Raw genomic sequence first — 72,089 nt, 5'->3', positions numbered from 1 at the left:
TTTTACAAGGAGCACAGGTTTGAAAAGAAATTTTTTTTCTTCTTTGGGCTGGGTAAGCAGGTTTCCAAGTAGTTGGAGGTTTTTTGCTTTAATTTGGGCCCAGAGCAGAGACAAGGGAATTGTCTTTTTCTGTAGGCTGACAATCACTATCAGAGAATAGGTATTCTATTCCAGCACAGCAAAATTTTACAGCCAAGTTTTGTTTGTTTATTTCTAAACCTCGGGTGTAAAGTTAGTTAAAAACAGAGAGGTTAGAATGGCCAAATCCTCAGCTCGACTACAGCTGGAATTAGCCAAATTTCAGGCTGAGGAAAAACAAAGGGAACATGAAAGACAGATAGAACTCATGCGGCTGAAGAAGGAGGAGAAGGAAAAAGAGAGGAAGCATGTGGAGGAGATGGAGAGGATAAAGGCCCAGCAGAATATACCAACAAACCCTAGCAATCCTTCTCCAGGTACCACTTCCCATCCCAGAAGGTTCCCCACCTACAAGGCAGGTGATGATACTGAGGCCTTCTTAGAAAACTTCGAAAGGGCCTGCCTTGGGTACAACATCTCTACTGACCAATACATGGTAGAGCTGAGGCCGCAGCTCAGTGGACCCTTAGCTGAGGTGGCAGCTGAAATGCCTAAAGAACACATGAACAAGTATGAACTGTTTAAATCCAAGGCGAGAGTCAGAATGGGGATAACACCCGAGCAGTCTCGTCGGAGGTTCAGAGCCCTAAGGTGGAAACCAGACATGTCATTTACCCGACATGCCTACCACATTGTAAAACATTGGGATGCCTGGATATCAGGAGCAAGTGTTGAATCTCCAGTAAATTTGCCCTTCCTAATGCAAATGGAACAATTCTTAGAGGGTGTTCCTGAGGAAATAGAAAGATACATCCTAGATGGGAAACCCAAAACTGTAATTGAGGCAGGAGAGATTGGAGCCAGATGGGTGGAGGTGGCAGAGAAGAAGAAAACTGGTCGCAGTTGGAGCGGAGACCAGAAGGGACCACCCCAGACCACACCCTATTACCGGGGGCCGCCCAAAGCCCCACCTACCTCCCAAAGAACCCTCCAGACCCCTTATCGTCCCACCACCCCGTTCTCCAGCAACCCTCCTCGCCCCAGTGACCCGTCAGCTGGACGATGTTTTAAGTGTAACGAGCTGGGGCATGTAAAGGCCAACTGCCCCAAGAACCCCAACAGATTACAGTTCATTGCACCGGAATCACACCAGAGGTCCACAGGCCCAGATACCTCCCAGATACCCTTGGAGCGGAGGGAAACTGTGAGTGTGGGTGGGAAGAAGGTCACCGCGTGGAGGGACACCGGAGCACAAGTGTCAGCTATCCATGCTTCCTTAGTGGACCCCAATTTAATCAACCCAGAGATCCAAGTGACGATTCAACCCTTCAAGTCCAACTCTTTCAATTTGCCTACAGCCAAGTTGCCTGTCCAGTACAAGGGCTGGTCAGGAATGTGGACTTTTGCAGTCTATGATGATTATCCCATCCCCATGCTGTTGGGGGAAGACTTGGCCAATCATGTGAAGCAGGCCAAGAGGGTGGGAATGGTCACCCGCAACCAGGCTAAACAAGCCGGGAGGCCTAGCTCTGTTCCGGAAACTTCTTTCAGGACCCAGTCAGAGGTGATGGACCTGGACCCCAGGCCAATGTCTGCAACAGCAGTAGTGGATCCAGTCCCAGAGACCCAGACGGAACCAGTCCCAGAACCGGAACCAGCCAAACAACCAACACCAGACCCCGTGTCAGCACTGAATCCAGTACTTGCAACCTCAACACCAGAGGGCCCCACCGAACCTGAACTGGCAGCAGCCGATAACCCTACACAAGAGGCTCAGCCGGAGCCTGAATCCCAACATAGTGCACCAGCGGAGAGCGGTTCACAGTCAACAGAAACAGCTCCATCCCCTATATCGCTTCCAGAGGGACCAAGCCTAGGTCCACAATCCCATGAGGAACTGATGTCTCCAGCATCAAGGGAACAGTTCCAGACCGAACAGGAAGCAGATGAAAGCCTCCAGAGAGCTTGGACGGCGGCACGGAGCAACCCACCGCCTCTCAGCTCTTCTAATCGATCCAGGTTTGTTGTAGAAAGAGGACTTTTATACAAGGAAACTCTTTCTGGGGGACACCAGGAAGACTGGCATCCTCAGAGACAGTTGGTAGTTCCAACTAAATACCGGGCCAAGCTCTTGAGCTTAGCCCATGATCACCCTAGTGGCCATGCTGGGGTGAACAGGACCAAAGACCGTTTGGGGGGGTCATTCCACTGGGAGGGAATGGGCAAGGATGTTTCTACCTATGTCCAGTCTTGTGAGGTGTGCCAAAGAGTGGGAAAACCCCAAGACCAGGTCAAAGCTCCTCTCCAGCCACTCCCCATCATTGAAGTTCCATTTCAGCGAGTAGCTGTGGATATTCTGGGTCCTTTTCCGAAAAAGACACCCAGAGGAAAGCAGTACATACTGACTTTCATGGATTTTGCCACCCGATGGCCGGAAGCAGTAGCTCTAAGCAACACCAGGGCTAGAAGTGTGTGCCAGGCACTAGCAGACATTTTTGCCAGGGTAGGTTGGCCCTCCGACATCCTCACAGATGCAGGGACTAATTTCCTTGCAGGAACTATGAAAAACCTTTGGGAAGCTCATGGGGTAAATCACTTGGTTGCCACTCCTTACCATCATCAAACAAATGGCATGGTGGAGAAGTTTAATGGAACTTTGGGGGCCATGATACGTAAATTCGTAAATGAGCACTCCAATGATTGGGACCTAGTATTGCAGCAGTTGCTCTTTGCCTACAGAGCTGTACCACATCCCAGTTTAGGGTTTTCCCCATTTGAACTTGTATATGGCCGTGAGGTTAAGGGGCCATTGCAGTTGGTGAAGCAGCAATGGGAGGGATTTACACCTTCTCCAGGAACTAACATTCTGGACTTTGTAACCAACCTACAAAACACCCTCCGAACCTCTTTAGCCCTTGCTAGAGAAAACTTACAGGATGCTCAAAAAGAGCAAAAAGCCTGGTATGATAAACATGCCAGAGAGCGTTCCTTCAAAGTAGGAGACCAGGTCATGGTCTTAAAGGCTCTCCAGGCCCATAAAATGGAAGCATCGTGGGAAGGGCCATTCGTGGTCCAGGAGCGCCTGGGAGCTGTTAATTATCTCATAGCATTCCCCACCTCCAACCGAAAGCCGAAGGTGTATCATATTAATTCTCTAAAGCCCTTTTATTCCAGAGAATTAAAGGTTTGTCAGTTTACAGCCCAGGGAGGAGACGACGCTGAGTGGCCTGAAGGTGTCTACTACGAAGGGAAATGTGCTGGTGGTGTGGAAGAGGTGAACCTCTCCATGACCCTTGGGCGTATGCAGCGACAGCAGATCCAGGAGCTGTGCACTAGCTACGCGCCAACGTTCTCAGCCACCCCAGGACTGACTGAACGGGCATACCACTCCATTGACACAGGTAATGCTCACCCAATTAGGGTCCAACCTTACCGGGTGTCTCCTCAAGCTAAAACTGCTATAGAACGGGAGATCCAGGATATGTTACAGATGGGTGTAATCCGCCCCTCTGAAAGTGCATGGGCATCTCCAGTGGTTCTAGTTCCCAAACCAGATGGGGAAATACGTTTTTGCGTGGACTACCGTAAGCTAAATGCTGTAACTCGCCCAGACAACTATCCCATGCCACGCACAGATGAACTATTAGAGAAACTGGGAAGGGCCCAGTTCATCTCTACCTTGGACTTAACCAAGGGGTACTGGCAGGTACCGCTAGATGAATCTGCCAAGGAAAGGTCAGCCTTCATCACACATCTCGGGCTGTATGAATTTAATGTACTCCCTTTCGGGCTGCGAAATGCACCCGCCACTTTCCAAAGACTTGTAGATGGTCTCCTAGCGGGATTAGGAGAATATGCAGTCGCCTACCTTGACGATGTGGCCATATTTTCGGATTCCTGGGCAGACCACCTGGAACATCTACAAAAAGTCCTTGAGCGCATAAGGGAGGCAGGACTAACTGTTAAGGCTAAGAAGTGTCAAATAGGCCTAAACAGAGTGACTTACCTTGGACACCAGGTGGGTCAAGGAACTATCAGCCCCCTACAGGCCAAAGTGGATGCTATCCAAAAGTGGCCTGTCCCAAAGTCAAAGAAACAGGTTCAATCCTTCTTAGGCTTGGCCGGTTATTACAGACGATTTGTACCGCACTACAGCCAAATCGCTGCCCCACTGACAGACCTAACCAAAAAGAAACAGCCAAATGCTGTTCAGTGGACCGGAAAGTGTCAGAAGGCCTTTAACAAGCTTAAAGCGACACTCATGTCTGACCCTGTACTAAGGGCCCCAGACTTTGACAAACCGTTCCTAGTAACCACAGATGCATCCGAGCGTGGTGTGGGAGCAGTTTTAATGCAGAAAGGACCTGATCAAGAATTCCACCCTGTAGTGTTTCTCAGCAAAAAACTGTCTGAGAGGGAAAGCAACTGGTCAGTCACTGAAAAAGAATGTTATGCCATTGTCTACGCTCTGGAAAAGCTACGCCCATATGTTTGGGGACGGCGTTTCCACCTGCAAACCGACCATGCTGCACTAAAGTGGCTTCACACTGTCAAAGAAACTAACAAAAAACTTCTTCGGTGGAGTTTAGCTCTCCAAGATTTTGATTTCGACATCCAACACATCTCAGGAGCTTCTAACAAAGTGGCTGATGCACTCTCCCGTGAAAGTTTCCCAGAATCAACTGGTTAAAATCGTCCTTGAGATGTGGAAAATATTGTTAGTCTTTATGTACTTGGTAGTATATTTAGAGATGCATGTGTCTTATTAACTCTGTTTTCCTAGAGCTCCAGGAAGAAATCCCAGCCAGTGTTTCACCCTAGCTGAGATTTGGGGGGCGTGTCATAAATATAAAGGGAAGGGTAAACCCCTTTGAAATCCCTCCTGGCCAGGGGAAAGCTCCTCTCACCTGTAAAGGGTTAAGAAGCTAAAGGTAACCTCGCTGGCACCTGACCAAAATGACCAATGAGGAGACAAGATACTTTCAAAAGCTGGGAGGAGGGAGAGAAACAAAGGGTCTGTGTCTGTCTGTAGTCGTCTTGGCCGGGGACAGAACAGGAATGGAGTCTTAGAACTTTTAGTAAGTAATCTAGCTAGGTATGTGTTAGATTATGATTTCTTTAAATGGCTGAGAAAAGAATTGTGCTGAATAGAATAACTATTTCTGTCTGTGTATCTTTTTTGTAACTTAAGGTTTTGCCTAGAGGGGTTCTCTATGTTTTTGAATCTAATTACCCTGTAAGATATATACCATCCTGATTTTACAGGGGGAATTTCTTTATTTCTATTTACTTCTATTTTTTATTAAAAGTCTTCTTGTAAAACACTGAATGCTTTTTCATTGTTCTCAGATCCAAGGGTTTGGGTTTGTGGTCACCTATGCAAATTGGTGAGGCTTTTTATCCAACATTTCCCAGGAAAGGGGGGGTGCAAGTGTTGGGAGGATTGTTCATTGTTCTTAAGATCCAAGGGTCTGGGTCTGTAGTCACCTAGACAAATTGGTGAGGCTTTTTACCAAACCTTGTCCAGGAAGTGGGGTGCAAGGTTTTGGGAAGTATTTTGGGGGGAAGGACGCGTCCAAACAGCTCTTCCCCAGTAACCAGTATTAGTTTGGTGGTGGTAGCGGCCAGTCTAAGGATAACGGGGGTAATATTTTGTACCTTGGGGAAGTTTTGACCTAAGCTGGTAAAGATAAGCTTAGGAGGTTTTTCATGCAGGTCCCCACATCTGTACCCTAGAGTTCAGAGTGGGGGAGGAACCTTGACAGCATCTTTGACAGTAGACCTTGAATTCAGTCACCCAGCCACCAGTGTGAAGGTCTGATAATCAAATGTCCCGTTAACACATACTTTTGCCCTTCTGCCTACACCTTACTGATGCTACACCTCACTCATGGTTTGTTGACAGTAGTTAGAGTAGTCCCACAAGTCAGGATTGTCAGAAAAAGGTGTATCTCTAGACCCTAGAAGAAGTGCTACCTGTTCTGGTCCTAAGGTGCCCCCATTTAACGCAGTTACAGTGATTTAAGCTATATTGGGGCTCTGTAGGAGGGCCCCTACCAGAGTTCACTCAGAGCAGTTGCTGTGCTCTGCAGCTTCAGCAAAGTCTCTCTTCACCACTGCCTCTGACTGTGAAGAAACCTCTGTCTTGTCTCTTCCCAAAGTCTTCAGTGGAGGAAGATCAGTGGCATATGGAACCATGGAGCAGAGAGACCTTGCCACAAGGTAAGTACCCCTTTCCTCTCTCTCTGTTCAGTCCCACTACCCTGCCAATTCAGAGTTCTTGTAATGTTCTGCTGTCTCACCAAAGTGCCTTGTTGTGGCCTGGCTCCTCCCAAGCACCCTCTTGTGGCCTGGTTAGATCTGCAGAGCCCTGCTGTCAACCTCCCCCTGCTGGCCTTCATTTCTTCCCTCAGGTTTTTTTCTGACTCTGGCAGTCCCTGCAACTCTCTTAGCCCCCTCCTCTTCCACTTCCTGCTGCACTTTATAGGGAATCTTCCCCATCCCTGCTCAGGTGTGCCTCCTCAGTAGCCAGCATTGACTGGGCCCCAGGCCTTCAATAGTTCATCTACACAGTGAGTGGCAGTGCGTCTCAGACCCTGGGGAGCTTGCAGGACTTGTGCTATGGTGGTAAAATAGCTGTGTCGATGTTGCAGCTGAGGCTGGAGCTTGGGCTCTGAATCCTAGGGAGGGGGCTCAAATTCAAAGCGTGAACTCCAGCCTGAGCTGCAACATCGACACAGCCATTTCACTGCTGCAGCGAGAGATGAAGTCTGTTGACCCAGGGTCTGAGACTCACTGCCTCTTGCTGTGCAGACATACCTTAAAGGGTCATGCCATATGCAAACAAACTCTTTCTGGAGCCATCCTTTCCCCTGTTCACTAACAGATAGTAGTAGAGAGCTGCAGCTTTTGTCTTTGTGGAGTTCTGATTTAGCAGCTTATGAAAGATCTCTTGTCCACTCTTTCCACTGTCCACCAACAGATCATAATAGCAAGCTCCTTTGACAAGTGATTTGGGGGCCCTGAGTTTTTGGTGCTGTACTTGAGACATCTGTAAAAGGGCCTGATTTTCAGATAAGTTTAGCACATTCTGAAACTCAGGCCTCGTTTAGAGGGTCTCCAAGTTAGGTATTGAAAAATGGAGGCACCCCAATTCACTAGTCACTTATGAAAATTTAGGCCTTAATATTTCGTCATTTTAACTATTAGGGCAACTGTGCTGAACCACTTTAAACTCTTTATAATGATGGAAAACCTCTAATAATGGTAACATTGTCTTAACCCTCTCAGTGGCTGTGATTGCAGAGCCACTGGCCATTATCTTTGAAAACTCGTGGCGAACCGGGGAAGTCCCGGATGACTGGAAAAAGGCTAATGTAGTGCCAATCTTTAAAAAAGGGAAGAAGGAAGATCCTGGGAACTACAGGCCAGTCAGCCTCACCTCAGTCCCTGGAAAAATCATGGAGCAGGTCCTCAAAGAATCAATCCTGAAGCACTTGCATGAGAGGAAAGTGATCAGGAACAGCCAGCATGGATTCACCAAGGGAAGGTCATGCCTGACTAATCTAATCGCCTTTTATGATGAGATTACTGGTTCTGTGGATGAAGGGAAAGCAGTGGATGTATTGTTTCTTGACTTTAGCAAAGCTTTTGACACGGTCTCCCATAGTATTCTTGTCAGCAAGTTAAGGAAGTATGGGCTGGATGAATGCACTATAAGGTGGGTAGAAAGCTGGCTAAATTGTCGGGCTCAACGGGTAGTGATCAATGGCTCCATGTCTAGTTGGCAGCTGGTATCAAGTGGAGTGCCCCAAGGGTCGGTCCTGGGGCCAGTTTTATTCAATATCTTCATAAATGATCTGGAGGATGGTGTGGATTGCACTCTCAGCAAATTTGCGGATGATACTAAACTGGGAGGAGTGGTAGATACGCTGGAGGGGAGGGATAGGATACAGAAGGACCTAGACCAATTGGAAGATTGGGCCAAAAGGAATCTGATGAGGTTCAATAAGGATAAGTGCAGGGTCCTGCACTTAGGACGGAAGAACCCAATGCACAGCTACAGACTAGGGACCGAATGGCTAGGCAGCAGTTCTGCAGAAAAGGACCTAGGGGTGACAGTGGACGAGAAGCTGGATATGAGTCAGCAGTGTGCCCTTGTTGCCAAGAAGGCCAATGGCATTTTGGGATGTATAAGTAGGGACATTGCGAGCAGATCGAGGGACGTGATCGTTCCCCTCTATTCGACATTGGTGAGGCCTCATCTGGAGTACTGTGTCCAGTTTTGGGCCCCACACTTCAAGAAGGATGTGGATAAATTGGAGAGAGTCCAGCGAAGGGCAACAAAAATGATTAGGGGACTGGAACACATGAGTTATGAGGAGAGGCTGAGGGAGCTGGGATTGTTTAGCCTGCAGAAGAGAAGAATGAGGGGGGATTTGATAGCTGCTTTCAACTACCTGAAAGGGGGTTCCAAAGAGGATGGCTCTAGACTGTTCTCAATGGTAGCAGATGACAGAACGAGGAGTAATGGTCTCAAGTTGCAGTGGGGGAGGTTTAGATTGGATATTAGGAAAAACTTTTTCACTAAGAGGGTGGTGAAACACTGGAATGCGTTACCTAGGGAGGTAGTAGAATCTCCTTCCTTAGAGGTTTTTAAGGTCAGGCTTGACAAAGCCCTGGCTGGGATGATTTAACTGGGAATTGGTCCTGCTTTGAGCAGGGGGTTGGACTAGATGACCTTCTGGGGTCCCTTCCAACCCTGATATTCTATGATTCTATGATTCTATTCCTGAACAGGAGAGTAAATTGAGAATTATCAGATTCTTCAGAGAAAGAATATAATGAATAGATATTTATGCTGATAAGCTAGGAGCTAGTTTATATTTTATTCTTAATATTGAAAATATTAAACTTTATGATCATCAACATTTTCAATACAAAATCTCAGTTTTAAGACCTGTCCTTATTTGCCAGTCTAAAATGCCTGGCCTTTCAGAGTTCATGACAAATGGAAAAGATTTGGGTGATTTACCAAAATACTTCCATAGTGAAATACCTAAATTAGAATGATCTTTTTCAATTACTTTTTCAATACTTGTGAAATGTGCTTTTGCTAGAAAAGTCTAAATGGTAGAAGCCAAGTTCTTTGCACAGTAATGCAAGATGTTATGTGTAGAGCGGGCTGGAAAAACTTATATGGAGCATCTCAATGTCAGAAAATACCTGAAAGATTTGAACAGATTTACAGTGTACATTGAAAGTTCACCATTATATTGCATTCATCTTATATTCTTTCAGCTTCTGTTTATCTTTAGTTTGTAACTGAGGTATCTCAGCAACAATATAGAGACTTTCCACAGCACTTAGGTTCCTAAGTGAGTAAGCCACTTGTGAAAATGGGACTTAGGTGCTTTTGAAAATATTACCCCAGACACCAAATCTGAGGATGTTCAAAATCTGCATTCAGAAGTTATTTCATGAAGCCAAATCCAGTCTTTTGACCTATTTACTATGTGCAAGAATATAATTACTGACCTATCAAGTTAATGAGTCACATAATGAAAGAAGAAAAGGAGTACTTGTGGCACCTTAGAGACTAACCAATTTATTTGAGCATGAACTTTCGTGAGCTACAGCTCACTTCATCGGATGCATGCCGTGGAAACTGTAGCAAACTTTATATATACACAGAGAATATGAAAAAATACCTCCTCCCACCCCACTGTCCAGCTGGTAATAGCTTATCTAAAGTGATCATCAGGTGGGCCATTTCCAGCACAAATCCAGGTTTTCTCACCCTCCACCCCCGCCCACAAATTCACTCTCCTGCTGGTGATAGCCCATCCAAAGTGACAACTCTTTACACAATGTGCATGATAATAAAGTTGGGCCATTTCCTGCACAAATCCAGGTTCTCTCACCCCCTCACCCCCCTCCCAAAAACCACACACACAAACTCACTATCCTGCTGGTAATAGCTCATCCAAAGTGACCATTCTCCCTACAATGTGCATGATAATCAAGGTGGGCTATTTCCAGCACAAATCCAGGTTTTCTCACATCCCCATGTGAGAAACTTTAGGTCATGTACAAGTGTTTGCACATAAGTCCATCAACAAATTTGAAGGATCACAATGTTGCACATAAAGTGAGACCAACAAAATGCACAATTTAGAGCTTACTCAGTATTTTTTGGTGTGGAATTATGTACTAATTATAAATTTTGCTATATTTCAGATAGGAAAGAGATGGGTTTTATCTGAAATATTTTGGGCCAGCTCCTCTGCTGACATTCTTCTATTGAAGTGAATGGAGTAATGGCAGCAAAGGATTTGGCCCTTTGTCTTTATTTTCTTTAGCAAGCCCATATTTCCTAAAACCTATAAGACTGAAACTAATGTAAATTATCTACCATAATATTTATTCATATTTTATATATGAACCTATAGAACCTGTTGTCACCAAACCAATCAACAACAACAATGACAAAAAAACCAAAACAACCCTTGTCCAATGTTCCCTCTAATTTTTGACAGGCCGTGTGTGCAAAATATTTCTTATGTGGAAATTGTTGTGCTTGTGTGCAAATTTTTGTGCGTGCGGTGTTTTGCCATGTGCGCAGGGTTTAGGATCTGTGTGCGCAAGCACACTTGCACAGCTTAGAGGGAACAGTGCTCTTGACAAATATTTACTTCATAAATTTTAATGTGTGTATTTTAGTAAAGATATGATTTTACTGATGGAGCAAATTGAGCAAAACGTTTAGCCTAATTTATAGCTTTACTTGTCTTGATGTGTAATTTGATATAATCCATCTATCAAAGACATATTGGCAAAAGGTGAGACCCAACTGTACATTTAAAAATATATATATAATCTTTTTACCATTTCATAACTTACTGAAAAATGTTAACTTGACTCCTATTTTATGTAGTTAAAAAGGAACTTTTAGGAGGTCGTGCAGGCTGAAGTTACTTTTTTTAATCAGAGTGAAATTTCGAAGAGTGCCCAAGTGGCTTAGAAGCCAAAGTACCATATTCAAAAAGGACTTAATCTTATTGCAAGTCATAGGCTCCTACAGGTCAGATTTACAAAGTTACACCTAAAGATACACATAGGCACCTAGAAGGATTTACAAAAATGCCTAAGAAGGTTAGGCACTTGACTCTGATAGAGTAGGCACTTCTGTAAATCCCACTAAGTGCTTCTAAGTTTCTTTAGAAGCTTAAATACTTTATAAATCTGACCCAAAGTGCCTGTGTCATTTTTTTAAAATAAGAGTTGGAACCTACATCATTTAGGTGCAATTGAAAATTGTAGGCAGGTCTCAAAATAAACCAACAACAAAAAAACCCCATAAATACACCTTTAAAATGTATTGCCAAATGGGCAAGAATAATGTAGTAAGAGTCTAACATCTTAATATTAGACAATTTTAAATAAGTTATGTAAAGGACTGAACATAATGCTGATCTACTGTACATATTAAAATAGATATTTGACTTTGAAAATATGAATGCATAGGTAAATGGGCGTAATGAACAATGAGTATGTACATGCAGATGGCTTTTTGAAAATATGAATGTGTAGGCAAAACCCAGGCATGCTGAACAATGTGCATGTGCGTGCAGATGGCTTTTACACACAGTTTTTGTATTTTAGGAAATCCAGGCTGACATACTACAATATCCTGTATTTCAAATTATGAATAGCTCAGCATTTGAATGATATTTTCTTTGAAGAATTTAATATTCCAGTGACTTCTGAATCCAAATCTGAACTGTCTCCAGTTCACACTAAGTAGTTTAGTAGGGTTAGCTCACACCTTTTTCTTAATCTTTCTAAATGCTTTCATGGGCTGCCACGTTTTGTTTGATGGAATCCACAGAGGTGGGGGATTAGAATTATTTTTTTTGTCTATTCATTCTTCAAATTATCTCTTACATTTTACCTGCCATGGTCCATTCTATTGACTTCACCCGGGCTGAATATGCAGCTTTTGTTTAGCTTGAATGGACTCTAGTACTTTTCCATTAATCATATTGTTTTCTACCCCCTTCTCTGACTGCTTGGTTTTCTGTTGAGATGGTGCATACCTTCAGAGACTCAGTGTGATATGGACAGATATGACTGTAGAATCAAGGATCTGAAAGTTCAGAATTTGGTTGGACTGTTTAGCAGTTGGTTAAACCTTATTCACTGACTTCTCTCTTCCACATAACTTGTATGAAGTTTTTTCCTAAACTGAGGTATAAGAAATTAAAGGGTAGGGTAAATCTCAGTATAAAAGGTCAATCAAATTTCAGTTCTTATATTCTTGTTTCTCTTTCTTATACCTTGATCAAGGATCTAGGGATTTCAAAGGAGTAGGTCCTCTTCTCGTCCCTCCCCTCCTCCCCACATTTTGGAGAAAATTATTTCCTATCAGATAAAAAAAAGTTTTGGATGTCCAATTATACTGTCCAATTTATCCATCAGCTCTATTGAAAGAGTGAGCTGCTCAGACTTTCAAGGAGTTCCTTAAATTTGGACCTTGATTGGCAAAATTGCAGAGGAACAGAGAAAGGAGAAAAAAACCCACATTTTTGACATTGCAATCTTTGAAATATGGTGAAGAGGTTTATTAGGAGTGAGAGCTCTTCACTCATTAATTATCCTGTCTTTTCTCTTTCCTGAAAGCACGCAGCATATTAAAATATTATATTCTTTGTTATTCTTTGCTTCCCAAGTCTTTGGATAGCAGAGTTTTTATACTTCTTCTACAATCAGGCTTTGCTGCTAAAAATATGATTTCCATTAAATCATTACAAAAATAAAAATAAAAATAAAAACAAAGCTGGCATGAAATTAGGTTACGCAGTATGAAATTATTTACAGCATTCCACCAAGTTCTTCATCAGGGAAAGTCACAGTGTTTGAGAGGATGGGAATTTATGCAGCTTTACTGTATTACATCTGGAGGTTGACAGCTGGTTATTAGATACACCTAATTTACCCAAGCAGTAAATACCACAAATAGAGAAATCTATTCACCTAAGACTGATGGTTCAATAGGTTTAATACTTTATGCTGAAAATAAAATGTGGAATAAATTATGAGCAAACCTTCCCATACTTCAACAATGTACAATGCCCCATAGTGGAAACAGACTAAATGAAGGGTCTTTGATGTATTATAAAGCTGGTAATAAACCTGATCCCTCAATGTTTTGCAAAACAATTGTAATAAAATTAGGTATGTTTAAACCTTATAACAATCCCAGGATAAATGTCAAATATACTTTGGATAACAAAATTAATCAAGTGCAGGAGAGTAATCGTTTGCTACCTACAGGGATGTGGAAAATTAAATTAATTAGCTGATATTCTGTAGAAAAATAATGGCAACAAAAAAAAAAGAAGAAGGAAACCTCAACAGCTTTACTAACACCTGTTACTGGATTGTGCAGCATTTAGTGTCATACGGACTTGCAAGTCATTAATAAGCAGATTAATCAGAAAGTTAGTAAGAGTGACCACTGTTCAAAATTAAATTTTCTCTCAGATATTCTCTATACTAATAATGTCTGAAACAATCAGTGCACACCAATCTCCAGGAGATGAGATTTCAGCAGGAAAGCAATTAGAGGTTATTCAGTCTTTCATGAGCCACATTCATTCATTATTTAATTTCTCTTGGCATGCACTCTTTTCTCTCCTAATAATCATAGGTATTTTTTTCTTTTTAACCTGAACAGCACAGTGTATTGTGCACACTGTTGTAACAGCATAGCCTCTGTCTGTAATAGGCAGGAATTATTTTTATGAAAAAGACAAAAGCTATCACCTTGAAACCAGTACACTGCAATGCATCCCAAAGAGCAGAAAATGAACAATTCTTTGGAATTTATGTACAGCCAACTCCCATTAAAGTTAATTTAAAAGACTGAATGACAAAGAACAATTTAAATCCCACCAGTTAGGATCCTAAGGCAAAACTTACCATGTTGTAACATTGAATAATAATACTTTGCACGTCTATAGCACCTTACATCATAGTAGCTCCAGCCACTTTGCAATTATGAATAATTTAAGCTTCACAAAGCTCCTATGAGGAGATAGCTAAGCATAAAGGGACTACAAATTAAAGAAAGGCAACTCTTCAGCTGGGAAGCTAAATGACTAGAGTAACATTCTTCAGATACTAGTTTCTAACCTCACCAACATGGCCGAGGAAAGGAGAACAACAAAGAAAGACATTGTTTTCCATTACTACTAGCTGTCTCATTGCAATTGTGGAACTATTATTGATATCCAGCAGAAGTCTGGTTGGGAATTTTCTGTCAGAAAATCATTCTGACATAAAATGCAGTTTTGACTAAATTAATTTTTTCCATAGAAAAATTTCAAAGTGACTGAACATTTTCTGGTGGAAAACATTTCAGGAAACAATTAAATATATTTATCTAAATACATGTATTCTCATTGAAGTTGTAATTTGGACCCCATTCTTTTCTATGGACTGGGGTCTCTGAAGGACCTCCTCTCCCAAAATGCAATCCATCACTCACAGAGGAAATATGCATCATGGGATTCACATGTCTCTGGATGAATCATAGAATATGTTTTCTAGGCAGGAGATCAACCTATAAGAGAATATGGGGGCAGCAGACTTCTGAAGTACAATTCTCACAAGGCAATATGCCCCAAATTGATGCTGTTAAGTTTGCAAATGAATTGTAGTTCTGCTGTTTCTCTTTGAAGTCTGTTTTTGAAGTTTTTTTGTTGAAGTATGTCTACTTTTAAATCTGTTATAGAATGACCAGGGAGATTGAAGTGATCTCCTACTAGCTTCGATATGTTACCATTCCTAATGTCTGATTTGAGTCCATTTATCCTTTTACGTACAGACTGTCCGATTTGGCCAATATACATGGCAGAGGAGCATTGCTGGCACATGATGGCATATATCACATTAGTAGATTTGCAGGTTAATGAGCCTCTGATGGTGTGGTTGGTGTAGTTGGGTCCTATGATGGTGTTGCTAGAGTAGATATGGGGACAGAGAAGGCAATGGGGTTTGTTACAGGGATTGGTTCCTGGGTTAGTGTTTCTGTGGTGTGGTGTGCAGTTGCTGGTGAGTATTTGCTTCAGTTTGGGGGGCTGTCTGTATGCAAGGATTGGCCTGCTCCCAAGGCCTGTGAGAGTGGAGGATCGTTTTCCAGGATAGGTTGTAGATGGTTGATGATGCACTGGAGAGGTTTTAGCTGGGGGCTGTATGTGATGGCCAGTGGTGTTCTGTTATTTTCCTTGTTGGGCCTGTCCTGTAGTAGGTGACTTCTGGATACCCATCTCACTCTGTCAATCTGTTTCCTCACTTCCCCAGGTGGGTACTGTAGTTTTAAGAATGCTTGATAGACATCTTGTAGGTGTTTGTCTTTGTCTGAGTGATTGGAGCAAATATGTTTGTATCTTAGGGGTTGGCTGTATACAATGGATCGTGTAATGTGTCCTGGATGGAAGTTGGAGGCATGTAGGTAAGTATAGCGGTCACTAGGTTTCTGGTATTGGGTGGTGTTTATGTGACCATCACTTATTTGCACTGTAGTGTCCAGGAAGTGGATCTCTTGTGTGGACTGGTCCAGGCTGAGGTTGATGGTGGGGTGGAAATTGTTGAAATCCAGGTGGAATTCTTCAAGGGCCTCCTTCCCATGGGTCCATATGATGAAGATGTCATCAATGTAGCGCAAGTAGAGGAGAGCGCTGAGGAAGCGTTGTTCTAAATCAGCCATAAAAATGTTGGCATACTGTGAGGGTACCCGTAGCAGTGCTGCTGACTTGAAGGTATAAGTTGTCCCCAAATCTGAAATGGTTGTGGGTGAGGACAAAGTCACAAAGCTCAGCCACCAGGTTTGCTGTGACATTATTGGGGATACTATTCCTGACAACTTGTAGTCCATCTTTGTGTGGAATGTTGGTGTAGAGGGCTTCTACATCCATAGTGGCCAGGATGTTTTCAGGAATATCACCAATGCATTGTAGTTTCCTCAGGAAATCGGTGGCGTCTTGAAGATAGCTAAGAGAGCTGGTAGTGTAGGATGTGAGGAGAGAGTCCATACAGCCAAATAATCCTGCTATAAGAGTGCCAATGCCTGAGATGATGGGGCATCCAGGATTTCCAAATTTATGGATCTTGGGTAGCAGATAGAATACCCCTGATTGGGGCTCTAGCAGTGTGTCTGTGTAAATTTGTTCCCATGCTATAGCAGGGAGTTTCTGGAGCGGATGGTGTAGTTTCTTTTGGTACTCCTCAGTGGGATCGGAAGATAGTGACCTGTAGAATGTGGTGTTGGAGAGTAGTCTGGCAGCCTCCTGTTCATAATCTGACCTGTTCATGATGACTACAGCACCTCCTTTGTCAGCTGTTTTGATTATAATGTCAGAGTTGTTTCTGAGGCTGTGGATGGCATTACATTCTGTACAGCTGAGGTTATGGGGCAAGTACTGAGGGGAGAACTTTAAGATGTGAATCTTGCAGAATTTCTTCACAGCCTATGCCTAGGTCTACATTGAAAACATTTTGCTGACAAGTTATGTCAGTTAGGAGTGCTATGTTTTAGTTATTATAGTTTGGCCAGCAAAAGCCCGAGTATAGATGCAGTTATACTAGCATAAAATTGTTTACCTAAGTACAGTTTATTTTGTTTGCTGGACTAGACTAGGTTGGTATACTGGCAAAACCTGTAGTATAGACACATTCCAGGTCACCTCACAGATGAAGGAGATTATTATTGGGCTTTAAGAAAGGTGCTAATTAGGATAAGAATGCAGGTTTGTAAACCTTTTTACCTTGCTCCTCTTTCCCACTCCATCAGAGTGTTTTCTATCTCATTTTTCCTCAGATGCAGTTCCTACTATGTGAAAAGTTGCAGTGCACAGAAAGCAGAATGACACCTCTTCCCAGTTATATGGCTAGCAGTGACCTATGCTAAAAGAGAATATTAACTATTCACAAAGGATGTCTGTGGTTGCCATAGAAACAGAGTGCCTACTTACCATCCTTATATGTGGTCTCCTTTGATCCGGGATCAGGCATACAACCTTCCAAGCAAAACATTAGGGCCAAAATGTCTTTCATTGATTTTAAATGGAGTTATTCTAGATTTACACCTGTGAATAGCAGAATTGAAACCTTGTCTGTGGGGCTGTTCCTCTCATTGTTACTGTGACTTATATCACCAACACTATACATAACCTTCCTGGTTGTATTGTATCCAACATTTCTCTCCCTCAGCTCCTTCTCTCTTATTTCCATAATCTGGAGGAGAGGGGGAATGTATCTTAATTGAGTTTAACAACAAAACAACTAATCATTATTGGAAAAGGGAACTTCTGAGCTAACACAATAATGTGTGAGTAATATCTTGCCATAATATGCAAGTTGATAGGTGTAACCATCATAATTAAGAAGGACATGCAACATAAAATGCTTGGCTGAACAGAATAAGCATTTTTTTTTAAAATTAAATGGGAAGATTAACCATCTCAACTCAAACTCAGAATAGAGGTATGTATTTTCATTTAGTAGCAGCTTTAATTTCAGTGTCTGAAAGTGGGATATAGTAAGATATACTAAGTCTACCAGGAGTTGATTGTCCATGATGCATCATCCTGTGTCTTTATTCCTTTCAGCACAATTCCTTTACAGAGTGTTTTAAAACTAGGTTGTTGTGTTCGGGCATATTTGTCTCAATGTTTGATCAAGAGTATACACTTCACTTCTGGAGCTACAGTCTCACGTAAGCCTCAGGCAATGATTCATATTTGTCTTAATTATGAGTAGTCACTGAAGTCACAAGTAGAATTGGACAGGACTAATTTCAAATGATGTATGTAACTACATGTTGACCAAAAAAATATCCGTTAACCTGATGGCATTTAGGAATATTGTAAGTCTATGTACAAAATTACTTAGGAAGGAAGGGACTCATCTCTTGATAGCCATGTGTAAGTTTTATTACATTAATAGAAGTCATTCATGTGTTTTAAGCACACATACTTTTGATTCTGTGGCTTTGGACCTACTTGGAGACATGTTTCTCCTCTCCTATGTGCTCCCCACACCATGGTGATGGGAATGATATAAAACCCTAGTTAGATAGTTCAAGGCTATATCACTCCATGACATCAAGCCCATTACAAAGGTTTCCAGAATTTGTGAGTTCTTTCTCCGTTTGTGATTTTATCTTCTTGAATCAGTGAAAAGTCCATATTGAAGGAAATGTTCAGCATCAATCACTGACACACACACATACAGAAACCAGAAGTTTTTTTTTAAAAAAATCAGAACATTTGAGAACTTCAGAAAAGGATTGGTTTGAGTTTGTTGTGACATAGTGATTTTTGTGTGTGGTTGTGATCGTGGTGTATGTGTTTGTTGGGAGTAGTGGTTACAGTATTGTTCTTATTTCATTTGAAACCATTCACTATATTTTTATGTGCAAAACTTGCTGCTGGAAGTAGTATGCTACAGTTTAACACAATTCTAGTATTAAATCAGCAACTTAAATGATTTTTGTTTTAAGATGCCCTACACAACCTTTGTAACCATTTGTTTCTTTATATCATTATATCCTTCTTCTGTTCTACACATAGAACTCCCCACTCACCCCTTTAGTTTACATTATCTCACTGATCATTCATACAGAATTTTATGGCTAAAACCATGAATTCAACCTAAAACTAAGGACCAAGATTTTAAAAAGTAATCAGTGACTTCTGTGTGCCTTAATTTTTGGGGTACTCATTTAGAAACATTTTAAGGGGTGTGATTTCAGGGGGCAGGTGCTCAATATTTTTCTGAAAAACAGGCCTCTTTCTGGTGCCTCAAGGTTGGCACCTGAAATCACTAGTCATTTTGAAAAAAAATCTTGGCCTTTTACAGGTCTGTTTTAAGGTAGTGTGAAGGTTAACATACTTCTTACCATTCTGTGATGCCATTGATTCTCCTAACTAATTGAATTTTTCCTGTCCCCAGAAAGTCCACTATTGTGTAGTGGCCTTCTTTTCTCCCATTAGCTGAGTTGTAGGTAGATGTGTTTTGAAAGGGGGACTGAGTGAACAGGATTGAAACAAAGCATTTTTGGCAGGGGGAGAAAAGATGCTGACTGCCACCTACTCTAGGCTGAGGAGGTGACAGGTACTGAAGGGTGAGAGGCTCTGATTGCATGAAATTTTGTTTGATTTTTAGATAATATGGTTCTGCCTCATTCGTTTGGATACCCCTGATGTTACAATAGAAAGTTAGATTCATTTAAAAAAAAGAAGAAGAAATCTTCATGTTACTGATGTTAGGAACATGACAAATTTCAAAACGAGACTGTGACTCTACTGTGAATGATTCCAGCTTTAAATTCAAGACAACTGTAACTATAAACATGTTTAATTACTATCTCTACACTGGTGGTATCCCCCACACACTGTAAAAGCATCTGATAGCACGCAACTGAACACAAAGAAGGATTATGTTACCTGAAAGCAAAGTAAAAACATTCTCTCAGTAATTCTGCTTTTCCTCACAAAGACATTTAATTTTTTCTTGAGTAATACCTGCATCTCTTCAACACCTGGTAAACTGGTTGAAACTATAATAAAGAACAATATTGTCAGACATATAGATGAACATAATTTGTTGAGGAAGAGTCAACATGGTTTTAGTAAAGAGAAATAATGCTTCCCCAATCTACTAGAATTCTTTGAGGGGGTCAAGAAGCATGTGGACCAAGGGGATCTAGTGGAAATAGCATAATTAGATTTTCAGAAAGCCTTTGACAAGGTCCCTCACCAAAGGCTCTTATGCAAAGTAAGCTGCCACGGGATAAGAGGGAAGGTGCTCTCATTGATTGGTAACTGGTTAAAAGATAGGAAACAAATGGTAGGTATAAATGGTCATTTTTCAGAGTGGAGAGAGGTAAATAGTGGTGTCCCACAGGGGTCTGTTCTGGGACCAGTCCTATTCAACATATTCATAAATGATCTGGAAAAGGGGGTAAAGAGTGAGGTGGCAAAATTTGCAGATGATACAAAATTACTAAAGGTAGTTACGACCCAGGCAGACTGCGAAGAGCTACAAAAGGATTTCTCAAAACTGGGTGATTAGGCAACAAAATGGCAGATGAAATTTAGTGTTGATAAATGCAAAGTATTGCACATTAGAAAGCATAATCCCAACTATACATATAAAACGATGAATTAGCTGTTACCGCTCAAGAAAGAGATCTTGGAGTCATTGTGGATAGTTCTCTGAAAACATCCACGCAATGTGCAGCAGCAGTCAAAAAAGTGAACAGAATGCTCAGAATAATTAAGAAAGGGATAGATAATGGGACAGAAAATATCATATTGCCTCTCTATTAATCCATAGTACACCCACATCTTGAATACTGCATACAGATGTGGTCGCCCCATCTCAAAAAAGATGTATTGGAATTGGAAAAGGTTCAGAAAAGGGCAACAAAAATGATTAGGGGTATGGAACGGCTTCCGAATGAGGAGAGATTAATAAGACTGGGACTTTTTATCTTGGAAAAAAAAAGACTGCTAAGAGGAGAGATGATGGAGGTCTATAAAATCATGACTGGTATAGAGAAAGTAGATAAGGAAGTGTTGTTTACTACTTCTCATAACACAAGAACTAAGGGTCACCAAATGAAATTAATAGGCAGCAGGTTTAAAACAAATAAAAGGAAGTATTTCTTCACACAAGGCATAGTCAACCTGCGGAACTCCTTGCCAGAGGATGTTGTGAAGGCCAAGACCATAAGAGTTCAAAAAAGAACTAGATAAATTCATGGAGGATAGGTCCATCAATGGCTATTAGCCAGGATGGGCGGAAATGGTGTCCCTAGCCTCTTTTAGCCAGAAGCTGGGAATGAGTGACAGGGGATGGATCACTTGATGATTATCTGTTCTGTTCATTCCCTTTGGGGCACCTGGCACTGGCCACTGTCGGAAGACAGGGCTAGTTGGTCCCTTGGTCTGACCCAGTAGGGCCGTTCTTATATTCTCTGTCTGAGAAGCATCATATCTATTTTTTTTTTAATTGGAGACAGTGCTCATGAGTCTTATTCTAAATTTTTGCCCCTCCTCCAGTGAAATTGTTGCCTAAACTGAAATTATCCACATTGTGTAAAAGTTCATGTTATCAGTAATTGTAATTTTTCAGACCATATAAAACTTGATTTGCTTTTATAACTTATAGTTTTTAGTCTTGGGATTGGCTTTCTTATCTTTCTTGGTAGGCTTTACGGATTTCTATATATTTTCTTTCATTCTTATGTGATGATCAGAATCTCAATACACAAAGGAGGGCATGACGTGAGCATTATATAATTTTATTTTTATTTCATCTACTTTGTATGCTGCTGTTCTAGCACTATGTCATTGCATATACTAGGTTATTTTACTGCTTCTCCATCATGTTTATGTATTTCAATAAGGAATTTCTTTGCCCCCTATTTCTCCTTCTAAAGTTACTTCTTTATTGTTTTGTATATCTGTAACAGAGAAGTTCATTACCTTAAATACTGCAAAGTTATGAGTATGTGTTTGGACTGGGTTAACCAAATGGTCTGATTTGGTTTGGATAAATACCTAAATGTTCAAAGTCTTATCTTAACCTTATCTGAGCTTCACAAGTCTGCAACAACAGTCTGGAGTTTATGAGAGAAAAGCCTTTTTAAAAAAAACAAAAAACAAAAAACAAAAAAAACTTCTAATCCAGGGCAAAACAGTAGGCCAGAACTGGAAATAGAAAAAAATTGGGGAAATTGGAGATGCATTTAAAATAAAAGTTCAACAACCCCCTAGTGATGGTTCAGGTCACGATTTTTTCAAGACCTTTTGCCTGTCTCTATATGTGTGACACACTCCTCATGGTGAACTGCAAAGTATAAGAAAGTTAGGCTTTTATAATAAGAGAAAGAAAAACTGATAGGGTTTTGTGAAAAATATTTTTTCAGATTTTTTTTCTCCCTTAGATGTATGATAAGAGACTGAAAGCAAGGAATTTAGGAAGATAAAGGATTTTCAATCCAATTTTGTAGGGGGAAAATCATAGTTCTTGCTAGCATCTAGTTAACTCCAATGCTTAAACACTTGGAGAAAAGATTGTCTCTGTGAAAGATACAACAACTCCCTTTCAAATAAGATATGGGAGCTGCAGTACACATTTAACGCCCCCAGAAGTCTTCCAGAAAAGCAAGGGAAAACCAAACTTGACATTTCTGATCCAAGTTAAAAAAAAATCCTTAAAAAAAATATTTGAAACAAAAATCTGAGCTCTCTTCATTTTACTTTCTGTGGCCCTGAACTTGAGCTAGAGAATTTGGCTCAGTGAAATTACAGATGAAAAATGTCTATCAATTCAGCTAGCCCATCCCTCTGTTGATGCAGGATTGTTTCCTGTGGGTCAGATTTTCAGAAGTACTCAGAGTTGGCCTATTTGATCCAGTGAGAATTTTACTATTGATTTCTATGGGAGCAGAGTTAGGCCATCACTGACAACTTTTGCAAATCTTGCCTATTTAATGTTTTTATTATAATGCAACATATTGATTGTGTGTATGAGATTAGATCTCCTGTACAGTCTGCTTCAGTAATGGTGCTCTGTTAAAGTAGCTTGTTCTGTTCCTTTTTTTTTCTGGGGAGATATGCAATTATGACACAAACAGCAGCACAATTTGAAAATGAGGAATAAGCTAGCAAAAGAGAAGAATTTGTTATTACAATTCAGCAAACGTGTCATGCTTCAGGTCATAGGTAGCACTGCATTTGGAGCGGTTTGAAAGGCACCCCAAACTAACCCTATTTATTTTCTGACATATAATGTTAACAAGCAATTCATCAGATCTCAAACAATATAATGGTGTAGGTTTTTGTTACATCTTTCATTTTGGATTATTTTATGCAGTCCTATCTGAGTACTGTTATATGCAACACTGGTTAAATCTAAAACTAATTTAAAGCTATAGTATTTTTTTTTTGTTTTGAAGATATTCTTCACTGCAAATCCGCTGTCTGAAAACCTGGTGCACAGGTGATGTAACTTTTATTATTAAATAGTTAATTGCAAGAAAAGTTGGTCTGCATTCTTTCAATAAAAGTCATTGAGAGATGAGATTAGCCAAATTTTGAAGAGTCTGATCCAAACCCTTTAAATTTAATGGAGTCTTTTCATTTACTGCTATGGGCTTTGGCTCAGGACCATGAGATATACTAATACTTTGGCTTTGTATGGATGGTGTTGCCTTGAGGTGATTTTCTGCAAGAAGGATTAAGGAACTGCTTATGCCAACATATGAACGGTAAACACACAGAGTCATTGGCCAGAAATCTTCCTCCATGTTTCACAGCCTTTATACTGCCTTAAGAAGTGTGCCATACCACAGGGACAAAAGCCTAATGGGAAGAAATTCTCTCAAGTAAAATTGTACTCCATTTTGCTTATTTTGCCTTATACTCCATTTTGCTAGCTTTGAATTAATAAGAAGAAATTGTAGCACTGAATTAGTAAGAAGAAATTGTTCTGAGTTTATTCTTTACCAATTGTGTTAATGATTGTTCTTAGAAGGATAGAAGTTGTATGGCTGTAATTGCCTTATTTACTGTTTGGTGTGAGTGAAGAATGTATGGCAATTAACTGAGAAAGGATAACTGTGCCAGATGATCAAGAAGGGAGTGGAGGAGTCAAGAGGCACCAACTTTATCATCAATCACCTAGATGGCAGATTGATTACCCTAAAGCAAAGGCATACACCCCAAGGATGAGATAAGGAGTTGAGCCAAAGGGATGATATAAGAAACAGCTGTGGATCCTCCCCCTTACAACTCAGAATAATACTAATTAAGAACAACCTCGAATACCTCCCGATTGACAGCTCCGGTGTGACACAGCAAGGTCCATAGACTTGTATGGGAACTTATCACTATAAAAGCCATGGGACTTTGGGTTCATTCTGTATCAACATCAAGCTTCAAACGCGTTTGACAAAGGCCCAGCTCCCCTCCCTTCTGTGCAGTTTCAGCTGGCCACTGGAACTGACCGAGCAACACTAAGGACTGGTAACTATAAGATCCAGCTGTAGAACCTTTCGGGGAGGGGGGTGGGTGGGTGGGTGGGTGTGTGTGTGGAAGCATATGCTGATTTCAATGCTTAAATTGTACTCAATAAATGTGGTGTATTGATTTATCCGCTTGAAAAAGATTCCATTTGCTTCTTATAAGCATAACTCTGACACCAACCCCTCCAAAACTGACTTCAGAAATTTTCCTCCTCTCAAGCATACTAATTCTACGGTAAAGGCAGAAGAAAGGATCTGGTTCCATGGGTATGTAAGAAAAATGATCTAATCATCATGTTTGTTTCATGTAGTTCAATAGCTTATTAGAATAGGGCCTGATCCTGTATTCATTGACGTCAGTGAATATTACCATTCACTTCAAGGAGAGCAGGACTAGGCCCTCAGGAGACTGCAGGATTTTTCCCTCTACAAGAAATGGCCTTAACACGTTAGCATAGTTCATTCAAAAATGTCCTTCTACTCTTTTCTTTTTTTGTAAAGTGCTATGGTATGCAGCCTGCCACATTCTTCTAATGCAATTTAAATGTACTTTGCCTGCATGCTGTGTTCAAACCACTGTCCCCCACAGTGGCTATTTCTTCTGCATTCCTGGTAGTGGTATCAGTGTTCAAAAACCCTGCTTTGAGACAAACAGAAACGGCACAATGGAGCAAAAAGGGTCTTCCCTTGTTACTTAGGAGAAATTTTGATCAGGTAGGACCAATTTTTTTTTATAAATCCACAGCCAAAGTCAGACAGATGTTATGAGTACTGCTGACTCTTCCTTTCTATTTTGCTGATTACTTATTCCTGAAAATATTCAATAGGTCAAGAAGGGTCATTGGCAAAATTAAATACTTCATTGCCTCATTAAATACCATGGCCTAAATACACAGTGAAGTCAACCAGAGCGTGGATTACTGACTGATTAATAATTTAGTAAATGCCTCGAGGTATGGTAATGTATGAAGTTATGCCATATAAATAAATATTTACTCTAGTGCTCGTAAACTTTTTGTCCGGACAAAGACAAATAAGATGGATGAGGCTATATTTGTAATGTCTGAAATGTTGCTCTTGTTTTATGAATCTTCCCCTCATTTTTCATTATGTAGCACTGTATGAAGATGAAGTTCTTATGGTGAAATCTTAGCATAAAACACAGTTTGGAGGTTCAACTGAGAAGTCAGGTAACTGTACCTTGTTTGCTTCATATTTTACACTATTTTTCTGCTATTTAGCAGCTGGGGTGTATAAAGTGTGATGTATATAGCATTTAGCAGTTTATATTACCTGGGCATCCTTAATTTAACATCAACTTACTGACTGAAGGATAGTACCTTACACAGTTTCTAAAATATCTTTTTTTCATACATCTTGGATGTAACAGTAAAAGTGAATTGAGATCCATCACAACATCTCCCTGCAGTCAGTATTACCTCATTAAAACCATCTCAGGGTCTTGAGTCCAGGACTGAGAATGGTGACCCATAGACATCAAAAGCCTATTATGTAAGCTACAAAAATTGTTGGCTATAATGATTAGTGTGCTTTCAAAGTATTGGTGGAATTTTGTGTTATCAGCTAGTATTCTCTAGAGCCCCACTAGATGATGTCCGTAAAATCCTTTTGTTGCAAATGTAGGCACCTCATCAAAAACACGCTCTCTTCTAAGTTTCCATATTTTACACTTAACCTCAGCTCAGTCACAAACAAAACAACAAAAAACACCAAACAAACCCTGATCTAGCCTATTTATACTTTTCAAAGTTAGTGATTATTCTTCAGTAAAGTCAGAGCTACATATCAGCCCTCATGACAAAATCTGAACAGCATTCTGTGTGTTCATCCTCCTGGAATCTGCATGGAAAGGGCACCTTACATATACAGATTACATCCCTTGTGGAAGGAGAAGCCAGACAGCTTCACTACAGCTCCAGGACCCTTAAAGGCACTACAGAATATGATGGGCTTGTGAAGTTTAAAATAATAGAACTTTTTTTTGAGGTATTTCAAATATTTCTCAGGACAAAGTCAATAACACATGTTAAATCTTCTGTTTATCAAGTGGATTAGTGCAATGCTTTATGTGGAAATGGCAGTCAAAAATAAAAAAGAAGGTAGGAAGGATGAAGGAAAACACCTGTCAAACTGGCTCAGATTTTCAGCGGATGTGAATTGACATAGTTCCAATGATGTCAATGGAGTTACACTGATTTACACGATCTTAGGTGTAGCTTTCAGTGTCTGTTTCTGGACACAATGTCTTAACCATAGGATGATAGGTTGAATGTTAGAAATATTTCCATATAGTAAGACCTCTTGTATTCTTGAATTGTCTCCCAAGGTAACAGAGTAGCAGCCGTGTTAGTCTGTATTGCAAAAGAAAAGGAGTACTTGTGGCACCTTAGAGACTGAATACATCCGATGAAGTGAGCTGTAGCTCATGAAAGCTTATGCTCAAATAAATTTTTTAGTTTCTAAGGTGCCACAAGTACTCCTTTTCTTCTCCCAAGGAGGTGGTGGAAGATCCCTTGCTTAAGACATTTAAATCTGGACTAGAAAATAACCCTAGGAAATAATAGGTCTTTTCCATGTCTAATTCCTAGGATTCTGTGATCTCGGTACTCACTGATCATACTTTGGGCATGGTGACAATCATATCCTTTCTACTTTGATAGCTGCAATTGGTGTTGTTTGAGTTATGCATAAGTGAATACAAGTTTTTTTTTAAAAACCCTGACCACTTCATGAATCACTCAAAGTACTCTACTATGAGTGAAGAAAGTACTTCTCATTACCTTAAGACCAAATTTTTATCTGTGACAAAATACAGCAGTTTGCTGTTTTACCACTATGGGCATCTCCAGAGTAACTAAAGAGAACAATACATTTGGTATAAAGTAGAACAAAGATTTCCATGTACCTTACTCTAAAGATGGCACAGGATTTATTTAGGTCAGGCATTTTAAATATGAAATCAACATAAGGAGCCATATAAGTAAAGTTATCCACATTAAGACCAGTATTTTCAAGCTTAATTTCATATCAACACACTTAATTTTAGGCAACCAAATCTGAACATTTGATACCTCGATATACTAAGTGTGTTTTACTCTCTCGCCAGCAGATGCAGAACCTACAAATATTATATATATTTTAGCTTGAAACTGCAAAATCAGAGCTCCAAAAAATTTCATATGGAAATATATAAACCTTGGGCTAATGCTGGTGCCTTTTTTGTCTCCCTGATGGATTTCACTACTTCATACTCTTTTTTTTTTCTTTAAGCACAGTTCTGAATTCACTTTGCTCTTAATGCATTGTTTTTCTCTTACATTTCCCATGTCTAAATAAGCCCAGATGTCTCAGAAATACTTCCCTGCACTACTAAGCTGTTTATCTCATGGAAGTGATATTTATGAGGAATGAGGAAGCATGTCACAAAAGAACAGTCAATGACTCCTAGTTAAACAACTTTGGGCAGGTAAGACAAACACTAGCAGAGTTGCCTGTGTAATGTGACTTACACATGAGAGGGTTTATTTTTAGTTAGTAGGTGAAATTTGTGAATGGGCACAAATCTGTGTTTATGGGTCCCAGTTGTGGAATGCGTACATTGGTGTATGCTTCCTTACTGGTGTGTAACCCAATTGACTTCACCATGAGTAACAGTTACATAGGTCAGTCCCCAAACAATTTGCATCTTTAAGCAGCTAATTTGCATCCACATTCAGGAACTTAGAAATGCATTTACCCACAATTGGACCATGGGCACAAACGTGGGGAGCCAATTGCAGCCCCAAATGGTAGGTCAGCCATAATAATGGAACACGTCTCTATTCTTTTTTTACTCTTAACATGTTATGAATTCCTACCATTTTCATCTTTAATGAAGTTTACCAGCTTCCATTTCACCAAAAATAATGGAAAAGAGTGCTTTAGCAGAGCATGAAAAGCAGTAACCGTGCTCTCTCAATGGTTCAATAATATATACCCCATTAATTGTCCATGTATACTTATATCTCTACCTGGAATAAACCAGTAAATGAATTATTGATTGTTGAACATTAATTGATGCATTTATGACTAGAATACTGAAAAATTTGGTATTTACTGAATTCTTCAATGTTCAGTTATTGTGGCTTTTTTTATTATGTCTCCCTCCTTCACCCACCATTCCAGAAGATCAAAAGATAGTCACAAATTACCAAAAGCCTTTTAAGATCACATAACAGAGATGGGCCTACATGTGATTTTGTCCCACAAATTATTTCAGAAGTGCCTTTGTAGTTAGGCTTTGAAACTATGGGCAGAATTTAATGTGGGAAATATTCACATTATTTTTTCAATTTAATTTTTCAGTGATTTGACAGACCATGTTACTTAAAAATAAAGTATATTTTTCCTGCAAATATATGGATCACTTTATGGTAGTGAAGTAAGTAGTGGTATTACCAGTCATTTTTGGAGATGGTGTCTAGTTCATATGAACTATGGAACACTATATTCACTTCAATCTGAATTGTATACCGTCGTTAGCAATGTTGAGTAACTAGAAACTTCAACTTGGGGCTGATTCTGCAACTCTTATGCAAGTGGTCCTTGCTCAAGGAGTCTCACTGGAGTAAAAGGGACTACTCAGATATTTAGGAGATTACAGTATCAGGCCCTTATTACATAAATCAAAGACAACATTTAACAAAACATTTAGACCCACTACAAGATAAGGATCAGTTCTCCCAGTCCATAAGGAAATGGTGGCTGTTTCACGTGGCAACAATATGATAGTAGATATTCATGTGGCTACCAATGTCACCACCTAACTGCGTGTTAATTCTGTCTGTGCCAGGAGACAACCCCAAATAGCACTGGGGTAATGGACAAGCTTTCTATTGCCATATAGTCCAGTACGGTCTGACCACAGATCACTGACTTTGAGTATCTTCCCTATCATCTCTCACAGGTGAATGTATGACTGCAATTTCCACCACCACCACCACATGGAAACACCAGTTAAACATCCACAGTATGGGAAATTACCATTCTTTATTGATCCATTTTTTTCCCCAAGATACCCCTAAGTATTTTAAATGAAGAATATTTTCCATTAGCTTAAAAATATAACTTTCAGTCTCTGACCTCAACTGGAAAATTTGCAAGGTGTCTGATTTATACATTGAAATGGGACATTAATAATCACATGCTGTGTATATTTTCCTAATAAAGAATAATAAGTTGTCATACATAGACTAAAGTCCTATACTAGTCTGGAAAAAAAAGTGTCCAAAATAGGCATCGGAGATAAAATATTTCTGACATCAGCTCTAGAACAAAAGTACCAAATAGATTTAATAGAAACTACAACATGTTTCAATAAAGTAATGGCTAGTAAATCAATTCTGAATAAGTGTGCATTACAATCTTAACTCATTGATTTTTGACTAAGTGATACAACTAGAGATGGACAAAATTGCTTGGATATTGAACTAACCCAAAACAATTCTGAGGCTCAGAAATGTCCCATTATTATTATTATTATTCACTACCTACCCCCATTAGTTTTCATTTCTCTGCATCTGATTCTGGCAAAAAATGAGGAAAAAATGCCAAAATACCTCAGAAAAAAGGCTGTTCTAATTCATAGATGTTCTGTACCAGTTTTGCAGACCCAAGAAGTTCAGAGAATTTTAAATAAGCATGTGAGTTGCTGGTTTCCTCTTTGAGCTGAGCTTCCAAACTGTTTGTGATTAGATGCTCACTAACTGTAGAGCATATAGAAGGAAATCCTCCTATTAAGAAAATCTATACGTGCACCTCCCCTTTGTGTCCTAGAATTCAATGCTTTATTCTGTAGAAAGTGAACAATCCCGATGCCCTCAGCATAGATAGTAAAATTACTATATTGTGTACCTAATTATGAAATGAGATACCATGGGAGAACCTGAGTTGGTGATCAGCTTATATCCTAAAGCAAGATAGTCCTTGTAACTTTATCCCAAATGCAGATGCTAGTCTAATTCATAACAATGTTGAATAATTTCAATAATATACAAGGGCATTGATTTCCAAAGAATAATTATACATACTTCTTCTGAAATGTTTTAATTTTTTAAATTTGTTTGGAGTACCTACTTACTCTTGCACTATTGTTTGTATAACTAGGAACAGCAGTGGTTGGAATTCCAACCTATATAGCCAAATAAATTATGTATCAAACAGATACAGCATTTTGGAGAGGAGAGTGAGTTGATATCTGCTGTACTGAATCAGAGATTTCAAGGCCAGAAGGGAGCACTGTGATCATCTCATCTGACCTTCTGTGTAATACAGGCCACAGAATGTCCCCTGCAAAATTCTTAGAGCATAACTTTAAGAAAAAACATCCAGTCTTGATTTAAAAAATGGCTAGTGATAAAGAATCCACCACGAGCCTTGGTAATTTTTTCCAATGGTTAATTACCCTCATTGTCAAAATTTAGGTCAATCTTATTTCCAGTCTGAATTTGTTTAGCTTCAGCTTCCAGTCATTTGATCATGTTATGCTTTTCTCTGCTAGATTGAAGAGCCCATTTTTAAATATTTGTTCCCCATTTTGATACTTATAGATTGTAATCAAGTTACCCCTTAACCTTCTCTTTGTTTAGCTAAATAGATTCAAGGAGCTCAGTTTATCACATAAGGCGTGGGGTTTTTTTTAAAACACTTTAATCTTTCTTGTGGCTCTTCTCTGAACCCTCTCCAATTTATCAAAATCCTTCTTGAATTGAGGATGCCAGAACTGGACCCAGTATTCTAGCAGCAGTCACAGTAGTGCCAAATACAGAGAGAGAAAATAACCTCTCTACTCCTACTTGAGATTCTCCTATTTATGCATCCAAGATTGAATTAGCCCTTCTGGCCACAGCATCACTCGGGGAGCTCGTGTCCTGCTGACTATCCACCATCATCCTCAAATCTTTTTCAAAGTCACTGCTTCCAAAGATACAGTTCCCCCATCTTGTAAGTATGACCTACATTCTTTGCTCCTAGATGTATACATTTAGCCATATTATAACACATATTGTTTGTTTGTGCCAGGTTTACCAGATCGCTCTGAAATCAGTTACCAGTCCTCTTCATTATTTACCCACCCCCTCTCAATTTTTGTCTTATCTGCAAACTTTGTCATTAATGATTTTGTTTGCTTTCAGGTTAGTGATAAAAACGTTAAATAGTGTAAAGGCCAAGAACTGATTCCTGTGAGACTCCACTGGAAACACACTCACTTGACAACAATTCCCCATTTACAAGTACATTGAGACCTATCAGTTACCCAGTTTTTAATCAATTTAATTTGTGCCAGGTTACATTTTATATTGTTTCTTTTAATCAAAATGTTGTGAGGTACTAAGTCAAATGCCTCAGAGAAGTCTAAGTACAATACGTGAACACTATTACCTTTATCAAACAAATTTGTAATCTCAGAAAAAAAAATATCAAGTTATTTTGATGGAATCTATTTTCCATAAATCCATGTTGCTTTGCATTAGTTACATTACCCTCCTTTAATTCTTTATTAATCAAGTCATGTATCAGCTGCTCCATTATCTTGCCCAGGATCTATGTCAGACCTATAATTATCTGGGTCATACCATTTATTATTTTTAAAAATTGGCAAAACATTAGCTTTCTTCTAGTCTTCTGGAACTTTTCCAGTGCTCCAAGACTTATTGAAAAAAAAAAACCACAACATTAATGGTCCAGCAATATCCTCTCCCAGCTCTTTTAAAACTCTTGGATGCAAGTTATTTGGGCTTACTGATTTTAAAAAGTTCTAACCTTTAGAGCTTCTATATTACTTTCTCCAGAGGTACTAGTCAAATGGACAAAGATATCAGCACCATATGATACTGTCATGGGGTGTCCATCCCACACAGGACTGAAAGGTGGCCAAGTAGGGTTGGCCAGGCTGAACCTGTAGGAGAAGCAAGGAAGGCTGGGACCTAATTGTTGATGGTGCCCAACTGAGGAAATTTATAAGCCAAGAAGCTGGCAACAGAAGGGGGCTGCAGGAAGGCAAACTGCAGTTATTCCCTGAGAGGAGGGAATTGGGAGGATGGTGAACCCAGAGAGGGATGAATCCAAGAAGGTAGGGAAAGGCTCAGGAGAAAGCAGCATGATAGGATAGTGCACATCTTGACTGCTGACTGGAGGGCCTTTGAGCTGGAACCTAGAGTAGAAGGCAGCCCCAGGTTCCCCTGTCAGCCATTGGGGAAATGGCACAAGCCTGGCAGAGGACAGTGGACTGACTGGGACAGTTGGTCCTGGAAAAAAATTGTTATACTACCACTGGAAGGGAAACATGTATGGTGACCCAGCCTGAGGGCTGAGCCATAAAGAGAAGGCTGCAGTTCCTGGAGCAAGGGAGGTCTGCAGGATGAGAGGAGGACTGGAAAGACACTGCTGGAGGAGGGTGCAACACGTGGCTGGAGTTTATCCCAGGCTGGCCAGGAGGAGGTGCCACTAGTGTTGAGTACACCCCATCACAGATACCAAAAACAGAACAGAAATATTTAACGAACACTTACTTCTGCCTTATTATTAATTCTACCACTTCCATCTAGTAATGGACCAATACCATTGTCAGGATTCTTTTTGTTCCTAATATATTAAAAAACACAAATCTAAAAAAAAAAAAACCCAAAAAAACAAACCCACCTCTTTCTTATTGTCCTTAACTCTGATACATGTGGCATCTCTCTCATATAATACTAGCCAGGGAAGAAGCACCAGCGTTGGACTCCTGAATGATATTTGAGATGTTACGATATCTTAAAGCAAGTTACAAGTCAGCCATAACAGAGCAAGAACAACAGTTAGATGGCATGCACTGGGTGACAAGATACAGCCACAAATAAAGAATGTTGGGTTGTGTGTGTGTGTGTGTCTTTTGTCAGTTCACTGACGTTCATGATGTAAGCACCAGTAGACGAAGAACAAACTGGTGGCTGAGAAAAGATTTTGGGTTTTTTTATGGTATACACAACATTTACAATATAAACAGTTTACCACATGCTCTTGCTAATTGTATGTATTTGAATGGGTCATCTAAATACTTTTATAGTTGCCCTCTTACCCTTAATAAGTGATTTTCATGTGATTTCACCTTTTGCGTTTCATCTTTATCTTTTTAAAGTCAGCAATGAAAGAATAAAAAAATGTGAATTTCAAAGAGGGTCTGACTGTAGTTTGTTTTCTGTTACACAAATTGATTTATAATGCCTGCAAAATGCATTTAACTGTGATACTTTATACTGTTTAAATGCCCAGCAGGCTCATTTCATGCTGCTACACTATTCCAGTTTTAAAAGCTTCTGCTTTATTTCAGTAGCTTTGACTGGCTGTATCCTTTGGCAATAGAAGGCTCACAATTATAACTCCTACAGTCTCCCTCAAAGTTATTAAAGAATAAACCAGGACTCAGCATTGTGAAGCATAATTCAAAGTAATATTCTGTCTCCTTGCATTTATAATTTAATAACTGATTAGTTTATTCTTTTATATAACTTCCTTTAGATTGCACATTTTCATTATGAATGCCCTTACACTATACCAATGAACAATTAAGGTAATAAACCTGCAAATATTCAGTGAGTTTTCCATTGAAACTCTATCTCATACATTATTTGTTATAGCTATGTTAAACTGTTTAGATTTTGACTAAGTAATTGGTTGATGCTTAAACTCTAAGTTGCTTAATCAACACACATGCTAATAGTGTTAACATGAAATGATGGTTCAGGCATGTAAATAGCATCAGCAAATAAGGTATATACTGAGGCTTTCTAAAGCATCCTTCACTTAGATGTGTTGGAGTTATGACACAAAAGATAGTCTGTATTATTCCAATGAATAAATAGCATCACTAAATATTATTAATCTTTATTCAAATTGTACTGAGCTGATTCTAGTGATATTTTTCCCATTCTAGTTAAAAGAAAGGAATTTAATCTGTTAGTGCCAGCTATTTTCCAGCCATAAATCCTGGCAAAAGCTATGATTTTCTCTGCTGCTTTAGAATTATGTTACAACAGGTAGGTTTATTTTAATACAGCTTGTAGACCATATCTGACTTTGCTTATGTGCTTGCTTATGTGCATCAGGAGATTGCATGTTCACATCTCAAACCAGAGCAGGACTCTATGGGCCTGATTTTTTCCTCAGGTTCAGCTAACAGAACCCAAGCTATGGGATCCCAGAGGTCAAATGTCCAGTGTCCACCCAGAGTCAGGCTACAGAAAAACAAACCACTCACATCTCCTGCTTGCTGGGGGGCTCTGCATCTTGTTTGCATGGGCCAGAAAGTGGACAGGGATAGCTAAAGAGGAGGTGAGTCTCCTGGGTAGTCTGTGCTTCAGGTGCTACTACAGAGATTTGAATCTTTCCTCAGCAGAGGGTGGCAGAGTTAGGGCTACTTGCTCTTCCCCAGGGGGAATTTCCTTAATCCCAAGAGCAGACTATTGGCTATATTGACATTGTTTCATTTGCACATAATTTCCATACCAACAGGAACTTTGCCACATTACAATTAGATCATACATACTATGTTTCAGATTTGCACTGGCAATTTTTTTCCCCTTTCAAGTGTACCATCCCTGGCCTCCGAAGGATCATTTCCTGGGCAAATTAATGCAGCTTTGCAAAAAACTAATATTTTACTTGCTTATCTATGTCTCCCAGATTAATGGGTACATTTTGCAAGACTAGTGCAAGATACTCTTTATGAGTGCTTTCAGCTCGAGTGCTCAGGTATAATAATGTTTGTAATATTTTCCAAACTGCTTAATATGTAACATTTTGTCTTCATAAAATTTTCTTTAGAGTTTCATTATGATTTTTTACAAAGATCAAGCATAGTTGCAATTCAAATGAGTTTTCACTTAAGGGAAAACAAGTGAACAAGAAAGAATAAAAGTCAAGGCTTTAAGAGAGAGCACAGAGTCTATCTTCCCTGTAACAGGCCACATCTGAGCTGAACTCAAGATGGTGGCAGCCTCTGGCACACAGCAGACCTCTAGTAATTTAAAGATAAAACACAGATACCAAAGTCATAGCATTTATAGCCACACACACTCACACACACATACTTCATACTATAATAGCCTCAAATAAGCATCATCACATGCTCCCTGTAGGCTTGTTTTCCTATTGTGATATTTCATTTAAACATCATATATTTCCTCTTCCTAGCTCAGCTATTCTAGGTTTCTTTTTCATAATCTTCCTGCACTTATTCTAGGAGATGTTAATCTCTCATATCATTCCAATATTTCCTCCCCAAAAGTAATTTCTGTTTGATTCCTTCTCAAACTGAGGGGAAGGAAAGCAAAACAAAACTTAAACAGGACCAGCAAGAAGGGTTCTTTGCTAACTCATAACCAGGTGATATTATTTTACATTATACTTTCATCCCCTCTTGTTTCTGAGTGTCCTCTTCTATTGTCACAGCACATTTAGATTTTGAGCTTTTTGGCTCTTTTGATTTGGTTACTTTGAAGTGTCAAGCATATCTTAGAGTCTCAGCTATAAAAACAACCCCATCTCATTGTTATCTTGGCATTCCAGAACACCAAAAAGAGATCATTCTTTTTGAGTCAGGTGGATGCATGATCAATTTCCTTTGAATACAGGAGGCCTGGACATAGTTATCCCAGCCCTTCGGATTTTCAGTCATGTTTTGTTTGAGCCACATGCACAGTTACTTTCCTGGCTTTTTTATACTCTCTATGTACACTCTCTCTCACAGCATATCTATTTCTCAACTGGCTACCTGCAGCACTCTTTCATATGTGGCCTCCACCAGACTCCTCACAGTTTTGGGCTTCTCTTTCACTCATGATGCTCCATCTCTTTAACATGAACTACTGGGTCATGTCACTTGTTAAGATGAAAACCCTACCTTGTCTCTTTAATTCCTCTCTTTTTATAAATCATCTTGTGACAGTATACAATAAATGTGGGGTTTTTTTTAAATGTAGAGGGATCTTTGTATTAGGAAAAAAATAAACCTTTCTTCCCACTTAAATCTTCCCTTGTAATGGCATCTTTATGTCATCATCAGAGTCACCATTGATTTGCATTGAAATAGCTTCCTATAATCTCACATTGTGTAATGGCTCTGTAATAGGTGCACCATGGTGTCATATTGAAGCAGTTTCAGAGTAGTAATCTCACATAAGAGCATCATAATTTCACAAGCTAATGGGTAGGCTACGGCTGAAGAGACACTTCAATCTAGTCTTTCTATTTTCTAAATATGAAGTGACACCAATTCACATAAGACAGTCCCCAAAATGTCTTTTTAAAACATGTTTTATTTCTCTTGAACTCTGAAGCTTTGACAATGTATTTAATAAAATTGGGTTTGGATTTTTTAAATAAAGGTCATTGTAGCCCTTGGACACCAGCTCTGTACTGCTATCCTTAACCCTTCTGCTTTTCAGTTGTGTAGATATTCAAAAGGCTTAAACAAGCCAATACAGCCAAAGCACCCCTTTTGGTTTCACTTTTATAAAACCTCCCGCAGCTGAAAAACAGTGAAAACTGGCCAACATTTTTCAAAAGAGGGAAGGGACTGAGACTAAATGGCATCCTCCCTTCCCTCCAGATCTATGGAAGGACATCTGTGCAACTTGCATGTGCCTGGGACTCCGGAAAGCGTGGGGTGGATGGCTGTGAGGGGAACACATGGAACCAGAGAGTGGCTATTCTGCAGCGTTATTCCCTAACACCTCAAGGGGTTTCCCTGTGTAAGATCAAGCTGGTGTTCTCTGGCATTACCTTACACAAGTTTCCCCTCAGTCTACTGAAACCCACCTATGGTAGAGGGAGAAACTTTGGGTCAACTGCTGGCAAGAAGAAATGCAGCCTCCCTGTCTTAGTTTGCCCCAAGGTTTAATACAGAATCATTAGGTTCCCACATAAATGTTTCAACCATTCTTGGAGGATTCATTCCTGGGCTCCACATTACCTACATATCCCACTTGTGGGGAAACCTTGCCCCCCAAATTATGTTTCAAAGTTATCTCTGTAAATTAAAACATAAGATGTTTCCTGGACATTCTGTGTATTTTTTTTCTTGCAGAAAGAATCATTCTTCCTAGGTTGTGTGTGTTTCTAGTGAATACAAATATTTATTACACATACACACACACACACACACAGAGTTTAGATTCTTGATTGGATTAAACCACCTGGAGATCAAGTAAAAACAGGTCCTGCATGATGTTTTGGGAGAGTCACATGGTAGCTTTCTCAAGACAGTTTAAGGCTGGATGAAATTCTTTTGCTAAATATTGAACATATTTTAATTCTGTGGGTTCAAATGCTTAACTTGTTCTTCTAAGGAGAGAAGTAATTAAAAGACCAGAGGAAGTGGAAAAAAAAATCAAAAGACAGAGGATGGAAGATACAAAGTATAGAATAAGCAGAATAAAACAAAAACAAAAAAGAACACAGTTGAGAGAAAGACAATAGATTAGGTATACTAAAGAATAATTAAGAATGAGTGAAAACCAAACTAAGTGAAGCTGAATCTGAAGTTCAGGCCTTAAAAAAAGGAAAAAAAAAAAAAGATAATTACACCATCTTGAACTTCTATAGCAATTTGTACCCGAGGCTCTCATAGTGCTTTATAAATATTAATAATGAATGGGGCATCACAACAACACAGCTGTGAAGTCATCAGATCTTTAGAACAGTGATCGAGAGAGGGTCCTTGCTGAAACCAAAAGTTACCTCTCTCATTCTGGCTGTGGATGTGTAGATTGTAAACTTTGATTTTGAGGCACCATGGTTGTATCCCTCTCGGCTGCCCCAGTTTTTTGGCCTATGTATTTTATCACCATGATATTTAAGCTTCACATAATAGCCCAAGATGGCTCTGTGTGCCTTAAATGGAAGAAGCATCTCAGCTTGCCACAGGCTTTTGGCTTTTAATTTTTCATTTTCCAGTCTCACTAACTATGGGTTGGTTCTAGGAAGACAGCATTACTGGAAAAGACTGTAACAATGAGGTTTTTGAGTTTACACATAAACAAAATCAGATTAGTCTTGTAAGATTCCACAGCTAGTGGCCTGACATTGAAAGAACCTTACTCCTGAGATTCCCTGCCACAGGGCAATGTAGCTGAAGCATTTTGCTGGAACATATTGTCTTCAAGGGTCACAAAGGGATTTGGTGTCTTCAAGGCACATTGGTCCCAGCTCATTAAAAAATGCCTTGCAGATCTGGGCTAGGCCCTTCAGTTCACTTCAGAGAGGGGAAAGCTTCCATGAGAGGCGAGAAGTAGATCCACCACTTCACTGATCATCGTTAATCCTTGGTTTCTGAAATCCCTTCAGTGCTCCTCTGCCTTCCCATCTCTTTCTGCCTTTTGGGGGCAGACAGATGCTTGGCACCGGAACAGGAATCAGTCCAAGCAGAAAGGTAATCTCAGTTTGACCCTCCATTTGTTCATTGCACAAGTCAGACAAGAATAGGGGACAAAGAGTGCAAGTATAACCTATCCTTGCAGCAATTTTAAAAGTCTAATGTCATGAGCCAGCACAAATGCCATGTGTAGTCACGATAATTTTCCAAAAGTTACCTTAACCTTTACTGAACCCACATGTGCTTTTCCATTGTATACTCATATATTATAATTCATTTTGCAGTATTCTTTAATATTTTAACTGAAGAACTTGTGGTTTTAGTTCAGAAGGCTTCTGAGAATCTTAAAATAGAAACTTCCTGGAATTTTTTTTACACTTCAAAAGATACCAAACGTAATATTTTATGGGAAAATGAACTTTGAAGTGCTGTCTGCTGAATCACTTCTGTTCATGTTTTGCAATTAGCTAAATATAAAAAATATGTTATTGCCAGCTTTACAGAAGAAGGTTTTCAAAGGGCTCACACTTTGAGTCCTGCATTCATTTCTGCTATTTCACAAAGATCAGAAAATTAAGAGGAATAAAAAGATAACAATAAGCATCCCAAAGGGTCTATATTTGGGGATGAAAAACATAGTACAAAAGTCCTTTAAATCTGACAGATGCTAATTCAAAAGGGTTGATTTAATGTTAGGAAAGTAAAGTCAAGTCAAAACTGTAAGCTGTCACCCATCCATAGCATGTATATTTTTAATAGCTAAAAATGTTTGAAAAAACTACACGATAATACATTAATTTGGTCAATTATTAATATGATTTTTTTATTTTGTGAATTAAATTGTATCAGATCAAGATACACTCATTTTACATCCTGTATCCCAAAATTGCATAATCTCTGGTACATGTGCCCTTAATTATATCCTTACATCTGATTTTAATGTCACTCTTCTTCAATTGCATTTTAAACAAACAAACAAACGATACGCAACTTTATTTTGGTCACACCACAAACAAAGATGGGAGACTTATGTCTCATCTAATCATACAGACAAGGTAGGTTAGGTAATCTTTTCTTGTATCAACTTCTGTGGGTGAGAAAGACTAGCTTAAGAGCTTACACAGAGCTCTTCTTCGGGTCTCAGAAATGTACTCAGAGTGTCACAGCTAAATACAAGTTGGAACAGATTGTTTACCATAAGAAGTTAACATATTTCAAGGGACTATTCAAGGTGAAGTGACCTTTTAACATCTCTCCAGTCATTGAGGGGAAAGGGAAATAAAATTAAAAAGCTGGGGAGGAGGGTTAATGGGTTATAGATTGTTGCAATCAGCCATAAATACAGTGTCTCTATTCAGTTCATGACTTTTAATATCTTGCAACATTATGAATTTAAGCTCCCAGGCTTCTCTTTTGAAAGTGTAGGTTTCCTTTGAGGATGAGGACTGAGAGATCAGATATAGAGTGATTGCTTTGTGATATGCTCTTTTATTCTTCTTCCATGTGAGTTTATTTGAGAGCATAGTGATTGTCTCATTTCACCCACATAGTTGTTGTTGGGGTATTTAGTACACTGGATGAGACACACTTTATCTAGTCATAGGTTTCAGAGTAACAGCCATGTTAGTCTGTATTCGCAAAAAGAAAAGGAGTACTTGTGGCACCTTAGAGACTAACCAATTTATTAGAGCATAAGCTTTCGTGAGCTACAGCTCACTTCCTCAGATGCATATCGTGGAAACTGCAGCAGACTTTATATATACACAGAGAATATGAAACAATACCTCCTCCCACCCCACTGTCCTGCTGGTAATAGCTTATCTAAAGTGATCATCAGGTGGGCCATTTCCAGCACAAATCCAGTTTTTCTCACCCTCCACCCCCCCACACAAATTCACTCTCCTGCTGGTGATAGCCCATCCAAAGTGACAACTCTTTACACAATGTGCATGACAATCAAGTTGGGCTATTTCCTGCACAAATCCAAGTTTTCTCACATTCCCTCCCACCCCCATACACACACAAACTCACTCTCCTGCTGGTAATAGCTCATCCAAACTGACCACTCTTCAAGTTTAAATCTAAGTTAAACCAGAACATCTGGGGGGGGGGTAGGAAAAAACAAGAGGAAACAGGCTACCTTGCATAATGACTTAGCCACTCCCAGTCTCTATTTAAGCCTAAATTAATAGTATCCAATTTGCAAATGAATTCCAATTCAGCAGTTTCTCGCTGGAGTCTGGATTTGAAGTTTTTTTGTTTTAAGATAGCGACCTTCATGTCGGTGATTGCGTGACCAGAGAGATTGAAGTGTTCTCCGACTGGTTTATGAATGTTATAATTCTTGACATCTGATTTGTGTCCATTTATTCTTTTACGTAGAGACTGTCCAGTTTGACCAATGTACATGGCAGAGGGGCATTGCTGGCACATGATGGCGTATATCACATTGGTGGATGTGCAGGTGAACGAGCCTCTGATAGTGTGGCTGATGTTATTAGGCCCTGTGATGGTGTCCCCTGAATAGATATGTGGGCACAATTGGCAACGGGCTTTGTTGCAAGGATAAGTTCCTGGGTTAGTGGTTCTGTTGTGTGGTATGTGGTTGTTGGTGAGTATTTGCTTCAGGTTGCGGGGCTGTCTGTAGGCAAGGACTGGCCTGTCTCCCAAGATTTGTGAGAGTGTTGGGTCATCCTTTAAGATAGGTTGTAGATCCTTAATAATGCGTTGGAGGGGTTTTAGTTGGGGGCTGAAGGTGACAGCTAGTGGCGTTCTGTTATTTTCTTTGTTAGGCCTGTCCTGTAGTAGGTAACTTCTGGGAACTCTTCTGGCTCTATCAATCTGTTTCTTTACTTCTGCAGGTGGGTATTGTAGTTGTAAGAAAGCTTGACAGAGATCTTGTAGGTGTTTGTCTGTCTGAGGGGTTGGAGCAAATGCGGTTGTATCGCAGAGCTTGGCTGTAGACGATGGATCGTGTGGTGTGGTCAGGGTGAAAGCTGGAGGCATGCAGGTAGGAATAGCGGTCAGTAGGTTTCCGGTATAGGGTGGTGCTTATGTGACCATTGTTTATTAGCACTGTAGTGTCCAGGAAGTGGATCTCTTGTGTGGACTGGACCAGGCTGAGGTTGGTGGTGGGATGGAAATTGTTGAAATCATGGTGGAATTCCTCAAGGGCTTCTTTTCCATGGGTCCAGATGATGAAGATGTCATCAATATAGCGCAAGTAGAGTAGGGGCTTTAGGGGACGAGAGCTGAGGAAGCGTTGTTCTAAATCAGCCATAAAAATGTTGGCATACTGTGGGGCCATGCGGGTACCCATAGCAGTGCCGCTGATCTGAAGGTATACATTGTCCCCAAATGTGAAGTAGTTATGGGTAAGGACAAAGAACAAACGCTTCCTCAGCTCTCGTCCCCTAAAGCCCCTACTCTACTTGCGCTATATTGATGACATCTTCATCATCTGGACCCATGGAAAAGAAGCCCTTGAGGAATTCCACCATGATTTCAACAATTTCCATCCCACCATCAACCTCAGCCTGGTCCAGTCCACACAAGTCCACTCCTTTTCTTTTATCTAGTCATAAATATTCTTAGTTCATGTCAGATATGGAAAGTGCCATTATTATGCCAAAGTCAATAGGATGAAGTCATATGCTCTCTAGTAGACCAAGTGTGGTGTAAGTGTGGTGTGTGTGTGCTGCTATGTGGAACTGAAGCTGCCCAGGTTAAAAACAAAAAAGCTTAGACAGTCTAACTTTTTAATGCACATCCCCAGAAATGCTTTATTTTCAACAACAAAAAGAATCAATAGTTAGAGACTGATTGTTATACCAGGGAAAGGACTCAATCCCTGCTTATTATTGTACATTATTATCATTTGTATTCTAGTAGTGCCTAGAAGTCTCAGCCAAGATCAGAAACCCATTGTGCTAAGCATGGCACAAACAATTAGGAGGTGGTAGTTTGTGCTTCTGATGACTATATCCACTCTATCAATGACTCACTCTATGGTCTTGGTCAACTCACATACCTCTGTTTTTCTTCGTTTAATAGGAGGCTCCTGTTCATCTGTAGTAATACATACCTGTCTCACAGGGATGTTGAGAAGCTCATTTACTTGGTGTTTGTGAGACATTATAATCCACAGGTGAAGTATTAAAAGTGTCATAAGAGAGGACAATAGGATAGTGACATTTGCAGAAAGCCTGTGGACTGGAGCCAAGTAAATCAGCTGCCTTCCTTTTGTTCACATTGTAATATGTAAAATCTTACCCACAGCATTCTGCAGGTTTGTCATAACCTAGCCACATAAGTTATCTAGTGGAAGCTATTCAGTTTTGCCTCAATACGAGCAACAGCAAAACTATTTTCTGGGGTACACAACATACACATATTTTATGTCTATAAATGTTATATATTGTAATATAGTAATTGCACTGTAAGGACATCATTATGAGGTTTATTTATTTAGGAGGGTTAGGGGTTTTTTATACTCAATCTCTTCCAATAGACAGCAAGTACTGCAAAGATTACTGCTTCCAGAAACATTCATCAAGAGCTAACTACTTTTGCCTCCTTCCCACACTTCCTAAATAAATAACTTAGCAAATAGAATACAGCATTTCTACTTAGTTAATCTGCATATCGGCTACAGACTTTTAGACATACTTCTGTCTGATGCATTTGTTGTCTTGTGACAGATACCTACATTTTAACCTGATTAAATCAGTTTGATGCTTATTCCAGCAGCACATTCAGGGGGAGAAGAAATCCAGTCACAACACACCCACCCACCCAATTACACAATATTTTTTTCTCTCTCTCTCTCTCACGCTCACCCCCCCCCCCTCCCCACCCTATTGCAAGTTATTTTGATCTTCCTCCAAGTGTGAATGCTGGCACAAGACTGCGGTCAAAACATCAGATCCACTTTAAAGGTGTTCAAAATAAACATAAGCCTTCTAAAATATGAATTCAGATAGACTAAAATAGGCTTGTTCAAGAATTCACCAGTTCATCAAAAAAAAAAAAATCCTCTTCTTTTGTGAAGACATGTGACATTTCACAGTGCCATAACTTATGATGTATTGTATGTCTTGGTTGCAATCTGGAACAGTCACACATGAGATGAACAAACATGAACAGTGGTGTTTTGGTATTTTTTTGAATCAGAGACATTACAGAGATCTTCACACCAGACAGACACTGCTCATAGATGGATCTCGCAAGCCTTTACTTATGTGAGTGAGGGTTTGCAGGATTGAGCCCAATGCCACCAGAAGTGACAGCTCATTGAATGGATAACCAAAATCACATGGCCAAAAGACAGAAGAGTATTACAGGAGCTGATCAATATGTACATCTGAAATTTTAAAAGTATCTTGATTATGATAGAAAGATATACAATCAGTGGTATTCTGACTCATTCATTTCATTTCCAAGTGGACTTGGTATCACAGAATACGGTATCACAATTCTACTATTTTATCACAGAACTTGACATACTGATTAAGTATGACTTGCTTCCACCCTCCCCCCTGCTTTATAATGAGATTGCATGATAACAGGGACACAAATATAGACCACTGCTGTTTCTGCTTTGTGTGAGCATATTAATGCCATCATGACTTGTTCAGGTAAAAAAAAAGTGGTGAAAAAAAGCAAGAAAAGCGAGGGGAAAAATCCAATATTCCTTTTCTACTTCAATGGTTTCATAAAGTCTTTACAGTAAATCTATTTTTTTTTCTTTGCCCAAAGCTATGTTCCTTTCTGCCTTAGGCAATTTTCAAACTATTTACTTTTTTTTCCTCTCCGACTACCTAACATTTAAAATGAAATTGCATTCCATGCACTAAGCTGTTTTATAATTATTGTTAAGATCACATGTGAAAGCAGCTGGAGTGTAAATTACTCGGTAATATTCCAAATAATGATCTCTCTCTGCCCCCTCTGTCCTCCCCCCCCCCCACACACAGGGGGAATGACAGACTATTCAGTAGCTCTGTTTGCTCAGTTGTGACCCTCTCTGGAGAAGAAAATTGGAACTGAAACAAGTTAGTGACATTGTTTAGTGATGTGGATGACTATTAACTGAATAATAATAATGACACCAACTAAGCTCCACTATGAGAAACCTCTAGGTACAGTTAAGCAATAGGTCAAAGAGGGTGAAAAAGGTGTGTTTTCATCTGAATGTCTAAAGCCACACAGACATTTTTAAGTAAAATGATTTCAAAGACGTAGCAGATTTTACAAAAGAAAAGATATCATGTTGTCTAATGACATTTTTTAAGAGATGTAAAGAGTGAGTGATCTGTCTATTCTCAAGTAAAAATGAAAGCCTGTAATACTTTTTATCACACATATACAAGCTTACATAGGGGAAAATCCTCTGCACAGTCTGAGTAGCTGGATCAGGAACTGGACAGATATAAGATTGGGTGGTGCAATGGAGAGGAGTGATGATGAGAGAATGATTTCTCCTCACACACTAGGCTATTCATTGGTAATGACTTCAGCCCACAAGCTGAAGTAGCATCCACAAGCACTTATGGAGTCTCATCTCCCCAATACCAGAAGGTAGACAATGTGAAGATCCAGACAACAGCAAGTTCTCTAGGATCTCTTTTGTTCCCTATGCGATACATTGCTAAGGACTTGGCTTGCATGCAGTCTTCTTCCGTTTCACAGTGGAATCACACTAGTACAGCTAACAAAAGGCCTTCTGCATGCACAGTGGCAATATGGGGATTTGCCCCACAGGTCTTCTACTGTAAAGTATTTTAAGTAATGTTGCACTATACTTTTACATCAATTTATTAGATGAAGCTCATATTTCATTCCTACAACACTTTTTTTTAGTTTGACAGATTAAATATTGCCTATCAACATATTATACAGTATAGCATATTAGCCCACAGTAAGAGAACACATGAATTTGTAGAGAGACAAAATTTGGATGGACCTATCAATTAATCCAGGGATTAAAGAGACATTCTAGTTGGTGTGAGAAAATATTAACCTGGCTTATATATTCACAAGTCAATCTGGGACATGAAGGGGTATTTATATATTCATAAACTCATGTCAGAAAGAGAGAAAACCATTGGGGGATGAAGAAAGTAGGAACTGTACCTGCCAATTCAAAGGAACTCATGAAGAAAGACAGTGAATGACAGAAGAAAACCAAGCCTGTTTGGCCAGAGAAGCAAATACCATATTGAATAAAACTGGTGTGTACAATCGTTGTTACAACCAAGTCAGTATCATGACCAGGCTGTGGAATTTAAACAATTTCATTAAGAAAAGGAGTACTTGTGGCACCTTAGAGACTAACCAATTTCCTTTTCTTTTTGCGAATACAGAATAACACGGCTGTTACTCTGAAACAATTTCATTGTCATCCTACTAAAGAAGAGATGACTGCAAGACTAGATATAGCAAGAGATCTCCCACCTCCAATTAAAAGACACTCTGAAGCGTAACTGAAGGTGAAGACACTCCACGTAGATAAAGGGGAGCTAAAGGTGACGCTGAAGGTGATTATGACTACAGGTGCTAAATCTCTGAGGAGCTGTAATGCTAAGGATCAGACAAGGATTTTTGACAGTTTAAAGTGGCTCAATTGAACTTGGAAGCTGGTACACTTCTCTACCTCAGTGCCCAGATGGATGCTAGATATGATTTTCTGCTATTTTTCACTTTGTTATATTTCTCACTTTTTCTAAAACCTTTCTTTAAGGTACTTGGGTCTCAGGCTTTCTTGTCTCCCTAAACTTTTCTGTAGCATCTACCACTATAATGTTTAAGTGCTGGAGAAATAGGTGAATACTGTATTGTTTTTCTCTCTGGTCCTAGGGTTTCTTCTAAAGATAAGGAAACAATTTCTGCTTTCTAGTCACAAGTAGTCTGAGTCTTCTCTCACTTACATTAGTGTAAATCAGTTCTAGCTTTATACCACCATCTAACTGATAAAAGTAAAAGGAGAATCAGATCCAAAGAATTTAATATGCATCTTGCCTCAAGTACTCCAAAGTCATAGGGCAAAGTCATAGGCCTATCATCCAGAGGTGTTGCCAAGATCCTGAATTAGGTTGGTATCTTGGTGGGGAAAACCTAGTGAGCACAAAGGGTTAAAGAAATAGAGAATTGAAGGTTATAAAGTCACCCGTTTGATTTCTTAAGATCAGTGAGGCGGAAAATGACTATCATTTGTATCTAGCATTTGAGTCATCATAACTCCAAGTAATTAGAGAATGCAGAAGGAATATGCAACTATTTAATCTGTTTAACTCTAAAATGTTAAGTCCTTGAAACCAAGACACCTTCCAGAGCTGGAGATTTGAAACAGCGTGACCATTTGATTCCACCTAAGTAGCTTTTTGGCTCCTGTACAGCATTGTAGCAGTTGTCATCCCTGCTTTCTGGCTTCTGGGATGTTCTTAATTAGGCTCATTAGTAAGTAAGGCAGATAGGCCCTGAACTAAAAATTCATAAAATATTTAAAATTGAATTACATAATGTTTATGATTTGATCCATGTTTTCTAACATACATTTCTTTTCCATTTGGGAATTGTGTGAGCAGAGACTGATTGCCTCCTTTTTTTTTTGTTTTTTAATGTTACTCACTGAATGTTTTTGGCAAATAATTCTTGGTCTGTATATTGTGTTTGAGTATTGGCTTTAGGATATTAAAAATTCAAAGGCTGTACACTGCTGATTGGATGCAAGAGTCATGATGTATTGGGTCTGTTCTCAGACTGCAAGAGGGTAACTGAGAATAAAGGTTTCTGATGTGAATACTCACAATTGCAATTTCAGAATTTATTTATAAATACTACTTTTCTCCAAAGTGCACTTAACTTGCTCTTTCAGAAACTTTCCTGACAGTAAATTAATTTGGCAGAATATTTGTGGAAATTAAATCCAGAAGAGATATGAAGCCAATCAAAGCAAATGTATTTAATACTATTTGATTTTTATGCATTAGTCTCACAGCTGTCCTCATGGACAGCTAATAGCTTAGCAATGTTATAACTTCTTGAGACCAGGAAGTGATAAAGCAAAGTGTGCTATTAAACAGACTTAATCTGAATTTACTGCAGTCCCTCACCTTGTGAAATCCTGTTTTTTCCTAGTCTAAAGTTTTCCACTAAAACTTTTTTGGGGAGGAGAGAGAACAAAAAAAACTGGCACTCTCCTCAAACAAACATTCAAGAAATGAAACATTTGGCTGAAATCCCAACAGTTTTCATTTCATCCTCCCACTATGGTGCTTCATTGAAGTTATAGCTCAGGTGCTTCACGCTCCCATTCTCCTCAATAGGCCAGACTGCATATCCCATGATGCATCACAGCAGTTCTGCAAGAGGTGAGAACAAAGGGGCATCATGGGAGATGCAGTTAAGTGAGGGAGCCTCACCCATAGATAAGAATGTGGGTATGATGCACCCAGACTAGAATCGCAAGGATGCACTGCAGAAGCATTTCTGAATAAAAATTTTCAACAGAAGTTTGTTTTGTTTCAGCCAAAAGTTTTCAGTTTTTGATTTTTCATCAAAAAACTCCAACAATTTCCTAAAAGGAAAAAAATTGTCTGACCAGATCAACCCCCCTATATAAATCTCTTCTGCAACAAGTTCCTCCTAGATGCACTGGCTTTTTTTGTTTATTTGTTTGTTTTGTTTTGAGCATGGCCTGCTATCCACTTATCTGAGTTCCAGGTGGGGCTAGAAGACCAATTCCCTTATCTTCTAAGGCATCTTTGGGGAGGGATAGCAGGCCCATTGCATCTCACAGAAACTTGATGGTTCATCATTTCACTCTTTCCTTGTAGAGCAGTTCCATTTTTTTCTTTTTTCAGTCTTTCCCCTATTTCTATTTTCTTTCTATGATTCTCTCTGCTTTCTTCAATCCTTCATTTCTCTCTCTTCACAAAGACCCCTTATTCTTCATCACTCATCATGCAAGTTGTGTGTGTATTTCTTCTGTCCCTCCCAAATAGTGTCTCTGTGTCCCTGGCCCTAATAGTGGTCCTCTCCCCCACTGCAGCATTAAGCCATAAGACGAAAAATACCGATTCTGCCACTCTGATATTCCTGGATAGGAAGACAGCTTTCTACTTTCTGTTCTGCATTCAGACCATGCCCAGAGGTCCTGACTGTAGTATGAGTCTGCCTAAATAAGGACATCAGGATTTAGCCAGTACATTAATGAGAATGTAGCGGCAGAGGGAGCAATCAGACACTGGCTTCCCTCCCGCTCTGCACAGTGGAACTTAGCAGTGGGGGACTGGAATACAAATAAAACACAACCAAAAAATGTAAGTGCCAGCAGCAGCCAACAATCTATCAGGACTGCTTTTTAAAACCCAGGACAATCCCCAGACAGGATTAAAGCAGATATGGCAGAAGTAGCAAAGAAAAATACGTAAGGGTATTCCTGATGTATTTATTGCCCAAGTAGTGAGATGATGAAGGCAGCTTGCTAGGACATGTGTTGCCCTGATATATCTATCCTAGCTCTGTAAGCCCAAGCAGTTCAGAACCCAGCCTTTGGATGAAGTTTGTATAAGCAACCAGACTAAACCTACACCCCTTTGAAGCTCAATTGTCAATACTCAGATCCCATCAAACCAATGCAAAGCTCCAGTACAATTTGCTTATGATGAATAATGGCAATATAATAAACTAATGACAATATTTTGGAAAAGGACCAAAGCACTCGGTAGGTGTTCAGCCCTTTTCAAAATTTGGTCCTACTGGTGTCCGTATTAAATTAAGAATAATAATCTTATAAAATGTTCTAACACTGATCTCTTCAAGCATATACAACAAAATATAATTTGAGATTTACAGAGCTCAGAATCTATCAGACCTTAGCTGTAGAAGACAACACTCTGAATTATCTCTAGCCCTTTTTAAGAAATGGTAGAAGACACAGAATATATGCCCTGGTGCATGCATAGGTGTCATGTGCTAGATCATTATGCAATATTTCCATTGACTTCATCAGGACCAGGATTGTCCCGTTAAAACCAAAGTATAACATCAACTAAATATCTGATCTAGCTACCCCTTCTTTTCCACGTAGATTACCATGTATGGGATGGAGTCAGTGGTCTAATAGGGCTGTTTCCATCTCTAGCTAGTATGATCCCATGAACACCACTGTTTTTCCAAGGAAACAGATTCATTCTTTTGAGCTTAAGAAAAAGGTCAGAAAGAAAGAGGAGAATCTGTTAAAAAAATAGGAACTGACTCAAATCTAAAACTAATCATTTCTGAATCCTCCAGAATTTGGTTAACTTATTTATTTTACTACATATTTCTTGATTTAGTTATCCTGATCCAACTGAAACCAGGCTATACCAAATGCACATCAAACTAGATGTATTCACTGGAGTGGATTATATGAGACCACTGAAATGGGGCAGCAGGTTTTACACTAAAATTTCTCTGAGAGCTTGACAAGCATCTCTTCTTTTGTTAGTTTAATTATTATAGCCAAATTTCCACTGGGCAGTGTCTTGAATGGTTTAGCGTAGCATGCCCTTAAAGTGTTTATTGTGAACAGATGTTAAGAGACATTAACTGTGTAATTAATATGTGAAGTGATATGAAATTTGTTTTTAATTCTGACACTGAAAGAAAAGCTGTGACCTCCCAAATAACAAATGCCTCAAACTAGGCAGTTATTGCAAACGTGTATGTAACTTGAAGGATGTTCTCCAACTTTCTGAAACAAGTGCTCTGTAAATGGTTTCTAAAAGAGTAATGTTTGAAGGCTTCATCAAAAGTCTACTGGAAAAGCAAAATCAGTGGAAAGACTGATTGTCTTTAGATCTGGCCTCCAATAACTAATGTATTCTATACATATATTGCATATATACAGTGCATAACTTTGGCAACACAGTCACTTCCTTTTAGCAAGGAATGACTTGTGATCAGTAAAAGAATTGTGTCGTATCATGGAGCTCTTATTCATAAATGTACAGATATTCAGCCTCTTACTAACTAACACTGCTCAATTTTTTTTTTTTGGTGAGTTGTAAAAGTGGAATTAATTTATTTGTTTCACCAAACCTTAAAATGCTGAAAGCTGATTAGCAGGTCATGTTGATATCACAAGAATATGTTATGACTTGGGTCTGTTTAAAGACAATGCTTTATCAGTAGTGTGAGGACGAGATCACTTTCTTTTTAGTTGTGTTTACCAACAACACTCTAAGGCTTCATCTATACTTGGAGCTAAGGGTGTGATTCCCTGATCATGTAGACATAGTCATGCTAGCTCTCATTGAGCCGGCATGCTAGGAATAATAGTGTAGCTACTCCACAGTAAGTCAGCTGCAAGCAGTATCATAGTCGCGCTGTTGGAGAGACTGAGCAAATACAAACCATATGAGGCACAAGGAAGGAGGCCCTGAGGTAAGGGTGAAGTGGATCTTGAGGAAGTGGGGGCTGCTGTGGGGAAGTGGCCCAGGGAATTGTACGCATCCTGTTTCTAAAAAGTCAGCTGCCATTGCTGATACTATTAGGGTCCCTGGGCTGGAGCCTGGAGTAGAGGGCAGGCCCGGGCTCCCCCCTCTCCCCCCCCCGATTAATCATTGAGACTGGGAGACAACAGAGACTGAACAAGGGAGGATAGCTTCTCCTCACCTCCCTTGCTGGCTTATGATGAAAATGGCTCAGTAAACTGTGATCCTTGCCTCTAGAGAGAGAAGTGGTATGTGAAGGGTCACAGTGAGCCTCTGAGGCTACCAAAACTCACCAGGAAACATGGGACCCATGGAGACAAGGACAGAGCTTTGTCAAAAATGTTAAAGATTAGCACAGATTTGGACAAACTTGAAATCTCTGTGTAAGTCTTGTTTAACCAGCCTGCAATCAGAAAGAAGTCTGTGGAATTTTCCTCATGACTACCACAGAGTGCCAACTGTGCTTTTATCCAGTCTATCTGTGGGATTTCTGTGGGATAGACCCCATTGCCATAATATGTAAGTGATTTCCACATAGATTCAACCTGGTATGGCAAGCACCAAAAATAACTTCAGAGAGGAGTCTGCTCATATATATGCTTTTTAGTATACAGAGGAGGGGGGAAATAAGCTTCTAGATTTGGTGGGAAAACTTTGCCAAATAGAAGACTGATCAGTGTGTTCTGATCAGTTGGTCAGACTTTGGATTAAACTAATAGCTCATTCCAGAGATTAGATCCCCTGACCAAGAAGACTATCTTTATTTCTCACAAGGTTTGCCTTGGGATTTGTTAGTAACATTGTTCTAGTGGGTCATGGATAGAGATGTGATTGCTCATGTAGGTAGATTTTGACCCTTCATCCTTGAAAATCAGGACCAGGGCCTTGAAATGCAATGGAAGTACAGGGATCAGTTCACATCATTGATGTGCTACAGACTGCCACATTGTGCACAAACTGGAGATAAGATAAGTAAAATAGTTAAATTTAGATGCCTAAAGTTAGGCTCCTAAATCTATTTTTAGACATGTAAATATAAATGTCCTGACTGTCAGGTACACTGGGCATCCACAAATCCTACTGAAGGCAATGAAAGTTGCAAGAGCTCCAAATATATATATATATATATATATATATATATATATATATATATATATATGTCAAGAATAAGAAAGATCCTCAACTGAAGAACATTGCTGTAGCTCCACTGACTTCAATGATACTATTCTGACTTACAGCAGAGAATCTGGTCTAGTGCATTTTTTTATTTAAATATTAAAAAAAAAAATAGCCCTACACAAGATTCTAGGCATCCTTATTTTATTATGTGTTAGAAAATCCCACAGCAAAAATTTGAATTTCAAACAAGAATTCAACCAGCCTGTCACCTATTAAAAACTCCCTTTCACCCTTTTTGTTCTAGGAAACATTGTATCTATTTGATTATATTGCACAGATCATCCCTTCCCTACCATAGTAATGAGAGGCACTAAAGCACATTAATCACATGCATAGGGAGCTGGGTGCAAGGGAGAAGACATCCATTTTAGTACCACTCCATGGACCCTGATATCCCCCTTTCACGAGCAAAGCTTGTTTGAAGATGTAGGGTGCTAGAGGAGAACTAGATGAGAAGCAGCTATTCTGTGTAGCAAACTCCAGTCAAAAGCAATCATAATGCGTGCTTGCTATCTATGATAAAGTCCATCTTAATAATATGTGACACTTTTATTAACACAACTGTCATACTTGTTTTATTTTATTATTTTCTGGGGGCAGGGGAAGAAGGGGTGTTCAACGATTTCTCCCTAATGCATGGGTAATTAAACACAATGTTTAAGAGCTGTACCTTATAATGGATGTAAAGTATAGAGTCAAATGAAATATTTCCTTAAAAAGTTTGTCAGATTTTTGAAGCAATTAATCCAGTGTGTGGAACAAAAAAAAAAAAGTGCATTTGAACAGGTAGGTGACTAATGTAAAAAAGGGAAGAGAAAAGAAGAATGTTAATGCAAACTCAAGTGATTAGGTTAATTGAGAGAGCAACACACACGCGTGTGCGCACACGCACACACACACACACACACACACACAGGATAAAACCCCAAATAAGGCTGACAGACATTTAAGAGTAAAACTTAGAGTTGGATACGGAGAAGCGAAAGATGATTTTTTTACAGTGTACGAATATTTTGAAAAGCAGGATTTCACTTTTCGCAAAGCACTTGCCACCTGACCACGTCAGCAGGATTCTTCTCAGCTTTGTGAGCCTGTCTAGCACTGTTATAGATTCAAAATATAGCATAGTAAAGCAACTTCGTTTCCCTTCATGAATTGTTCCCTTTGCCCTGCATCCTCCCAGACATCTCCCTGCCCCCAAAAGAGGGAGAGAGTGAGCCAAAGTTGCACAGTTCAGCTCAATTATATTGGTTAATCTGTTTTTGCTTTCATGTATCCAGTGGCGGATACACTGGGCATCATACTGCAGCTGTTGGAACTCAGATAGGTGGAAGAGCAAATCAGTTATCGGTGCATATCATGAAGCAAAAAGATGTCTGATGACTGAAAATACACAATCTGTACAATATGAAGGATGTTAAGTAGTATATATGCGAAACATTTCAGGTCTGTTACACTTACATTATAACTATGCAGGCAGATATCTTGCTAGACCAACATATTCCAACTTTGACCAGACTTTTGCTTTTACTCTACTTACTCCAGCAAAGTGACACCAGACATTATTTTGGTCCAATTTTGGTCCAATTTTCATGCTGTCCTATTCTCTTAAGGTTCCTCTACCACATTCCTCACAATACATCTGGCTTCTTAGTAACTGGCCAAAGAGGGTAAGAGTTCCAACACAAAGGAAAGAATAGTGTCTAACAGTCATGGAATCCTAAACTCATGTAGGTCCAGTATGTGAATTCGTCAGGTCTGACCAACTGCTCACCACACTCAAACGGCACTACTTCTGTAAGAAAGGGTTTGCCAGTATGAGAAGGGATTCATAATTGGGAATTTACACTAGAGGTCCCTCCAAATCCATCAAAGTTATCCTCTGGCACCATCACAGATTAAAGTCTTCCTAAACTATCCCTAATAAATGGGCATCCTGTCTTAATTCTCTCTACATAGGCTCCATTGCCTAATCTATCCTTTTTTACTAGGTGTTCCCCATATATTTTCCTGCTGTAACATGAGCCTGTTACATCTTATTCAGTTATCACTGTTTATGTATACAATTCTCTTTACATATAAAAAAAGTCTACTTTTAAGAAGACAAGACATTCAGAGCTTGAAGGCCCATTCAGACACAAACACGAATAGCATCAGGCAGAGAGGTTTGTATATGTTCCCATCCTAGGCCTCTAAATTTTCTTTCCAATTTGTGCTCTTGATCACCACCCTTATTACCTTCACAAACAATTTAATACAGTTCTTATTAGCAGAGTAATTAAGAATATAGAAAAAGTATGAGTTTGACAGAGTGAAACCTGAATGTAAAGTGTAATGTGGTGCAGCTATTGCACAATTTGATGTGCAATGTGAGTTTTCAATTCACAACACAGATATTCATAAAGTAGGTATGTTTAACAGGGTATATCATAAAATATTTTTTCCCCCTTGAGGTACCATTTTGACAGGACATTAGAATGTCTGAGGCACAGCTGCACTAGAGAGTTTATAGCATTGCAGCTGGACCGATGCAACTGTGTCACCATAAGCTCTCTAATGTAGCCACTCTAAGCCAATGGGAGAGAGCTCTCCCATCAGATTAACTACTTCAGCCCCTCACGAGCGGCCGTAGCTACATTTACACCAGTGCTTATGTCAGTGTAATTTATGTGACTCAGGGGTGTGATTTATTCACACACACCCTGAGCGACATAAATTATGCTGACATAAGCTGTAGTGTCTACATAACCTTAGTTCATGATGAGGTACCCAGGAGCATAAAAAGATATTGGGTATGTCTGTAGTGGCACACTCTCATATGAAAGATTTTAAAATACAAGTTTAAAAATAACTAGCTGTTTCTCATTTAAAAGATTTGTGCGCGTTTGTGTCTGTGTTTCCCATCCTCCCCGCATCTGTCAGCCTGTCAAGTTGCAATATGCACTTGGAACATATGCCTCAGCCATTACTTTGAGAATTTAGAGTATATTACTGTCAAAGACACAGCATGAACTTCTGAGAAAAAACAAATGTTTCTTATTGAAACAGGTTACAGTTTGCAACACAATTAAAATGTTTTAATTTACATAGTGTGAAAAACATAATTTACTTTTCTTTCTCTCACTTTGTCAGCATGTTCTCCTCAGAAGAATTCAGGAGGCCTCTATAAAGATGACTTGAATGATTATGAGAGAAGGGTAAATGTCCTGAAACATTTTTACTGGAATGTTAGGGAGGAAAGATCACATCTAAAGCCATGTCTACACTGCACAGTTAAGTCAACATAAGTCAATTTACGTCAACCTCACTGTGGAGGTGTGCATGCTGGAATGCTCCTCCCATAGATTTAATTCTCCTGCTATGCTGACATAATACCATGTCGACGAGAAGCATAGGGCGATGTAGTTGGAGCAATGAAGTGCACATGAAGACACTGCGTTACTTATGTTGCCCTATGTGGCCTCCAGGAGGTATCTCACATTGCCCATGGTAACTGCTCTGGTCATCAGTTTGAACTTTGCTGCCAGGTACAAGGCATGTGATCCTTCCCCTTTAAAGCCCCAGAATTTTTTAAATTCCTCTTCACTCCTCATGGAGAGCTCACATTGCATCTACGTATAGGACAATGCCAGCTCCCTGCAGCAAATGCATTCCTGCCTTGACTACACTGGAATTGTTGATCTCCTGGGTCTGTGGGGAGAGGAGGCTGTGCAGTTACAGCCCCTCTTCAGCCTTAGGAACTTTGATACCTATGGGCAGATTGCTTGTGGCAAAGAGAAGAAAGGGTGTGATAGGGACAAGCACCAGTGCAATGCAAAGATCAAGTGGATGGCTTTGCAGCAATGGGATTCCCTAACAACAGCGGGGCGATAGATGGCATGCATATCCCCATTTTGGCCCCAGGCCACTTTGCAATGGAGTACATCAACAGAAAGGGCTACTGTTCTAGGGTATTTCAAGGTCTGGTGGATCACTAGGTTCATTTCACTGACACCAATGCGGGGTGGTCAGAGAAGGTGCATGATGCATGCATCTTCAAGAATGCTGGCTTGTATAGGAAGCTGAATCGGGGACTTTTCCAGACCAGAAGATCCCAGCTGGGGATGTGGAAATGCCAGTAGTGATCCTTGGAGACTACTCCTTACTCCTGTGGCTCATGAAGCCTTACTCAAGAAACCTTGATTGTACCAAGGAACACTTCAACAACAGGCACCACAAGTAGAATGATTGTTGAATGTGCCTTTGGTATGATCATCAACATAACTAAAGTTGACTTAACTTTGTCATGTAGACATAGCTTAAATCTAAGAACAGGTTTAATGCCTCTGACAATTGAGGAGATAGTGAACAAGAATGGATCACAGTATAGGAGGATGGGTAATAATTTAATTGTTATGTTGCTTAATGTAGGGGTGAGGAGAAAGCAAGATGCAACCAGTAAAGTCCTATTCTCTAAGGCTGGCTCTGAAGATGATGTTTTAAATTTATCAGAACATATCTTAGGCATAAAAAAACCCACAACTTTCTTTGCACAAATATTTATTTTTAAAGGGGAGAAGCTCTCAACCATGTGAACACTAGTTACAATGACTGTGGATTGTGTGAACTCACATTATCATAATGAATCATAGATGTTATTTTTGTTTGGTTAGAGAACTGTTTTTATACAATGAAAGTCCAAAATACTTTTTAATAATCAACTTTAATTAGGGTAAAGTAAAATGGGTAAAATCTCTGAGACTCGACAACAGTTGTTTGCATCCTTAAGGGAAAAAATAACACACACGCACCTATAGAATTTAGAGAATAACATATCTATTGATTGATTATACTAACCCACAAGATTATTCATCTCTATTAAATTCTGCAGAATTTCAGATTACTTTTTCTAGAAGCCTCTTGTTTTAATGTTGCATTCTATTTCTGATATTTTAAAAGACCTTAGAAATGTTTCCCTTCCTTAAATTATCTTTTTATTAATACTTTCCATGGTGACAGGCTTCAGAGTGGTAGCCGTGTTAGTCTGTATCAGCAAAAACAACAAGGAGTCCTTGTGGCACCTTAGAGACTAACAAATGTATTTGGTCATAAGCCTTCATGGGCTAGAACCCACTTCATCGGATGCATGGAGTGAAAATACAGGAGCAGGTATAAATACATGAAAGGATGGGGGGTTGCTTTACCAAGTGTGAGGTCAGTCTAACGAGTTAAATCAATTAACAGCAGGATACCAAGGGAGGAAAAATACCTTTTGAAGTGGTAAGAGAGTGTCCCATTACAGACAGTTGACAAGAAGGTGTGAGTAACAGTAAGGAGAAATTAGTATTGGCGAAATTAAGTTTAGGTTTTGTAATGACCCAACCACTCCCAGTCTCTACTCAGGCCTAATCTGATGGCATCCAGTTTGCAAATTAATTCCAGTTCTGCAGCTTCACTTCCTAGACGCTACAGTGCTAATAAGCGATGGTCACATAAACACCACCCCATACCAGAAACCTACTTACCTACATGCCTCCAGCTTTCATCTACACCACATAACACAATCCATTGCCTATAGCCAAGCTCTAAAATACAACCACATTTGCTCCGATCCCTCAGACAGAGACAAACACTTATAGAATGTGACATCAGGAATCATAACATTCAACTTATAGAATCTGACACAAATCTGACATCAGGAATCATAACATTCAAAAACCAGTAGAAGAACACTTCAAACTCTCTGGTCAATAACAGACCTAAAACAGGTCTCAATAACAGACCTAAAAGTGGCAATTCTTCAACAACAACAAAAAAAAATTCAAAAACAGACTCCAATGTGAAGCTGCAGAACTCTCAGTAGGTTCATGTTTTATCAAAACAAGTGAAAGCCTTCTAGGCCTTACACAATACTAATATTAATAGTAACTCATAAGAACTCACTCTGTTCACCATTAAATAGTCAATATTTATCAGTAGTTTTTCAATTGTATGTGAAGCATCATTGTTATTTCCTATTCTAGGTAAAGGAATGTCTAGATATTGCTGATACTGTCAAGTAATGGCATCTTTGTAATGTGACTATTGTTTTAATTGTCTATACCATTTGATACATGTAAAGCCCTGTAAGAAGAGTGGTTAATTCTCAGCTCGTTTTGGAGACAGGAAGTTGTATTATCCTTATTTTACAAAGAGGGGAAAAGATGCAAAAGTTAGTGACTTGCTGTAAGCTAAACAGTGAGCTACTGGCAAAGTTGGAACTACAGTTCAAGAGGCCCTGGATTCCATTCCCATTTTCAGTCCACTAGACAATACCAGGTTTCAGAGTAACAGCTGTGTTAGTCTGTATTCACAAAAAGAAAAGGAGGACTTGTGGCTAGTCTCTAAGGTGCCACAAGTCCTCCTTTTCTTTTTAGATAATACTATTTACAACTCTGTTTGTGTTTCCTCCTCCTTTTCTGTAGTCCATGTTCTATTCCTCTATCCGCCTCTCCTTGGTATCCCTTTATATGCCCCCCCGACCCCCGCCTTTGCTTCATAGTCCTGCTGCTTTTTCATACAGCCCCAATGGGAAAAAGAAAAAAAAAAAAACCCTTGGTCCTTAAAAGCCACTTCTTTAATTAATTATTCCTAAATGGATTTCCTTCACAATATTTTTTCGTCAGCTTTCCATTCCTGAACTATTGTCCTGTGGAGATTTTTTTGTGTGTTTGACCGGGTTTGATAAGACGGTTAGGACAGGGGATATTTCTTCTTGTTCTGCAAGCTGCAATCTACACTATGTAAATCATTATGAATAATGGAATTCCTTAATGCATTTCCCATTTTTGTACATCTTTTCTCCAAACTAGCTTTCCTTCAATACCTTTAAGGGTTAGATGGGATGATGGTGGGGGGTGGGAAATATTGTATAGCTGTTTCTCTGTCTAGTTTAAACCCAACCATACCTTTCAGAGATCAGCATCTCAATAAGGGTTGAACTGACAATCAGACTAGACTGGTGTTGGCAAAGGCAATTATACTGTTTGCTAATCAGCAATTCACCAGAACCATATAGGATAACCAGTTAGTGTGTTGCTGATGTCCCTTCACCATTAAAGGATTAGAAATATTCCTTCATTACCTGAAGGAGGCCAACACATTGGTAAACGATAAAATACTTAAAAAGTTATATTAGGCACTATTTGCATTAAAATTAATAATTATTTGTATTCTACTAGAGTCTCCTGGTACTAGATGCTGTACAAGTACATATTTCAAGACAGCCACTGCCCTAAAGAGCTTGCAGTCTGAATAAACAAGACACACAAAAAATAGGGAGGGAAAAGAGGCACAGAGGGAAATGGGGAGAGTTGGGAATAGTGTTCCCATGGCAGAGTGGGGAATAAAACAGAGGTCTCCTGACTCCATTCTAGAGAGCCATTAGCGCACACTGTCACTCCTTTTGCACACTCCTGAATTTTGCCCAACACTTAATTAACTAAAATTTGCTTATTTTTACATACATACACACAAACACACACAAAAGCTGACAGATTTTTGAAAGAGGACAACAAAAATACACACACCCCTCCTTCAGGAACAAAACAAAGTTTTATAAAAAGAGGAGGAAGAGGTTACTAGGATCATGTTAATGACTTTACTGCTCGAGATCTCATTGATGCTAATATGGCATGAATATAATCCTATTAGCAACAATACAGTTTGTCATACTACTGAAAATGAATACTAATAAGATATATTACAGTGATGTATAATTGCAAATTCAATAAGGCTGTCATAACTTCTCCAGCACTTTATTTAAGGCTTCCACCATTAATATCTTTGGTACCCGCTCTAACAACAGCTGATCAGAATGAATTCATTTGGTAATACTGTGCCTGTCTATCCCTGGCTAGAGGGCAGTGGAAAGATAGACTTCTATGTTTGATATTCTACACAGATTTCATATGGAAACATGTTTACAGTATGGTACATTTTACAGCTGGGGCTTTCAAATTATGCAGTGTGACTCTCCTTAGGTAATGGGATAACAACTAACTCTTTGATGTCTTAGTTAAAAAATAGGGCATGATCCTGCAAGGTGCTGAGCACTCCAGCCCAGATACAGCAGAGCACTTCAAGTGACTTCAAGTCACTAAATGCTCTAGACAATCATTTATACCACTCTTGCAGGATAAAGGGGCCTTTTAAGTGGAAATAAAATAAGTCTGCACCCACGTTAAGGCCCCTTAAATTTGACAGTGCATTCTTACATTGCATGTTATATTCAGATATGGTCACCTCATGTCAAGAGGACAGAAATGTAACAAACAGACTAAAGAAAGTGAAATACACAATCAGTCTAAAAAGGGTCAAGCAAAATTAACAGACATGAGGGGAGAGGGGCTTTCTTAGTAAGACAGTCTAAAGAGACTTAGTTTGAAAAGGAGGTTAATAAGAGGAAATTTAACAGACATTTATAGTGACATTGAAGATCAACTGGGTGATCCTAGTTATCCTTGTAAGACACACAATTAAGTTAAACATAACAGTTTTTTCTCCAATGTAAACAATTGTGGAACTCCCTGCCACAGAATATTGAGGCAAATAGCATATTAAGAATCTTAGAGGATAGGATACATGACCAATACTTTCTGAATGATTGAGTCACGTAAACTGCACTTTAGGTATTTAAACTAGTATTTACCTAGACTCTGCAGGAATTTTCATAGGGATACTTAGCAGTCAGACTCTTTAGGCTGCCAGAGCTAGTTGTGCCTGAAATTTAGGCATTCTGGGCATGGGAAACGTTTGGGTAGCCAAAGGGAAATTTCAAAATGAGGAAGGATAGGGCTGGAAAGCATCAGGAATATGAAAGTCATCTGTTGTATGGACAGGTCTAACTCATTAGGTACAAATGAAATTGCATAGGGAACCACCATACACTCTTTGGTAGTGTATGGCTTGAATCCTCCCATGCGATTGGAATTTATATTTTTAATTTTGCCCACCACTATAGTATTGAGACCTTTGTTCTAAATGTATTGTGTGCTTATTATCTCAGAGATACCGGAGAACTCTGAAAACAGAATCTAGCGCACCAGATTACAAAACCTGATGAGTTACTGCAGTTAAACTTGGTAGATTCCAATAAAGTAGCCTGCTGAAGGATATAAATGAGACTTTGGGATGAGGATGGAGCTCACTCATCAATACATATTCTCCAAAAAGCTTTGGTTTAATTTTCCTCAGTGTTGGATGAAATTCAGGTCAGCCCTTTCCTCCCCCCACGCCCCTTTGACTGAGTTCCTCATTTGTAATTCTCAAATCAGTATTCAGCACTATGGCCATATGGAGAAAGACAGAGAAACATTAAGAGAAGGGGTTAAAATGGGTAGGGGAAGAGAAATGCTTTTTGTTTGTATATCCAGTACATAGAGGAGCCACAGGGTAATGTCAAAGCATGGAGCTCTGTCAAGATTCCTCCCCCACTCTGAACTCTAGGATACAGATGTGGGGACCTGCATGAAAACCTCCTAAGCTTACTTTTACCAGCTTAGGTTAAAACTTCCCCAAGGTACAAATTAATTTTATCCCTTGTCCCTGGATCTCCACTGCCACCACCAAACTCTAATTGGGTTTACTGGGAAACGTAATTTGGACACGTTTTCCCCCCCCAAAATCCTCCCAACCCTTGTACCCCACTTCCTGGGAAAGGTTTGGTAAAAATCCTCACCAATTTGCATAGGTGACCACAGACCCAAACCCTTGGATCTGAGAACAATGAAAAAGCATTCAGTTTTCTTACAAGAAGATTTTTAATAGAAGTAAAAAAATCCCCTCTGTAAAATCAGGATGATAGATACCTTACAGGGTAATTAGATTCAAAACATAGAGAATCCCTCTAGGCAAAACCTTAAGTTACAAAAAAGACACACAGACAGGAATAGTCATTCTATTCAGCACAGTTCTTTTCTCAGCCATTTAAAGAAATCATAATTTAACACATACCTAGCTAGCTTACTTACTAAAGGTCTAGGACTCCATTCCTGGTCTATCCCCAGCAAAGCAGCATACAGACAGACACAGACCCTTTGTTTCTCTCCCTCCTCCCAGCTTTTGAAAGTATCTTGTCTCCTCATTGGTCATTTTGGTCAGGTGCCAGCGAGGTTACCTTTAGCTTCTTAACCCTTTACAGGTGAGAGGATTTTTCCTCTGGCCAGGAGGGATTTTAAAGGGGTTTACCCTTCCCTTTATATTTATGACAAGCTCTTTTGTTTATTAGTACATGATTTCTCTTACTGGGGAGGATGTAAAGTACTGCCCTTAATACATCATTGGCATTCTTCTTAACATTCAGAAAATTACTGATGATTTTCAGTAACATTATGTAGTATTCAGGCCTTGCAATTTCCATGGATTATATCAACTGTTAGTTGGCACAGTGAATTTAGTGATGAAATAAAAAATAATAAAAGAACTGGAGGAAACATTTTCCACATTCATGCTGCAGGTCTCTATAGCAGTTTTCACTTTTCGTTTTAACACTTAGCAAACAGAAGCCAGTAAACCAGATGAGAACTTGGCCTTCTGTCTTTTGCATGTATATAACACCTTCCACCCAAGAATGGAACAAATTCGTACACCTACATTTAGATATCTCTGTAGAAAATGTGCTCTAGAAATCTATTGTAAGAATACTTTTAGTTGTCTAGTCCAACTCACTCTACAAAGTCATTACAACCTCAAAGTGGATGTCCAAATGTACGTACAAACCTTAATTTCATAATTTAAGGGAAAACTCAGAAAAATAGAGCCAGATTACTAGGATCTTCTGGCTACTTTGTGCCACAATATAAAAGGTCCATGGCTTAAGTGTCCAGCTAAGCTAGGTATATAACTGCTTTGCTTCACCAGAGCAACACATTGCAGCTAGAATAAACTAGCTCAAACTCTATTATCTTAGATGCCGAGAGACAAAAACTTTCCTATTGACTGCCTGTCTCTCTCTCTCTCTCTCTCCAAGAGACAAGCGTTACCTTTCTGACCCTAAAACATGTCCAGCAAAAATAGCTCTCCTGTGCTTATTGCTCTGTCTCTCAGTGCTAGTCTGTGATGTTAGAGGGAGAGTGTCTACTTCTGGAAACAGTGGACGAAATTTATCCTTGTTACAATTTTCATGAACTCAGTAGGTTTACAGCAGGGATGCATTTGCTCCAGTGGTGGTTATTTACTGAAGCTGTCTCTGCAGAGCATCTGGATTGAGATTATGCTTTCCATTTCACTCTAGCAAATTAGATCTTGCTTTATTTCTCAGTGATAAAGTGATGATTTTCAACGAATATCAAGACATTGGTATAGAATCTGGTGGACATTAACCATGCCATTTTATCCTTTCAATTATCACATTATATACCTATCACCTTTCAGAAGCACACCCTAAAAAAAAATAAACTGACCTTGGGTCATGTTTTCTTTGCACAAGCAAATCAAGTTAATTGTGCTATGTAATTCAGTAAAAATCTTGTTACTTATTATTACATTTTCAGGATATTTGCACTGGGATTAATTGAGTGGAAGATAGGCTTCCATGTAATTTAATTTAAAATATTCAGGCTATTAAAGCCCAATAGCTGAAGGACTATTTTAATGGCAAAGCCACCTTAGCACTAATTGAAATGGTACACTGTTGGTCTAATACACAAGCATGTTGGTTTGCTTCTGTTATTGATGGCTCAGATGTAAGCCCCATGCTAGCAAAAATTGGGATAATGAGGTGACATCTTGGCTGCAGTATTTTCTTTTGACAGAAACGTCAAGTCCAAAAAATAAACTGAAACCTAACTACCAGGTTTACATAAACACAGCTATAGTTGTCCCCTTGGCCAGGGGAGACTCATGAAGTCTACTGCAGTTTACATATTCAAGGATGATCCTCCTTTTTAATATCTGTATCTTGTTGACAGAGACTACTTGCTTAGGCAGAAAGTACATGAAACCATCAGGAAATGGTATTTTATTTCTCAGTAAGGAGGTAAAGCACATGGATTTTCAGTGAAAATTAGCATTTCCATTACAATAGTTTCCAGAAGCCCAGTCATGATTGGGGCCTTATTGTACCAGTCATTATTCACACAGTTAGTGAGAAACAGCTCTCGACAGGAAGGGGCTTCTGATCTAACTAGTCAAAACAGGATAGAAAGGGGAGAGAGTGAAATGTTTTGCCCAAGATCACACAGCAGGTTTGTGGTAGAGCTAGCATTAAAACCCAGGTCTCCTGACTCCCAACTCAAAGTCTTAGCCATTAAACCAGTAGTTACCAAACTTTTCTTCTCCCTATCAAGGACCCCTTTGGCATCGGACTCCTTTTTCTGTTTTATACACAAGTTTCATGTTGTTATTATTCTATTAGTTAGGTTAGTTTATTATTTAAAATATATATTTGTAATTCAAATAAGTTCCTCACAAAGGAACCAAAACAGTCTGCAGTTACAACAAGTTATCATACGACCCTCATATTCACTTTAACATAGAGATGTAGTTCTGAATAGGCAAGTACCAGTACTAGCAGAACTCCCCCCCTCAGTGACCTCTCATACACAACATGTGAGAGGACACACTGTGCAGAGGACACTGTAGAGATATGTTTTCAGAAGATAATCATTTAGAGACGCTCCCTCATAAGGGACAGTGTTGTGTGAGTAAAAGGAACAGGAGTACTTGTGGCACCTTAGAGACTAACAAATTTATTTGAGCATTCTCCTCAAGTACTCCTGTTCTTTTTGCGGATACAGACTAACACAGCTGCTACTCTGAAAGCTGTTGTGTGAGTGTGGCAATTTGGAGATGTGCCTTGGAGGCAGAGATTGGCAACACCGCATGGTTGTGTGCAGCAGTTCACCAGAGACGCTCTGGAGTTTGTTTTATTAAAGTTTTATTCCTTTCTCATTCGCTGGTTTATTTAATGAACCTCAAGATCATTACAGACATTTTCATAACAAAATAGTGTCCTGCATGTGGCAAGAGTGCTGTAATGCCAATCTAGCACATTCTGGTCCCAATGCAATACGTCTCAACAGGTGGACCCCTGCATAACCCACCACAGACCCCCAGGAGAGCAGGGACCCCCACTTTGTGAACCACTGCATTAAACCACAATACACTCTCAATTAAAGATCTAGGGTATGATCCTTAACCCATTCTGGCCCATTTAAGTAGGTGAGAGAACCAGAGCAGCATACAGAGGCTTTAAATACCTGGTTCACGCTTTGGGAGAATTTCCACAACTCAGGTACTGCAAAAGACAGTCATAAAGCTATCTTTCAAGGCTTGGCGGATAGGGTATGCTGGAATGAGAGGGTCATGTTAGGGACATTATTGTAGCCCACAGCATGGTAGAGATTCGGCATAGTCCTGCCACCCATAGGGAAGCCCGTGGAAACTGCTGAAACTTAGACAGAACTTAAGGGTCAATGTGCTGTTTTCACCTGTTTTTTATGGTAAAAAGTGGCAAAAATATAAACAAACAATAACTTGGATTTTTTCTTAGGTTCTCTAATAGTGTAAGCTATTTTGCATGGCTCCACCAGCCCCAACTTAAACTTTGTAGAACAGGAGAAGATGCTAATTCTCATACCCTTGCTGCTTTCTCTTCTAAATTACCTCAGACAGTATTCCCTCACTGGTCCACAACTCTCCGCTGTCATTGACAATCTGTCTCAATCGAAAAGTAGAAAAAAAATTGACAAAATTTTCACAAGTGTTCACATTTTTAAACCAGTTCTATTCCTGCAACACAATTCCCAGCACTACAGAACAGAAGGCAGAGAGCCTCCATCAGAAGCAGTGCAAAGTTGGTGCTGTACATATAGACATGGCCTAAGGTTCTTTTAACATTGTGCTCCATGAGTATTACTAATGTCTTGGTGTAGCGGGGTGGTTACCCTGCTCTGGCCCTGAAGGGGTTAAAGCAGCCCTGGAGAGGGCTGCAGCTGGGGAAAAGCTAGGCTGATTGGGGGAAGCAGCCACAGCTGGGGCCACACACTAATCAGGCCACGGCTGAGGGCCAGAAGCTTGAGGAGTCTCACTCTAGCCTGGGAGTGTGGAGAGCTAGCTGCCTGGGAGAAAGGTGCCTGAGGCCAGCAGTGCTGGGGAAGGGTAAAGGGAGCTGGGGAGCTCCAGCTTGGTAAAACCCCAGGCTGTAGGCCTTAATAAAGGCCCAGAAAGGTACTGGGCAGCCTGAGGATAGGCAAAGGCAGCAGGTCCTAACCTCCTTGCCAATGATGAGTGGCCTTTACAGAATGCAGTCTGTGATTGCGTGACTAGAGAGATTGAAGTGTTCTCCTACTGGTTTATCTGGTCACGCAATCACAGACATGAAGGTCGCTATCTTAAAACAAAAAAACTTCAAATCCAGACTCCCGTGAGAAACTGCCGAATTGGAATTCATTTGCAAATTGGATACTATTAATTTAGGCTTAAATAGAGACTGGGAGTGGCTAAGTCATTATGCAAGGTAGCCTATTTCCTCTTGTTTTTTCCTACCCTTCCCCCGCAGATGTTCTGGTTTAACTTGGATTTAAACTTGGAGAGTGGTCAGTTTGGAGGAGCTATTACCAGCAGGAGAGTGAGTTTGTGTGTGTATGGGGGTGGGGGGGATGTGAGAAAACCTGGATTTGTGCTGGAAATAGCCCACCTTGATTATCATGCACATTGTAGGGAGAATGGTCACTTTGGATGAGCTATTACCAGCAGGATAGTGACTTTGTGTGTGTGGTTTTTGGGGAGGGGGTGAGAGAACCTGGATTTGTGCAGGAAATGGCCCAACTTTATTATCATGCACATTGTGTAAAGAGTTGTCACTTTGGATGGGCTATCACCAGCAGGAGAGTGAATTTGTGTGGGGGGGTGGAGGGTGAGAAAACCTGGATTTGTGCTGGAAATGGCCCAACCTGATGATCACTTTAGATAAGCTATTACCAGCAGGACAGTGGGGTGGGAGGAGGTATTGTTTCATATTCTCTGTGTGTATATAAAGTCTGCTGCAGTTTCCACGGTATGCATCCGATGAAGTGAGCTGTAGCTCACGAAAGCTCATGCTCAAATAAATTGGTTAGTCTCTAAGGTGCCACAAGTACTCCTTTTCTTTTTGCGAATACAGACTAACACGGCTGTTACTCTGAAAACTTTTCTAATGCTAGATGTTCATCTTTGTTGATACTTTTAAATTAATCCTTGAGGAGTGTTCTTTCCTAAAGTTATCCTAAACCTCTCTGTAACAGCTTCACAGTAAAGCCAGCTAGGAAAGCCAACTGCATATTTTATATTATAAAACAGATTTGTAAGCAGATTTGTTACATAAATCTTGTGTGTGAATTAAAAGAAAACATGCTTTAAAAATGGCCCTGAGAGCTCCTTTGTAGTGCAGTAGCTTCTAGATCCCCCAGATGGATCACTGACCCATTGGGCTAGACATAGTACAAACCCTGTCCTAAAGAGCTTACTATCCAAATGGACGAGACAAAACAAATAGGAAAGTTAGGCACAGAAAGGCAGACCCCAAAAGAGAAAACAAGTTACTGTGTACCAGTCAAACACACGACTGACTGGGCTTCACTGATGTGAATACTCTAATACAATAATAGTTTTGCTTTCCGAGAACATTTTTGCAAGTGACAAAACCTCACTTGCCCCAGTGTTTGCAAGTCAGCAAATAAAAAGGGTTGCAAATACAAGCAAAGTGAATTAACTCTACAAGGAGAAGAATTTATTGTGAATAAAACATGTTATTTGAGCTACTAATTATCTGAAGAAAATATTGGAGTGAATGTTTGCTTTCCATGTTTTCTGCTAGAGCATATTTGGCAAGGTATTCAGAAGGCATGCAGGCAGTATGATAAACATTAATAGGAGCAGCTCACCGTGCAAGATCATTTCAAGAACTCTAGATGCATTTCCCCATTTAAAATCTATATGACTACTTCTGGACAAGAAAAACAAATAGGCAGATGAGCAGGCCAGGAAAAAAGGGTTTGCTCTGCATGCTTGATTTGAAAATAATGGTGCCTAACCTGTGTTAAACTAATTGTTAGGCAGAAGTATTGCAGATGGATCATAGTACAAATCTAGCTCTGATGTATTCATCTCTTCCCTAATACCCTGTTAAAAAAAAAAATCTGTATGTGCTCTTTTCTATTAAGAGATAAATTGGGAAAACAAAACACACTTTGGATTTTAAATCACATACAGTAACTCCAATGCCCCATAGAATTGCTAGTAACTGGAAACTTTTTTTAATGTTTAGAATATAGATTTACTGAAGGTGTTTTTAGTCTTATAGATGACCCAAGGTCTAAAGATTGTTGCAAGTATTTATTTATATTCACATATGTATTATTTTTGTTTCAATATTCTTTAACTGATCTAATGGAAGTGATGGGGGGTTGTTTACAGAAGCAATGCAAACTTACCTAAAACTAGTTTTGACCTAAGAAATCGGGGGATAAATCTGTCTAGGGGTCTATTTAAAACACCTAATGGATTATACCCAGAGACACTGTGTCAGGCCTGAAGATACAGTGGAGAACTGAAGCAGAAATTAGACATGGTATTTGAATTAGGTACAGGCATGGCCAGAGAATTTATTAATACCTGAATTCTCACAATGCTTAAATAAGTGTAATTTTCAGGTTTTAGCTTTTAGCTTACATGGCACTTTAGAAAGCTGTTGGAAGTGGCATTAAATCAGCAGCTGCCAGGTATTTCCATGTTTGCAATTTTACCATGAATGACATTGTTATGGAAGGGGATTTTTATAGGTCAGCATCTGCCATGTATTACAAAACCATTTAACAGTGAAAAATGAGGGTTTTTTACTAAAAAAACCAAAAATCAGTTATTGAAATGACTGAATACTTATTCTGGTGATTAAGCATTGTAAAATATGCTGAAATTATACAAAATAGCAGACAGTTGCAAAAAAGCCAGATGTAATTGTCAGACAGGAAGACTGGAAATCAGAACATGTTTTTAAATTTTTTTTTTTTTTTACTTCAACAGGATTTAAGACTATGATAAGATTTTGCTGAACAGGAACCAACTTGCTCATGTGCTTTGCTAAACAATGGTCTCTGTCTATTTGCAAGTTTTTGCAGGCTTGAGCCTCCACACATCATAGGATTACAATATGATGCTGTCCCATTGGATGAATGGCAAAGCGGGGATAGCTGGGAGATTCAGATTCTCAATCCAGCAGCATACTGTCCCTTAATTTTATTTTTATGTATCCTCTATAATAGACAATGATAAAGAAATGGCTTTCAAAATGTAAATTTCTAGAAATTTGTCAGTCACTTAACACATTTTGTTAACAGATACAGCTGAAATTGGTACAGTGTGTAAAACATTGTCATGAGCTGGGTAAAACCTTGTTATGGGATTGATGTTGGGGTTTATGCTTACAGTTATGTTAATTGTAGGGTGAGTTCACACCTAAGACAAAAAGCTGTGTGTGATCTGCCCAGCAATGTTGGCTGTGTATTTTTGGGGGGGAGGAGAGGGAGACATGCAAAACATAGAAACTGAAGACAAGACTGAGAGAGAGCACCAGTGAGCCTAAAGGATCAGCTGAAAGCACAGTGGCTGACTATGGAAGAAACTTGGGGAGAGGTTTTTTGGGTCGGGATGAAGGCGGAAACAAGTACTCCTAGTGCTGTGAACAAAAGAAGCTGTTTCCTGCTATTCAATTCATTCTGCATTCAGAAGAAAATAAAACAAAACTTCAAACAAATATTGCCAATATCTACCCTCAATTGGAAAACCCACAAGGTGCCAAATTTGACTAGCTGCTCAGGGCAAAACTAATACTTATATATTTAGAGATAAGGCCCCAAACTAAGAAATTCCATTCTAGATCCAGATCCAAACTTCCTCAAATTCAAGGGAACTCAGATCTAGTGTTCTGATGTTTGACTACACTTAATAGGACAGAGTTGCTGCAGACTAGTCCTAAAAACTTTACTCATATGAGTAATGATTTGTAAGATCTGGCCCTAACTTATCTCACATTGTTACTTTTGAGTTCTGAAGATCTAGGAATCTAGATCCCTTAAGTAGGTCAGTTACATAATTTGAAAAATCACTTCTTGATTTCAAATAAGGTTTTTAAAAAGACTTTTTAGTACTGATAAGTGCTACATTCTGGCTTAAGTACAGTCAGTGGTGTTCTATTTATCTACATTAGAGGTAGCATGGATGGCAATCCTGAAAACATTACCCCTGCCCAATATTCTTCAGTTTAGTTCTGGAAGATCTCTAGAGTAAAATAGAGTGTATATTCGGGGTCAACATCTTACATATAGTACATTTTTAAAAAGAAAAAAAAACCCTATTGAACATTTTCAGTTCCAAAACTAATCACTTTAAAGTTAGCAAGTGCCAGATTTAAAGTAGCCAGTGCAGAATTAATTCTGCTCCTTGGTGCATCCATTCTGTATATTGAATGAATGAGGGATCCTGGGGGAGTTATGATACACTCCTTAATTACATGGTAACACAAAAAGGAGCAGAATTAATGTTGCATGGGCAACCGTTAATCTATGATTTTCTGACTTTCGAGTGCGTGATTCTGCAACCTAAACCCTACATTTAAAAAACATTATTTTTGTATGCAATTTTCCAGTGGTCTGGCAAAGTTTAAACCCTGAACCTTCCGCACTGTAGCACAGATGACTTCTAGCAGTTGAGATAATGGACTAACTACACTGGGAAGCAGCAGCAGTTATGCAGGGGAACCTATGGGCTCCTGGGACCAAGTGTTAGGGGATGATCAGGAAGATGCCAGCCAGCCCATCCTCCTGCCTATTACAGCAGATCAGGGAGCACCCAGTGCAATGAAAGTATTAACAAACCCTATATTTGGGTGGCAGCCCCCACATCCCTATATCACACATTCTCTTCTGGAGCCCTCTACTTATACATTAAAGATTGTGAAGCGCTTTGAGAGCCACTGATGAAAGCGCTGTATAAGGCTATGTATTACTATCACAGTCAAACCATGGTCTATTCTCTACCATGTTGTCTTCTCTGGTGGATAGGCTTATTGTTTACCAGTTGCTAGACTCACCAAAAGCTAATCCACAAAGAAGAAATGCCATGAAGAGTATAGGTGAATGAGGTAATACTTTTTATTGAACCAACTTCTGTGGTGAGAGAGACAAGCTTTCCCAGCCAAACAACTCTTCTTCAGCATCACAGCAAAATGCAAGGTGGAGCAGATTCATTAGCATAAGTGAACAACAACTACACTGCACACATGAAGAGTATAGGCTGACAAATAATAGAAACCTGATATGCAATAAAATACAAATGGATATCAAAATAACCTCTTACAAGAGAAAATGATTTCAAGGTTGCTGATCAAAGCTATACATTATGCTAATCCCCATCATAAAACATTTAACAATTAGGAAAACAGTGGATAATTTAGATAAATAACTAAATAGCATTACATTACAACAACATTAAGAGAGTGAAGTGTTCCCTTTCTCTTATCATAAATCACTCATGATTAGGCAGCAAACAAAACAAGGGGAAAAGTTGGCAATTGAAAGAAAAAGTACCGCACATAAGTGGTAGTATAGACATAGCCAATCTCAGTATAATTTACGTTGTCCAGTGTGGACAGCGCTCTGTCAGCGGGAGAGCTTCTGCGGACACAGCTACTGCCATTTGTCGGGGTGGATTAATTAAAGCAACAGGAGAGCTCTCCCGTCGGCTTATGACAGCTACACTAGAGAGCTTACAGCCTAGGTGCAGCTGCACCATGGTAAGCTCTCTGGCGCAGTCATAGCCTTGGCACCATTACCATTTGTTTAAAATT

At 39.5% G+C, this 72,089-nt stretch overlaps 1 long non-coding RNA gene across 4 annotated transcripts; it reads left to right on the top strand.

Moving 5' to 3' along the window:
- The first annotated feature begins 24,000 nt into the window (after nucleotides 1-24,000).
- LOC311525291 lies at nucleotides 24,001-47,370 on the top strand. 4 transcript variants are annotated; one of them, XR_014712736.1, is made up of 4 exons: nucleotides 24,001-24,179; nucleotides 25,294-25,368; nucleotides 27,542-27,665; nucleotides 45,956-47,370. It is a non-coding gene; the product is annotated as an uncharacterized lncRNA (long non-coding RNA). The 4 variants fall into 4 exon arrangements; XR_014712737.1 differs by having other exon boundaries at nucleotides 27,537-27,665; XR_014712738.1 differs by lacking the exon at nucleotides 45,956-47,370 and adding an exon at nucleotides 29,145-31,639.
- Nucleotides 47,371-72,089: the final 24,719 nt, after the last annotated feature.

This window comes from Lepidochelys olivacea, assembly GCF_965140295.1.
Source record: "Lepidochelys olivacea isolate rLepOli2 genome assembly, chromosome: 8".
Lineage (NCBI taxonomy): Eukaryota > Metazoa > Chordata > Testudines > Cheloniidae > Lepidochelys > Lepidochelys olivacea.
The sequence above is the reverse complement of the archived record's forward strand: the minus strand, read 5'-3'. Positions and strand labels throughout refer to the sequence as shown.